This window comes from Lathamus discolor, chromosome 3, assembly GCF_037157495.1.
Source record: "Lathamus discolor isolate bLatDis1 chromosome 3, bLatDis1.hap1, whole genome shotgun sequence".
In the NCBI taxonomy this organism is placed as follows: domain Eukaryota; kingdom Metazoa; phylum Chordata; class Aves; order Psittaciformes; family Psittacidae; genus Lathamus; species Lathamus discolor.
In genome coordinates this window covers 99517056-99589144 of record NC_088886.1, presented here as the reverse complement: position 1 = coordinate 99589144, position 72089 = coordinate 99517056, and the positions used below count along the sequence as shown (strand labels likewise).

General features: G+C 38.0%; 1 long non-coding RNA gene across 1 annotated transcript; it reads right to left on the bottom strand.

The window, feature by feature from the left end:
• Nucleotides 1–47917: 47917 nt before the first annotated feature.
• LOC136011148 (uncharacterized) lies at nt 47918–67976 on the bottom strand. The gene is made up of 3 exons (XR_010611235.1): nt 67896–67976; nt 52636–52771; nt 47918–47994 (listed from the first exon to the last, which is right to left on the bottom strand). It is a non-coding gene; the product is annotated as an uncharacterized LOC136011148 (long non-coding RNA).
• Nucleotides 67977–72089: the final 4113 nt, after the last annotated feature.

The following is a 72089-nucleotide window of genomic DNA, read 5'->3' as shown; positions in this document are numbered from 1 at the left end:
AGTGTAAATGTATGTATTCCCATCTTTCTTACTACTGAACCAATTCAAAGAGGAATTCAAATACCTTTACTGTAGAGTACCTTACAGCACAGGGTTTTATTACTACTGGTCAGAGAGTATGCTACTCAGTAAAGTGCTGATTCATATGCTGCTCTACAAAAAGACAGGATAAGTACAGGGACCATTCTGCAAACATAAAGGACGGACTAGGACAGATGGGAAATAGGACAGGCAGACAGACCCGTGCCAGAGTATTCAATTACTGACTTTGAAGGGAAGACTTTTTCCAGCAGAACATAAAAATTCAGGAAGAGTCACACAAATTATCTCTCACAAAGTCATGAGGCAGCAAAAATGAATGTGTAAGTGCTACAAAAAAGCTCTTCATAAAAAAACCACAAAACAAAACAAAACTTAAACCAAGCCACCAAACCAACCAATCAAGCCACACAGAAATGACAGTGACCCAATGAGAGTCACTACAAAGGTAGTAGGACTGAAGATAAAGGATGTGCCTTAAGGCTTTCATGATTAGGTTTTAGTCTCTTGTCAACATGGACTCTATTTTAACCTTTGCACAACTAAAAGGAAAAAAGTTTTTGAAGGGTTGACGCTGCATACAAAATAGCCAGTTGATTCTGCCCATCCTGTATTATACCTAAAACTAAAGCCACAGTTTATAGAGAAGTCAGAGTTAATAGGGATGAGATATTTGAGTGTTGCCATAGGAGCATATTTCACTTGCTTTTCTGACATAATGCACATGTAGACCTGTCTAGCTAATAGCAGAGGTGAGCATGTGTGTGTAGTTCCTTAGTGATAATTAAAGTACAAAGGCCACTAATTACAGTGAACTTGGCGGCACATAACAGAAACAGGAACACAGCATAGACCTAATGAATTCTTCCATTCAGCTGTGAAATATTTAATCCACTGTCCAACAGCAGGTATAAGGAAGGAACTAGGGTGTATTTTAAGACATGACGGAGATTCCATAGAGGAAACCCCCAAAGCAATTTCAGGCAGACAAGTTCCAAATTCACATTTGTTCAGTTTTCTCTTTTCCAACACATTCTCATTAAGTTCTTACCAACAGCTCTTGGTTCTAAAAGGCTGCTTAACAATCAAGAAATTAGAAAATCCATTTTTCCCACTTTTTTTTTTTAATTTAATTTTCTGTTTAGGCATAAAGCAGGACTGCTTTATATTCAAACTCCAATCACATTTCATATGTTGATGAGCAGCCAGTATTTGCCAATATTTTCCTTGCCCTGAGTAGTAAATGTATTAGGTTTTTTGTGGCTCAAAACAATTATATTTTTTCTCATATTTATGATTTTCTTTAGCTGGGTCATGCCTATATTAACTTCATGGAAAAGAAAACATTCAACTTCATCTCATCTTGGGTGGAAACAAAAGAGAAAGAAACAGAAGCCCAGGGCAGCAAAGCAGAATAACATTAAGGTGACTCTAGACTGGCTCTTCTGCAGTAACCCCAAATACAGGTAATGCTGCCTGGACACTAGCAAAGTCCGGGCATTCTGATACTGCTTCTCTGTTGGACAAAGTTGCAAGTCAGAAAGGAGAATGACGCAAGATCAGCTACAAGAAACTGGCCTCTGTGTGCATCATGTAGGCTGTTCTGGCCAGGGGTTTTAACAGTCTACTCAGAGAAATCTTAGGAGGAATGGTACCATGCAAATAAAATACATTATTTGATTTGCTTTCATTAAAAAAATTACAGGAAAACTCAAGAATTAGCTTTTGCTTTGTGGAATAAGATGGGTTGGTTTTTCTCTCTAGACCCTGAAGTGATGGTGTTCAGATCACTGTGATTTCATTTTCTTCAGTGGAACCTTACTTGGGCATGGCTCTTGTTTCTAATCCCAGTGAAAGAATTTCACAAGAGGTACCAATGCTGACACATTTTAATTTATTTGCGTAATCTGTACCAACATTCTCTTCTGGTTCATGAAAGGATGTTTTGCGATATTGGACTTTGCTGCAGTTTTACGAGTAAAAGATGAAGCATTTGGATCTTTGTCATACAAAACTGTTTTGTGAAAAGAAAACAGTAGAAATTAATTTATTGGCTGCTCTAAAATTCATAGCATTTTCTTTGACATTCCTTTGCTGATAGTGCATGTAATTAATAAGCATTGCAGGCCCATTGAGGCAAATCTATCACCTAGAACACAAAATTATGAAAACTAATCCTCAGTCAATGCTTTTGGGTGTATGCATCAATGTGTCACAGAAACCATAAACCTGAAAAAATAACTACAATGCAGTACAAACAACACATACATCATTTAGGACTCTACTTCAAGCTATTATTAGAATGTGAAGACCAAGTGTGGGGTCACATTTATCCATTGTACCAGCTTATTACTTCTGCTGTGTGAAAAAAGGCTTTAAAAGGAAGGAAGGGCTTTAGAAACACGGATTTTTTCATTGTGGCCAAGGCACATCTATGTATCGTATTGCACTGATTAACAGAGTGAGGCCTCACAGTCACTATATATGTGTAAACAAAATAAATTAATGATGATACAGCTGTTTTCTTCTTCTGCATATGGGTTATTTATCTTAATGTGAGTGAGCCTAGCTTTATTGCTATGCACTCATTTTGTATTTTGAGCAGCACATACTAAATATATTTATGCAGCCTTTGGCTTATTTTTAGGTAGAAAATAATTTAAAAATAAATGTGTGAAGCATCTTTCATCTGATTGTAAGCAGAATTGCTCAGCATACAATGCTCACAAATAGGAAACTCAACCAAAGAAAATGCCTTTCTTCTGAAGATTTTTTAAGTCTACCTGTTTCAAAACAAGCATATCTAGGCTCCAAAATTCACTCTGAGTTAATCCCTTGTAGCTTTGTAATGTATTTTTTTCCACTTGCAAGTGACTGGTACCACCTTTATTTCAAACTAACAGAAGCAAAGATGTGAAGGTCACGCTTTTCCAGTTTGCTGAAGCAGTCTTATACTGTGACTATCTAGGCCAGCTGCCAGCAGAACTGGACTTTAAATATCTTATGAGAGCATCACTGCATATCTAGTTTAATTCTGCCCTACAATTTTAAAGTCTAATGCAGGCAAGTACATGAAAGAATTTCTCATTCAATCAGCCTCACCTTGTTCATATACAGAAAAGCATCACATTGCTTTAAAGAGATACAGGAAATAAGGCCAATGACAAAAGGTTTTTATGCCTTTTGAAAAAGGGAAAATGGAGCAGTAATGGATCATGAATGGTGTGGTTGATACATGACAGCACTGAAGTAATAAGAAAGAGGGAAAGAGTCTTTTGGGATGGAGTCTCCCTGTCTGAAGAATGGGACCTGAGCTGTAAATGGTAAGTGAGCATTGTTTAGGTCTGAAGATGGTACAGAGAAAAGAACTGAAGAACAAACAAAACCACAAAAACTGTTTAGGGTTTTTTATTTATTTATTTATTTTATGTATTTATTTTTATTTCATTTTTCCAGAAATGGCAATATGCCTGTCAATAGATTGACCTTGATATACCTACTGGCTAGCAAAGTAATTTCAGGACATTGCACAGATCAGCTGCAGAGCTTTTCTAAACTACAGCAAAATAAGTGGATGGAGAACAAGATATCTCATGTAGTCCATTACCATCTTCTTTGAGCTTGATTGCTCTCACAGCTTATATTAATCACATTGCCTACAGTCATTTTGAAATGAACAATTAGGTTATGAAAATAAACAGTCAAATGATAGCTTATCTCAATTAGTCTCTAGTTTTCCCATACACACTACCACTTAGGGTCATGAATTAATTGTCTGTTGCTTTCCTCCCAGGAGCTCACCTTAGCTAAAGAATTTCATGGCACTAAGAAATATACCCAAGAAATTGTAAGTCTTTGTGTCCACATATAACTTAGAAGAAATAAAAAAAACCAGCTGTATATACTACCTAAATCCAATTCCCATTGTAAAAATAACGATGTCAAAGCTGATGATAGAAGATCCATATCTTTGATTATTTCAGCAACAGAACCCAAATTCTTTTCTACAGTATTGTAAGCATTCACAATGTTTTCCCTATAAGCAGTAAGTGTTTAAAGAGCAGTACCTGCTTTGTCACTGCCCATCTTAAAGAAAAGCCTGAAAGACCAAAAAAGCAGTGTGAGATATTGTCATTGTATGGTGAGTGTTTAATGGATTAAGAAAGGCTTTATATGTTCCTTAAAGAACACTGTGGTTTGTATCAACTAGAAGGTTCTTTCATAAGTGGAGCATAGGGCTATGTAAATGCAGGCAGAAAGCGTAATCAAATATTATATAGAAATGGGTATGAGAAATATTAATGGCAAGGGGGGGAGGGAAGAGGAAGTACTGGTGTGACAGTGCATTTAAGCTGAAAAAGAGCTGGAGAGCTTTTCCAAGGTTTGAGTTTGAGAAAGAGTGAAAATGAAGTGCCAGAATGCAAGTGCAACAAATAAGGATAAAGAATCAGGACTGAAGCAAATGCAGATCACTAAAACTACAAATGAAATGTCCCTCCAGAAAGTGTCATTCCAGAACAGATTTGACCCATCTTGACAGCACTCAATGGAGAATATCCAGTTTATTGTCAGCTAAGAGTGCTATATTCTTTCTACAAATCTGCGTGGGTGTGTGACAAAGACGGATAATGCCAAACACTACAGACAACTGGGAAAAGATTCAACTTAACATTAATCTACCCTCTTCATGAACTAACTCTCATCTTTGCTTAAGCTTAACAAGGCTATCTAACACAATCAGCAGATGATGGAATATAGCAACTACAGATTCCTAGAACCATGTCCATACAGCAGCATAGAGACACCATTGCTGAATTCTCAGTCAACACAGACTGTTCTGCAAAACTGCATAAGCAACATTATGGAAATAAAAATGCCACAGGTAGAGATGTATTGTATACAGTTTTAGGGTCAGCAGTAACTGAGGTATCAAGCATCTCTGTTAAATTAACAAGTATTACTGAAGGGAGAATAAAGTTAATTCATAGGGGTTTTACTGGCATAAAAATGAGACATTTCTGGGTGTACCTAGAGAGCCTCACTAGTGATGGAATTCTGCTACTGATCATCTCCCTTCTCAAATGCATGCTTTGAATAGAGTTCATTTCAAATTAACATTTAGGATCCTAGGGAAGGAAAAATTAAACGCATAAAGGTCCAGTCTAGTAAAACAACATTAAAAAAAAAAAAAAAAAATCAGTAAAAGTTCAGTAGTGTGAACTCAGCACTAACAGTAGTCAGCAGAAAACACATATTTGTAACAGCGGTCAAGGTGAAAATGCTTTAAACAATTACCAGTATTTGTTTGCATGGGACATTGATACTATTATCCAAAATAGGCTGTAACACAATTTCTCATAAAGCTTCTTAGCTGACATGAAAGACTGAAAGCTCAAAGGTATTACTTTCCAAGGAGCAAAGTATTGTTTCTACATTTCAAGATCTGCAAGGACAGTTCCCTTTGATTTAGAAAGACTTGTCAATGTTCAGCTTTATGTAACACTGCATCTTCGCTGTGAATTTCGAGAATTCTGTCTGTTACTGAACTTCCTGCTCATTGTCATCCCCCTATGTAAAACCTCATCCCTGAGAAGATTGTACAGAAAGAGTGCTTCCCAGTCACTTTGTTCATACAATCTTAGTATGTAACTGTGATACAGAAAGAAATAAGAGAATGCTACAGTGCAAAGTCAAAGCTGTTAGGCATTAACTGATGCCAGGAATGGCATTCCTCCCAGCCACACTTGTCTGTAGTTTATGGTCAAACCTGAATTCCACAAAAGTACAAAGATCTCCATCTAGAATAATGTCATCAGTAAACATTGGAGTTTCCCATATCCTGGAGGTTTCCCTCTAAACAGAACTTGAAAACAAGAGCATTCATCTTCATTGACAAGATAGATCTTTGTTATGAAAATTCTGTAACGTGACTCCAAGCCACTGAGTACCTCATTAGGCATATCTTTCACAACCAACACTTGCCTTGCCAAAGTAGTCCCCAGCTGCCATGCTTTTGAGAGATCTGATGAGGAAATTCTCATCAGTAAAGGATGGAAACCTCTTGTCTGTTCACCAATGAAAATCTCACCAAGGTAGTAATTGGAAAATCTTCCATTTCAGATTTTTTTTATTAATTGAACGACAAATCCATTGCAACTTCACTACCTTACAAATGCAATTTCTCTATAGCTTCAGTAGCAGTAAAGAAAGAGTTTCAATATGTGTAGTTTTCAGTGTAGTGGTTGAACATTACTTAGCTGTATGTAACTTGACTAGTCAGCTGGAACCTTAATTTTCAAGCTTCAGATGTACATATCAGCAAGCTAATCCCAGCTACCTACCTTTTTCCATGACTGGCAAATTACCTCTTTCATTCCCTACCACTTTTGCAGGTTATTTTTCTCTCCAAGCTAAAACAAACCCCAAAGAAATCCAGCTAAAACATTTCACAGCACTGTCAAATTGTGAATACTTTGTTTATCAAACGTTCACAGTCACACTGAAGTCTCACAGATGTTCTGATCATACCAAACCTAGGAAATATAGCATACTCCTTTTTAATTGAAATCAGACTACTAAGAGAGGTTGCACTTAGAGCTTGAAAAGCCTATCTGGAAACATAGGTGGCATCAGTGTTGCATAGTATCTCTGAAACTATTCCATTTATTTATCTAGAGACAAGTAATCTGATTTCAGCAATATAACTTTCACACTGTGTTAGAAAAAAGCTTTAGAATTAAAACTGGTTTAGAGGAATGCAAAGATTATAGAAAACTCACATGCGGAGGCTTATAAGGGATGAGAACTGTACACTGGAATCAGCATTATTCTCCCACAGGTTTGTTTTCTGGAAATATTGCTATAATAGAGAGTAGCTGCATGTCAAATCATAGTCTCAATCCAACCTTGAAGCATCACAATCTGGACATTTATACTTTTAACATAGACACCTCAGAACAGTGGAAACAAACAATAAGTGAGATTTGGTCAGAATTTTACTTAGAAATTAATTCACAGTATATGAGAAGGTAGAGTAAATTGTAATTTTCTCAAGGACAATGAACTTCCCTAACATGAGAAGGCTTAACAGAATCTGCCCCTAGAAAATAATTTTATCAGAGGACAGTACATAGCAGCTTTGGCTGCTGTTTAGTACAAGTAAAATGCTAATGCAGAGTTCTAATAGTCTTTAACATTATTTAAATTATTATGGTCACAGACACAGAAAATCCTAGAAGCCCGTGTGAATTTCATGGTTCTCTTGAAGACACTTTAGAAGGCACTCTCTTTAGTGGGACAGAGCAACACATTATAAAAAGATCCTTTTAAAATATCTTTAAACCACACTTCACATCTCTAAATGCATGCAATCACATGTGTTAATATTGATCAAGCATTATTTCTTTGCCCAAAGCCCTGAAATGGCTTTCAGCCACAAAAAACCCAATTTCAAATTAAAGTTGCAAAAAAGCCAAGATCAATGAAACCTGTATTTTGACAGAATGGTTCAATGAAAGTGTAATTTTAAAAACACTGCTACTTTTGTTGGCGGGAATTATATATGTGATTAATTATTTTCTTCTCGAATTACATAATTACACAGCTTTTAAGTTTTGTGGAGATAAGTAGAGACTAACAGAGGAAGAGGAAAGATTACAGTGCTCAGTACTTTGTTTTTTTTTTTCCCTGGCTTCCATGTGTTTTGATGGCTGTATATGAACTGAATATTGTATCGTAAATGAAAGCACAGCAGAATGTAAGGATTGTCAGTTCATGCATCATTTGTCACTCTAGGTTCTGTTTTCTCTCATAGTAAGTCTCCCTGTCAGCCAGCAAAGGAGGTGGGCAGAGCTCATGTGTGTGATGGAAACATCACTACCTTCAAAATCCCAAGCTGTGTTGTATGAAAAGCAGGGCAAGTTACATTTGATTGTAACAGAACAAAGACACCTCAAAAGAAAACTCAGTGTTTTCTATTGTGGGAAATCTCTTTTCCTACCTACATGGGAATCATGTTTAATAACTATGGGCACCGCTCATCTCTATCAAGGGTGGCAAGAATGCTGAAAGTCTAGCATGCTTCTGTTATGGGAAATGCACTTCCCTTATCTCTTTCATCTAGAGTCACAGCATATATAAATCTTATTATGGAGCATCATACACCCATCAGGTACCTATTTCTGGCGCTATTGTGCCTGAATATATACAGATAAATCAAAGGAAAAATTTGGATTTCCTCACACTTTGGGGAATGCCAACAGCATTAGACCAAGTCAGGATTGTCATGTTGAAGCAAATGACATGGTCACAGCCCACAGATTCAATTTGAGTGTTTGGCATTCATGTCTCCACAAAAAGTGAGTAGTTTGTCTAAAATTTAATGATCTCAGTTTTAACTGAATCTCAGTTATATTCCAGTGGTATATCCTTTTATACAGCTATGATTTATCATCAGTAATCAAGATTGAGGTGAATTTTTTCATGCTATTGAACAGGTTGTCAGCTATTGCAATGACAGCTAGGCAAGTAAGGCAGGGAAGATAGAAAAGTAGCAAAACAAATAAAAGAGCTCAAGCAGACCCAGCTAGTACAGCTCATCAGGTCTTTCAAAATCTGCTGCCACAGTTCCTCTAGGAAATCTAAGGGTAAAAGTACTTATGCTAACTTAAAAAAATAGTACTTACCTGCATGGTAACAGGCACTGTTGAGTTCAAGTCACGGAGCAATAGCATGAAATGGATGCTCCAGAAAAAGCCGCCAGAACAGAGTAACTACCTTATCTGAATAGGATGGGTATAGAAATTTCTCAAGTCATCTGTGAACTAATGAACATATATGCATATTTATCTACTCTGAGAAACTGTAAAAAAGGAAAAAAAAACCCAAACAGCTGAAGCAATTTAGGGTGATGAACTAGAACAACCTCTCCAGGACAGCATTTTGGGCAGTAAGCTAGCAACTAACTCTGCTCTCTCTAAATTACCCAAATTGAAGAGTCAGTCAGACCAAAACCCTGAACCTTTTTAACATTTCCTTTCAAATCCAATGCTTCCATGAGGCTGTATCTGGATGAATAAAATAAACAGGATCTTAAGAGAAAAAGAAATATTCTAGCTCTTTGAGTAGTATTAAGCACATGGGCATTGCTCACTGGATACTTTCACAATTACGGCTACAGTATACCAGCTAGCCTGACAGATTCTCCCAGAAACAGCTATAATAACTAACACCCCAAAAAATCAGTCTGCAGTGTTGATTAATGCATGTTTATTGAAAACATGCACTGCCATTTCAAGAAACTGCTAATTACAGGCATAACGTTACGTTTGTTCAAAGCAGGGAGTACAATGTACTGCTGTAGTTCAAGAAGACTGTTGTTTACATGTCATCAGGCTTGTATTGTTGTTATACTACTTTAGACAAAACCCACAAAACTACTAGCTATTTTGTTACAACTTTTCACCTTCCCTTTCCCATATACAACAATAAAAATAAAAAGCTGCTTCCATTATCAGTTCATGGTAGTACAATTTTTCAGTGAAATGCCACTTCAGAGCAAAAAGATATAGTTGCAATGAAACAAGAACATTGCCATGAAAGCTTACAATCATAAAAGTAAAGGTGGCCTCACATGCATAACACCAAAGAGTTTAACTTACTTAGGGTTTTGTAGGACTTTTTAAGTGGAAAAAGATCAGTTTCATGAGATGGAACTATTGCCAGATACACATTGGTCATCTCCGAGTGGGTATTTTTAGTTCAAGCATGTGTCTTTAGTTAACAGGGCAATTTATTTGTCATGTGAAACAAAATTGAAGAGGAAGACAGAAAAAAAATTTGTTTTCTCTTAAACCTGTAGCTCCCCCAGCTTCTCTCTGCTCTTGCCCCATTCCCAGTGCACCAGTTCTCTGCTCTTTGTATCCAGATGGGCTGTCCCATCCAACACATAGACGCTGTTAGTCAGCTGTACAAGGAAGCTAGATTATTATCACTGCCACTCAGCTGCCACTCTGTTCCAGTGCCTGGCCCATGAGCAGCCCTGGCTGGCAAGACCAGCGCTTATAGGGACATTCAAAAAAAGCCCAGTAGCCCTTCATGAAAGGACATGTCCTTGGAGAATTCAGCAAATGCTGATAAGCTTCCGCTGACTATAAGGAAGATGATTTTTCTTAGCCTTGTCATCAGGCCAAGTACAGGCATGGCCATGATAGTAGATTAGCCTCCTGCCAAATTTTTAGTTTCTGTTTCAAAACACCAAGGATTCTCATTTAAATGATTGTAAGAAATTATATAGCACAGCAATGTATTTCACCCCATCTTATTTAAGCAATATTGTTGAATCACTTTTATTTACCTCTAACTGGAAATTTAAGCTGAGGAATATGCCTAGGAGAAGTTGTCTACCTGTATGCTGGAAGTCTACCACAGAACTGAACCCATTATCTCATAAGGGGAATTACTTGGGAGCTGCAAGTACCAAGATATTTTACCAGATCCACTTTAAATATTTTGCAGAGTAAGAATGTCAGTCACTAACGCCACCAATGTATATTATAGGTGACAGAAAGAATTCATATTTTGTCAAAGCTGATCCTTCGGTTTTATTGAACAACATTAGCAGATTCCGCAAGTGAGACACACAAGTACAGTATCCTAGGTCGGACTAGTTCAGTGTATAATCTCTCAGCAATACATAATGTCAAGAGGCTGCTTTAAATTTAACTAAGTTTCCTTGTATTTTAAAAGTTTCATCACAAAACTAAATGTGTATTAATGATCAATATTAATGATTCTCTTTTCTATTAAAAAAGGAGTATTTTTCTTTGTGAAGAGGTATAGTGTTCTGTCTTCAATTAGATATTTCCTAGAAAAAAATTCTTATGATTAACACTGAATTTTTATAATAAGTAGAAACAGAGAGTGGCTTTGTATATTTACCACTGTCTCTGGGTGAGAAAGAGACCAATTAAAAAAAGAAGTAAAGAGAAATAAACCTTTCTTTTACTCTTCATCCTCTGAAATCCTGGGCTCTAAAATATTATAGTATTTAATTACTTTCGGCTCCCAAATTTTAAACTTTGGAATCATTAACCTCTTCCCTTCTCTGGAGCCTTCCCCCTGACTTCTCCCCTCCTAACACATATCTGCACAGCTGTGTTAAATAACAGTTACAGGTCAGTTCTGCAAGAAGTCAGGCCCTTCATTTCACTTCCAGAAGCTTCAGCAGGCATTTCTACTGGCAGGTTATTCCAGTCCCACCACACCATTGCACACACTGGAATCTAGCATAGGTCCAGGTTACTGTAAGTGACAGCATATATGATTCAATGGGACACTTATTGGAGCTAGTAAGTCTATTCTGGTCCTGCATATGTTAATTTAAATAGCTAAATCCACAAACTCTTAAAGTCTAACAGTGCTTTACCATCTAACTGATTCTCACTATTTCTGTCAGTATTCCATTGGGTTTTAAAACTCCAGGTACTATCAGGCATCTCTCTGTCATCCTTTTCCTATCCTCATTTTAGTCCATCTCTTAGTAACAGAAAATATTTTCCCCATACCTTTCAAGTTCTTGGTTAGACAGTGTTTTTAAGGAAAAACTCATGTCAATACACCATGGCAATTTTGCTGCATCTTGTCCTAGAATGTGTGCTCATTATACTGTTTAGATGATGCTTACAAATGAAAAAGCATTTAAAAGTGTGATATTAAGAGATATCTGATCAGTTTATGATTTTAAATAAAAACAAGAATGAAAACTAGGTCAGAGAGAGATGGGAACCCAAATTTTTCCAGTGTGAATTGGAATTCACACTGGAATTCCAGGATGTCCCTCCAAATCAGCAGTCAATCCAAATGACGAAGTTGCATGAGTGGACTTTGCAATGGATCTTAGGCAACTTGTATACAAATCTGATTGCAGATTCTGGTCCTTGGAGTCAGTATAATGCAGCCTTTTGTGGATAAGCTTCAGGCACACTTTATCCTGAAGCTGCTTTGTATTTTCCTTATTGTAACTGGAAGGAACTGAATTATCAAAAGCATGGTATCACTGAATATGCAAGGTTACAAGCCAGACTATGTAGAACCAAAGGATGATCAAGATACACTTTCAGCTTTCGAGGGCCAAGGATTATATCTGTTCTTTTGCAGACTTAGGAAATCACTCAGCTTTCCTACGCTTTAGGATACTGCCTGTAGAATGCAAAAACCTGAGTGATAAGACGACAAATACAGATGAAGATAAGGTGTTCAGGTTATTGGAGCATTTCAACAGACCTCCACAAAACTCATGTACTCTACTGCCAGGTTCAGAAGGAGAATTAATAGAGGACTGCAGTCTGACTCATGGCAATGTCTTTGTTTTTTACTTCAGGCACACTGTACTTGTAAATTTAAGATCAGTTTAATCATACAGTCAGAGAACTTTCCCATCTTCCATGCTTATGTTTTACTGGAGTGCAATCCTTCATCATGTCAAGAATATATTGAACTGCTGGAGAGCTAAAAGGCAACAAAACAAAATCTGAGAACATTTGTTTTGCACAAGTAATTTGCCCAGCTTCTTATTAATATATTGAGAGCTCTTCTCAGCAACATAAACCTTTCCCTTTTGGAGACCACATGATACTGCAAGAAAATGCTGGGAGAAAATTTTAGGAGTTGCCATAAATAAAGCACTTGTCATATTACCCGTAAGTGCAGAGATCTTTCTGCTCTGTTATGCACCAATAATGGGCATAATGGTTTTATTTGCATAAACCCCAGATCCTATTATACTGTAGCTGCTGCTTTTTAAGCTCTTAAAATTACACTAGCTTCCTGAACTATCATGTTTGGGACTGTTAAAAAAAAATAATAAATCTACACAAACACTTGTTATGTTTTTATGAAATTAATTCTTTCATAATGCATTTAGACTGGGAACAAAACAATATTTAGACATTTGTGCCTGCAGAACTGAACTCACTGGAGTGTCTAAGCAAGAAAAGAAATGCATTTCTGCTGCTGTTGAATAGACACTACCAAGAGGCCTTACAGATACCACGGTTCCCTAAATGATGGAGACTGTAAAATGAGTCACATTCACAAGGTTATGCTTCGGAAAGTGATAGGAAAAAGAAAAAAAAAAAAATCTTTCTTTCTTGAGGGAGATTTTCATGTGGTCTTATTATTAGCAGAAGAAGCAAAATTATTATTTCTATTTCCATAATTCATCACACTTAATTCTACACTACTACACTCTAAGAATACAGCAAGTATTTTATTTACTGCCATATCCCAAAGCACACATTATGTTTGCGTAGCATAAAGAATTAGAGGCTATATATTATACTTCAACTTAAGATACTTTGAGAAGCTCCTCCTATTCTGTCAAGAGACATATCTGACAGTAAGTGATCAAAAACCCCCACTGTCATCCTTTTAAACACTCATATATAGTTGCTGCAATTTTCCCCCACTGTATTCCCTTCTTAGATTTTTCTAGAATGGTTAAAAAGTCAAAACTATAATAAGCCATATTAATTTTCATCTGTTCAGCTTCTCAGGCCGTACGATAATCTTTCATAGAGCAAGGAAATACCACGTGTGTGTGACAGAGAGACTGCTAACCACAACTCTTGCCCAGCTGCTGTCCTAGACTAGTAGAGCAGGTATTTGGCCAAAGATTTATCATTTCCTTGTGATCCACTGCTGCAGAAAGGAAGAAACCCACTGAAGACAACAAAATCTGGTGAAACTTCAAAATATTATGTTTTGCTGCTGCACTGTGGTAGGGGTAAAGCAGAGGATGAAAGCTTATTGATGGATGTACAGGCTACAGGGCAGAAATCCAATAACTCCTTTTCCACATAGCACAGAATGTCCTCTCCAGCTCTTCAGCAGCATACTCAGCAAAAAGCTTGTCCTACAGCATACTATTTTTATATTTTTCATTTTTATAAAAATTGGTAGGAAGCAGGATATACACCATGCCTTTTGTATCGCGCTACTGAACTTCATAGACATTTATTGTTGATTGTCACAGACAGAACTAAAGCTATATCTGCCCTGTGAAAGCACCAAAGCAAACCCGAAATACAGCTGAAGAGTGGCAGAGATGATACCACAGTTTGAATTGACTGGAGGTAACAGAATAACAGCCATGTTTCAAAGCCAATGCATTTTACTGATTGGTCTCAAGCCTCTTTCAGAGTCTGTGTGAAGTTATTTCAACAAGCTTAGGGCCCTTTTCCAAGTAAGATATTCAAATCACAAAAAGGCTAAGAACTGCTATCACAGTAGGCACTGACATCTTGTCAAGAGCTTTGACCGGTGAGAACAGTAACAGAGAATGAACCGCTTTCTCACCCCTGCAGACAGATTGTTGCAGAGCAAAAGAGAGACTGGCCTAGAGACTCATTTCTTCTGTGAGTGGATTGAGGGTCAGACTCACTATCACAGCTGAGAGAGTAGAGCTACACAACAACAACAAAGAAAAGGAAAAAAGAAGAAAGCAACCAGGATGCCTTTTTCTCTTATCAAAAAAAAAAAAAAAAAGTGAGCTTGTTGGCTTGCTTGCATCTTGTTACTCAAAAGCTGAAGTATAGCTCTACAGGGTGAGGTACAGGGAGCAGTGTGGTAGAGGTAATACATAATTTGCTGCATTTGCAGCTGCATTTGTAACAGGGTTTCCCACCAGGAATCCAGTAGAAGTCATTGTCTCATGCAATTGTGGCAGAACCTTCTGCATCACGATAAAACCAAACATACTCAATACCCTGAGCATCCATGCTCACTCTTAGCTCCTGCTAATTGCCAAGCTGCCTGCCCTCCCTTCCCTCTACCTTCCACCTCTCCAGTTGCATTAAATGATGGCAAGTTAGCAGTTAATTTCCAATCTTTCCATACATTATAAAATCATAAGGATGGACTTCTGTGATCCTTAACACTTCTATAATTTGTTATTCATTGTTTAAATGGTCCAGTTTTGTTAAAACCAAGCAACAAGCACTAGTCCACCCTCATGAACCTCACAGACTCACATCATGATCCCACTGTGTTTAGGAGACCAAAAGACACCCCTTCAAAAAGCAGGGAAAGTGCAAGGTTCGTTTTGCAGGATGGAAACACTCACACATAAAAGGCTTTAACAAGTCCAAGCACAGTGCTGTTTTGGCTTTTTAAAAAATTATACTTTAACAACACTTTTGTGATTTAGTAGCTTTATTCCTAAATCTCATTGAAACTCATGCTGACTTATGAACAACTGAGAAACCAAGTGAAAATATTATGTTATGAAATACGGCTATTTTTTAATTATCAAAACTATTCTAAATTAACATCCTACAGTTTAGACTTCCAAAATGCTTGATAGTAAGCTGCTACTCATTTCTAGATTCTGAATTTAAATTCTTGGGATTTTAGTCTACATTTTCACTTTTCTTTGAAATGCATAATATCAGAATCATATCACATGCATGGAGGCTGTCAACTTTTCATGTAGTTCTGCTTTATACATTTGCTATGTAATATTGGACATCAGCTTTACTTGTTTAGTGAGTCTTTCACTTTTAGCACTTCAGAATGTTATACTTAAGTACTGGAAGCATACTGTTTCTGTTGAGCTCTTCAGCTTCAAAATTTTCTTCTTAAAATTTTTAAAACTTAGATGAGAAAGTATTTTATAAAATGCTCATCAAATGTAATTGCATACATTAAAAAAATAAATATAAAATCATCAGGCCAGCTATTTTGAGAAAACTTTTATGTAAAGTTCAAACTTTGCACTCCAACACACATGCCCTTGAAAAAATTCATGTTGACCGTGATTCTCATGATCTGTCAGGTTTATATTATGATTGCAAGGGACTGAGGATTTCTTTTTGTTTGGTGACTTTATTGCTTTTCATTCAAGCCATGACCCCAATACATGTTTAATCCCCAAGTCCAGTTCTTCAGCCTAGCAAACATCATTACTATCAGAGACTGGGTTTAAGTTAGCACATAATCAGGCATCCATTCAGCTCAGAAGCAACACCGCACAGCAGAAAACAGGAGGGAACAGCTTCTTAATATGCCTTTCAGCTGTTGTGAAACCAGATGCTCTCATCTATGCCAGGGCAAACAAAAACTGGTGACAGCTAGGAAAGTTCATATGAAGGATACTGAACACCAAAAGTTTAACTGTGAGTTAGAAAAGAAGAAACATCACTGAATGCAGGAGGTTAATACAGGAATATAGTGACAGTCTGTTGATGAGAAGTACACGGCTACACTAGTAGCCAACAAATGTTTGGTGGTATGCTACACAACAGTCACTTAACTGGTAGCCTGTCCTCCCCTTCATCTGGCTAAAGCTTGTTCTGAGGAATAACTTCTGACATTCTTTCTAGTTTCACTTTGCAGTCAAGCTGGGCAAAAGCTGTCTTGCAAATGGTGCAAGGTAGCAATTCTTTTTATCATCACTTTGCAAAATACAACTGGTAATGCTGAAAACCAGTACTGTGGAAATCAGTTGAAGACCGCTAGTAAGAGGGCAAGGATCACCTCTCAGCAGGAGGCACGAATAAATTTCTAGCTGAATATTACTGCCTCTTTCTTGCTTGGGCACCTACAAAACCACAGAAAATGTTTCCATTCTTCTTATAGATAGGCAGAATTTTTACGAACTTTAAAAATGCTTCAGAAGAAAAAGCTTCTCCTTCATTGGTACCTGAACCTCAAAATAAATTTGCAGTACCCACATCCAGCTGCTGTGAATGGACCTTCCAATGGCAGATTTATCTAAACTATAAGGCTGAAAGTACTGCCAGGCTCAGTTGGCTGCAGCCAATATCTAGAAGAAAAATACACTTATTTCAGCCTGGAGAAGTCCTGGAAATAGGAAGGTATCCAAATGGTAGAAATAGTGGTTTGTAGTTTGTGCATGCATAGAAAAGTACTTTGAATAATTTAAATTGAATGTACTTAAGGATAAAAAGAGAAACCAAAAGCTCAGAGATCTTGCTTGCCAGGGAGTTCACGTATCAATGAAAAAAGATCAAGTTAAAACACCCTTCCAGCTGGGCTTTGTTTTGGGGCTGGCAGCTGACCATTTAGGAGACAGAGCAGAGAAAGCTTATGACCATGCTTCTAGGTGCTCTCTGACGATGAAGGCAGGAAACATTTGCAGTGAACACAGTAAGCATGAGGACTAGGTACTGCATGAAATAAAGTAAACCAAAACATTTTCATCTCAGTCAGAAATGCCCATTTCAGCTCGCAAAAAGTTTTCACCTATGAAAGGCTGTCTCATAAGATGATCTCTTGGTTAGGGTATTGTGTTAGTGCCATGCAACAAAAGAGACAATCATCTGAATATACACTGTATGTTGTGATACCCATGCTGTCTATGACTTTTTTTTTCAATAAATATCCCTAGTATACACATTGAGATCCCATTTGTGGTTGTTGAGATTTTGCTCTAGCTTTTTAGGCCTAAAACTCTCTTTTTGTTTAGGCCTAGAAAACTTTTTTTCCAAAATGGGAAGGTACTGAATTCTCTTCCACTAAATTAGAAAAACCTAGTCACAGCTGAGTGCTGAGAAACATTTAATACTCTTTCCTGCAGGGTACTGTACATTCATCTCAACCTCATCACACAGACAGAAAGTGTTTTGAGTACCAAAATCTGTATGTTTGCATCAACTGATGCCAACAAAAGCTGTGGGGCACCATTCGGGAGTCTCGTGTAAGTCACCCACCCAGGAAGGAATGTAATTGCAGAGCAGCACAAGTCTGATTTACACTCTGTATGTGCCTACAATACATCAATCACATGTTCAGCTTTCTCATGCTAAAATGCAAACCCACAGCTCAAGGGATTCAGATGTTTACAGATCTGATGGTATGCAAAGCCAGCACTGGAGTGTTGACTGCTAGATGCAGACATCAGTAGGAAGGCTGCTCTTAACAGCACACAAAAAATAGAAGGTGCATAAATAAGATAAAAACAATTAAGTCATCATGATATTGTGATTTCTGTGGTACTGTAATCACATCATTAAGCACAGAAGCATGCGGAATCTTTCTCTTTAAGGAATAGCTTTTAGCTGTGTCCAAAAATGCCAGCTGCAGGTTGAGGAATAATAAGATAAACTTCACGATTTTATACTTCTTTTCAAAACCACATGTATATAGCTAAAAGTGGCAGGAAAAAAATCTGAGACATTCACTGTAAGATATTTAAACATGACAGACTCATTAGAGTAGTTGTTTGGACAAAAATAAAGAAGTGATAAGCAATATAAAATGCTTCCTTAGTCTACATACAAGCTTCTCAAGAAAATGAGCAATTAAAACATTGGTCAAAAATACTTTTTTAAAGTATTTCACAAGATTTTACTCCAAGAAACTAGAAATGCTCTTAGGATATTTGACTCATGAGAATGAGACTTTAAGAAAACAACCTTGAATAATTAAAAATGTCCAAAAACATTTCAAAATACTGGACAACAGTGTGGAAGATGGAAAAAGGGTTCTGTCTTCCTAATGCTGAGAGTGTTAATGAGCACTCTTAACTTGAACCAGTTCTGCAGAAGACCGCTGCTGCTGCATAGAAGCTGTTGGGGAGCAGTAGGAGGGACACATATACGCCTTCTTACGCCAGCCCTGTGAAGACCATTGAGCCTCAGGGTATGTACTAATAGTACAAGAAGCAGATTAATCCTTTGAACTGCCATTGGCCTTGCCCCTATTTAAATGCAGCCTTACCTCCATCCCTGGAAAGGTGATGGAACAACTTATTCTTGACTCCATCACTAGGCATATCAAAGATGAGGGGGTCATTAAGAACAGCCAACATGGTTTTATGAGGGGGAAGTCATGTATGACCAACCTTATAGCCTTCTATGAGGAAGTGACTAGGTGGAGGGATGATGGTAGAGCGGTAGATGTAGTTTTTCTTGATTTCAGTAAGGCATTTGATACTGTCTCCCACAGCATCCTCATAGATAAGCTAAAGAAGTGTGGGCTTGACGATCAAGTAGTGAGGTGGATCGAGAACTGGTTGAAAGGAAGAAGGCAGAGAGTTGTGGTCAATGGCGCAGAATCTAGCTGGAGGTCTGTGACTAGTGGAGTCCCTCAGGGGTCGGTGCTGGGACCGGTGCTGTTTAATATTTTCATCAATGACCTGGATGAGGGAACTGAGTGCACCCTCAGCAAGTTCGCTGATGACACAAAACTGGGAGGAGTGGCTGACACACCAGAGGACTGTGCTGCCATTCAGCGAGACCTGGACAGGCTGGAGAGTTGGGCGGGGAGAAACTTGATGAAATTTAACAAGGGCAAGTGTAGAGTCTTGCATCTGGGGAAGAACAACCCCATGTACCAGTACAGGTTGGGGGTTGACCTGCTGGAAAGTAGCGAAGGGGAAAGGGACCTGGGGGTCCTGGTGGATAGGAGGATGACCATGAGCCAGCAATGTGCTCTTGCGGCCAAGAAGGCAAATGGCATCTTAGGGTGCATTAGAAAGGGAGTGGTTAGTAGGTCAAGAGAGGTTCTCCTCCCCCTCTACTCAGCCTTGGTGAGGCCGCATCTGGAATATTGCATCCAGTTCTGGGCCCCTCTGTTCAAGAAGGACAGGGAATTGCTTGAAGGAGTCCAGCGCAGAGCCACAGAGATGATTAAGGGAGTGGAACATCTCCCTTATGAGGAGAGGCTGAGGGAGCTGGGTCTCTTTAGCTTGGAAAAGAGGAGACTGAGGGGTGACCTCATCAATGTTTATAAATATGTAAAGGGTGGGTGTCAGGATGATGGAGCTAGGCTTTTTTCAGTGATATCCAGTGATAGGACAAGGGGCAATGGGTGTAAACTGGAGCATAGGAAGTTCCACGTTAACATCAGGAAGAACTTCTTTACTGTAAGAGTGACAGAGCACTGGAACAGGTTGCCCAGGGGGGTTGTGGAGTCTCCTACACTGAGGATATTCAAGGCCCGCCTGGACAAGTTCCTGTGTGATGTACTGTAGGTTACCCTGCTCTTGCGGGGGGGTTGGACTAGATGATCTTTTGAGGTCCCTTCCAACCCTTGGGATTCTGTGATTCTGTGATTCTGTGAAATGGGGTTTTGCACCTTCTATGTTACAATGTATTCCAACTTCTGGATATAGAGCAAATGGCAGAAATACTCTGATGATAAGTTTGGAGAACAGAATCTACTGGAACTTAAAAAAAACCATAAAATTTTTAAGACTAATTTTAATTACAACATGGATGGTAAAACTCCTATTTTCAGCAATATACATATGCTTTTCAAGGCATTATTTCAGCTAACGGTGGACATCTTGTTTGTTATCTCAAATGAAATAGTTCAGACTACCAGCCAAAGCTGGCAGTCTTTGACAAAAGAGTTGAATCCTCATTGAGGCCTTTCCCCTCCCTCACCCAACCAAAGACATGCTGATAGCCAATACATTTTTTTTTCCACCACCCCTAAATATTATGATCCTACCTATGAAAGAACCCTACTGCAGGCTGATTTGTTGAAGTTTTGAATTAATTAATTGTGTTGATACCAAAATTTATTTTAAAAATAAACAAAAGATATTGTCACACAAATTTACTGCTGAGCAATAAAGAGAGATGGAGGATGGAGATAAGGCAGACGGGCTCAAGATCATTCAGAGCAGTGGCTGTAAGGATAAGATGTTCATTAACTCTATGACATTGACCACTGCTGTGGAAGTTCCTAGTTAGAATAAGTCATTTGTATCAAATTATTTTTCTATTCATAGTTGGCCTTCAGCAGTTTAAAATATTCTAATATTTCATAATTTAATTATTTGCAGAACAGTTCCTACAAATAACCTTTCATGATGGGACTATTGATGAACCCTTCATCTTGAGTAAATAAAGCAAAAATCAAGCAATGACATTTAACTTGGATTGTGCATTGTATTTTTTTTATATGTATAAATATAACCATTAAAATTTGCACCACCTGATTAAATACTAATTTGTATAAATTCATAATATGATTTTGGAAAATATTATCCACTTACATAAATCTCATTCTCTGTATAGACATTTATCATACACTAAAATATTCATAGAAAGCAAACAAAAGAATGGTCTGAACTAAATTTTTTTAATATTCTTTTATACCAGTGACTGTGCATGAAAAGCTTTCTGAAGTATTTGCTTAGATCTATATTTAGCCAGCAAAGGCCAATGCCACAGCACGGCAGGACAGCAGCTCTGTAACGATAAGTGTTGCATTTTCTGTACCATACAACAGCCCATCCTTCTAGGTTATGGGTGGAGCCATATAGTTTTGGGACATGCTATGAAGCTTTGCAGAGACCATTATAGGTGATAATTGCATGAGAAAAGGTCAAAACTAACACCTATTCAAATGATATGATGAAACAAGTTTTTTATCTAGTAAGAACATAAACCAGATAGCATGTTATCGTTTCAGATACCTTGCAGAGAACTAGATGATCTGATTATTAACAAGAGATAACTGTGTGTTTCAACATGGTCATTGTGCAAATACACAGATCCAATTTCCCCCTCCTCCTTCCCACTCCCTTCCTCCCATAGTGACAAACACAATGGGCGTCTATAAATGATGTTTTAAAATTTCCAGACTTGTACTATACCTAGGTGAAAGTATTACAGACCTAAATATTGTCCCCTACACTACACCATGCGAAGTTTAGCTTACTTTGCCCTGAATGTTTCCTTATCACCAATTACATTACAGTTGAATCTACTGAGCATTTTGTCTAACATCATGTGCAAAGAAACTTCCAGTTTCCCATCACTATGGATATAGATAGGTTGATAGAAAGGCTGCAATCCTCTTTAAAGAAAATTGCATTTGATTTTTCCAATGGATTTAGGAGAATCTTTGCAACAGTGCTGTGACTGAAAGCCATCCCAGCATAAACCTGACAATCCCACCACAGATTTTATTCAGTTCTTATCCAAATAAAAAGAATTAGTCTTAACATATCTCAGGTCAGATCCTTATTAAGGCAAAGAAAAAAATCACAACTAAAGCTAAGCAGAACCAGCCCTCAAGCTTTTGTCACCATACTTATCAGATAGATGCTGTTGTTGCACAGCATCTGGGGAATGTGGGCTGGACCACTTTCAAAGGAACCCTATGAATCCTTCTTCTTACACCTGTTTCATAGAGAGGCCTTTGCTCAGCTGCTGCAGCTCATTCTACCATGTACCTCACTAAAGCTGGTACTCAGTCCTCACAGATACTAGGGATACACTTCCTTATCAGTTAGGATGTCAGGTATACACATGCATGCATATAGTGCTTTAGGAAATCAGGAAAGCTTTAAAATTATGCTGGCATGCAAATGAAAATATAGACAGACTTTTTTAAATACACACCCCCACATGCACACACTTCTTGCACCTTAGATTTTAGGTGATTTTTCTTCCTTGCTCACTGCTAAGCCCATCTGCTTATATATGGAATCTTTTTTTGGTCCCCTGTTTAAGAGATACTCTGTTCCTGCTGCAATCATTTCCATGGCAACTAATTTTCATGTCACAAATAGAAAGCGAGGCAGGTTCAAGAGGTGAAAATCAGCGATGGACTGAAATAAACTTTTAAGAAACTAGAATCCTATATCCATGCAAATCATATATCCAGCAAAATATAAAACCATATATCCAGAACCATATATCCAGCAAAACCATGAAAAAAGTAACAAATTTTGTTAGTTTAGATCAATGGGGTTTTATATCAGCAATTAAGTTTGCTGTCATATAAGTTTTAGTCAGCTAAAGTTTGCTATCAGTAACGTGACTATAATGTAAAATGTAAACTTGGTAATGCCTCAACCTGAAACATTTAGGCACCAACAGGGTGGCAAGGAGGGCAGCTTTCCTGCAGGGGTCCAGAAGTGGATGTGGCCCAGGACAGAGCTGAGCCTCACCATCTCGTCAGTCCTGCTGCAATCACTAGACAAGGTGATGGTAGCGTTTCTCAAAGTACCTTAGCAAACATTTACTCTTTTTCTCTGGCCACCAAAACAGTATCCAGGAGTAACAACTTTTCCATTGTTGAACCCTGATACCCAGAAGTATAACACATTGTAGTAACAGTAACCTCATTTCTGAAGAAATGAGCAGATTTGGTACAGGGCACTGATATCTCCCCACTGCAGATGTAATTGGTCAGAGAAATTCTCCCCCTAAAAACCAACAACACTGAAAAAAACCCCAGAATTACCTACCCAAAAATCCCTGGGGATAGCCAAAACTTGACTAGACAAAGGCCCCCAGAAACCAGCTCTAACTGAACCTGCGCTAAGCAGATCAGATTGGAGCCCTGTTAGGGTCTCCTAAAAGACACACAATTTTGTGATCCTATAAATTTCAGTGTGTTGGTGTCTCATTGAGCACAAATCCTACTTGCACAGTGAGATGCAAGGCCTGAATGTCAGATAGAGCTGAAACTCATTCCCACAGTACCACATCAGCGCAGTACCAATAAAACAGGGATTTAGTAGCAAGTTCTATTGTAGAAACAGTGACATACAGCTCTCTTATGTGATCTATGTTAGCATTTCCCTATCTTGAAGGAAACCAGACATTATTTTACTTTGGGTCTATATTGGACCATGGCCACTTTACTACACATTAGGTATTTGTTTCCCCTTTTTTTATTCTTTTTTTTTCCCCTAGAGAGAATGCCAGGAAGCTGCATGTGACCACGTCTCCAGGGTAATACCATGATCCTGCAAAATTCATCATGTTCAGATATTTGTGTCCTCTGTTATATAATGAGAATGAAATTACAGAAACAGATCATCAGCCATCCTTAAACTGGTAACTGAAACAAAGTGAACACTGCTGTTGACCTTAAGGATTGCTGATGCAGCAAACAGGAATATATGTTTGATAGAAGAACAGGGATTTTCAAATTTAAAGATTTTACTGCAAATCAGAAATAATAATCATGAGGAATTTGAATGGTTCATAAGAAAGATTTACTTACATTTCTTTCCTGCGCAGTAGGCAGCTCAAATGACTCCCAGTGGCTGAAAATGTTTAAGTTGCTCCTTCTGCATTAAGCTGACATATTTAATTATCAATGGAACACTCTTCTGGCTTACAGTCATAATTAGACACCTCTGGGCCTCTTACTACAAGATTATTATTTTAAATCACAGAATCAGTTGGGAAAAAGCTTAGGGAGATAAGAGATTATGGCTGACCAGAACCTATGTGAGAGAGAATTAAATCCTGAATAAACCTAACTCCTAAAATTCAACACTTCTTAAATTGGAGAACGGTTTTTACTCACCACAAACTAGAAGAGTCAACCTAAGAAAAATGTTATTGCTGCAGGGAAAGTAAAGTTGGAAAACAAAGGCAATAGTCTTTCTCCTCATTCCTGATTATCCACACAAAGCAGAGGAAGACTGTCATCTGGAAGGCTCAGGCTGGTTTTGTGCTAAATCTGCACATTTATTCAATGTGATAATGGACAAAGACGAAAAATGTTAACTTGGACACAGGAAAAAAAAAAGGAAAAAGAAAAATAAAAAAGGAAAAGGCGGGCAGGGAAACAGAAAGCTCCTAGGCACACAAGGTCTGAGGGGTCCATTTTATCATCAGCTATGGAGTTCATGGTAGTATATCTGCAAGGGTTGTACCTCAGATCTCTTAACAATAAACCAAAAAACCCTGCAAAAAAACAATTTAAACCGCCAAAACAAACAAGGAACAAAACCCCAAACCCACAAAAAAAAGCCAGAAGCTCAAAACAACAACAAATAAAATTTGCTCCACTTCAATCCACTCAGATAAGGTAATCTCATATGAGTTTAAGTGTCAGAAGCCAGCATAATGATCCACATCTGAATCTAATATTTAATTTCCTGAGAAGTCAAGGTGGATTCCCTAGTAAGAGCTGTGCTTGGTCACTAAGCCATAGAAGCTGTATGACTGCAATATACTCTGAGGAAGAAGCATTTCTCAACTGTCACTATCAAAAAGTGTTTCCTTCTACTGTGTGTCTTCCTTCATGAACCTGTCACACAAGAAAGCTGCTAGTCTGCAATGACATTAAGACACAACACATCACCTAAGTGAATCCATTTAACTCCAAATTTAACAGCTTTCTAATGCAAAAAGACAAATCTAATAAAAGGTTGAACAGAGGTTAATTGAGATTCAGCAAGGGGAGGTTTTGGCAACTCGAATTTGAAAAATGCCTAGAGGAAGATATTAAATTTTCTCCCAAAGGAGCCTAATTTTCATTATGACATAGAAAAGAGTATGTTGGCACAAAATAAAGCAGTGTGCACTTATAGACACATCATATCTTCACAGCAGTCTTCCCTTTTAGCACCTTCCTGAATATAAGAAAGCATGCATGTTCTCTCACACATACACAGATAATCACGGCAGGGCATGCTTTCATACTCTACGATGCTGTTAATCCTCTCCCCTTTTAACTAGATTATGCTGATAACTTGCCATTTCACACTACTTTCTGGAGGGTCAAAATCCAGTTCAGGGTACCTGCTCTGGGCAAACCCTCTTGCTTTTGAGACAAAGTAAACAATGTCCACCTTGTATCAACAGCCAAGTTTTGCATCCTGCCTTTTCAATTTTAATTAGTGAATATGTATATGGGCAGTCTACACCAATCTTAATTTTCCATATTTTTTTTTCTTCAGTTCACAGTACATGTGTGCAGAGAACTTGAGCAGTACACATGGAAAGGTAGCTCACACCAGCCTACTCTGAGTGCAGATAGATACATAAGCCTCATTTAGTATTGCTCTTAATCCTGTATATTTTTTTTTAATTATTATGACATTTAACAAAACTTAGGAACACAGTTTGGTTGGTGCACGGCCTCTAACTGCACATCAATATTGTGCTGATTGGGAGACCTTAGTTTAACTTCCAACACTTTATTCACCTCCTTTGGGTCCTTATAACCCATGCACTGAATCAAATACACAAAAGCCCTAGAGTCATAACTACACTCTGCTTTTTCTCCTTGTTGTGCCCATGACCTGAACAGTAACGAGAATAACCTCTGGTACGAACACCTATTAGGTGTATTCTGCGTGCTTAAAATAGTATCTTGAGAAGTCAATAAATCATGCTTGACACAGGGGAGAAAGAAAACATATAGGAAACTTACAGAAATATCACACCTTCCTCTTTAGAGGCAGACAAGGAGCTGGATTCAGTTTGATATTTCCATACAAGGCAATTAATGTGTAAAACCAGAGCGGCTGAGCCAAGAAAAAGGTCAGATGTCCTTGGAAAGAAGATGATGATGAAAGAGGATAATGAAGAGAGGAAAAAACAAATCAGGAATCTAGGTGAAAGACATCAAAATGTCACTGGAAAGCAGACTGCGATGTGGAGAAGTCCTGATGGCAGGCACAATGCAGTTTAGTACACAAGGAACGGGGTAATCCTGTCACTGCATTCTGAGAGCTGCTGTGGTGAATTTCAGCACAGCAAACAGATTTTCTTAAAGGTCTAACCTGCAGCCTAGAGCTGTCATAGTTCCATAAACTAGATTAGCATAGCAATACAATCTCTTTGATGAAAGAGACTGCTGTATCCTCCCTTGTAAGGGAACAAGGGATCTGAAACAATTGAGATCTTACAACAAAGCTCTTAAATGAATGCCTTAATAAATATCATCATGTCAGGAATCAGTGGGCAGTCTTATGAAACCTTAATATGGTCAGTCTAGAGAACAACATTTACCATTGATCATTTGTTGACAGTTCCTCTGAAATTACTGTCACAAACAGCCAGGCTTTAGTAACTTTATAACTTGGTAACACAACTACTTGCTGACCTGCAAAGTCCTGAGATCTTCTGCAGCTTGGATGGGCATTGAATACTGGCACTGGAACAAAGGTGGCATCTCCTAGGAAGTAATTTATAAAATAGTACTCCTGTCAAATGAGATAGCACAACTAGAAAAGACCTAAACTACTAAAAATAGACAAGAAAACTTCACCAGAAGAATCATGGGATGAGCTACAATAAGCCAAAGGAGCATTAATTGTCCTCTCAGAAGGTACTAAAGCAAGGCTTGGAGACTTATCAGAACACTGAAGCATGAGAAAATTGAGGCATGATCTGTGAATGAAGATTAAACTCAGTCACTTAAGAAGAAAAAAAAGGGAGGGGAAGCAAAATGAAATTTGTGCATAAACAGCTCCAAATGGGGAAAAACTGAATTCGTAAACCTGGTATCATACTGATTTTTTAACAGAAACTCAGCTTAGAAGAAACCCAAGGTATCTTCTACTCCAAATTTGGTGACAATCCAATAAATATGCATGTGGCATTTATAGCTCCATGTGTATTTATGATGCAGCAAGACAAAATATATTTCAGTTCAGATAAAACACTAGTTATAATACAACACATACAAATAAGTATAAAAATAAAACCACATTCCAAAACATGTATCACCATCAACCTAGACAGAAAAAAACACTCCTGAAATATGAAAACCACACAATTTATTTTAGATACTTCTATATGTTTCTTTTTCTATATTTATTTTTACATTTGTTTATATGCTTATTTTAGCGCACTGGATGCTCTATTCTGTAGTCTTATACTGGGGTACATGGTCCCATATTCAGTTTACCTGAACAGCTGAGTTAGGATACTTCATCTTCCTTTAATATAAAGGCTAAAAATAAATATTTTTTTAATTTAAAGACAATACATTATTAAAACTTCTCCAAAAGATACACATTAAACAAATCTTTATTATTGCAGCCTAACAAGCAGAAGTCTTTCTACTAGAATCATCTGTTATGCCGTTCTGTTAGTCTTTCTATGCTGTAAGTCCAACCAGTATCCTAATAATTACTTCCTCATGGAAGACCCCTGACTAGTGCTATAGAAGACACCATATCTTCTGTAGAATTTTTAAATCCTTCTCTAGACCTTACAGTGGGAGAGTCCATAACAATTTGGCTCTATAGACTCTTTATTCCAGTTATCCTGGAGACCTGGTTTTGTTGAGTCTTTTGCTTTGGTGGTTTTTGTATGGGGGTTTTGGGTAGTTTTGTTTGTTTGGGGTTTGGGGTTGTCGGTTGTTTGGGGTTGGTTGTTTTTTGGGGTTTTTTTGTTTGGTTGGTCAGTTGGTTTGGGCTTTTTTTGTTTCACTTACTTACATCAAAATGATTTTTCTATGAGCCTGATAACACACAAGTCAATATAAAGCAATTTAGGCAGGAATTTGTGTTAAGGTGTTGTTTCTTTCCTGACAGACATGCTTGTTTGTCCCTAGATGCGCAGCATTTGCCATCAATTAGGTAACTCCATGCTGCTATTGGTGCACAACTTGCAAATGTATCTGGGAGAGGAGGAAGTCTTTTGCCCAACACAAGCAAACTAGAAGAATTTCTTCCTGTTTTACTGTACTTGATATTCATGAGCAGTAATCAGACTCCTGCATCTTTTTACTGAAGAAGAGAAGCCACCATAATATTTTTGATGTGATTTATGGGGTTTTTTCCTTAGCTTATTAGAGTGATATCTGTTCTTGTTTGGCATCTGATGCCATTTTGTTATCTGTTGCAAGGTTTTTGAGTGGTGAAAGTGCAGACTGGTTTATCACTCTGTATGAACACTGGCCATTAGTCATAAAGTCAACTAATATATCCACCAAAGAGAAGTCCAGCATCCTTAACAGATCAAATAACATAATTGATAGAGGATTTACAAGTAACAGAAGACACATTTTTAGGCACTGTACTGAACCTTATCTAGATTTCTGCAGTAATATTTGTATGCCAGGTCCTTTATTACAGACTGTTTCAGTGCCTTTAAATTAAGGAAACACCTTCCTGCTTGCTATTGTTGTAAGTAAGTGGCTATATCATACCAAGTGGCTGAGTTCAGTATAATCCTAGCAAGGAGCACTGGCCTCATGCTGTTCACCAGCATACCCAGGCATTATTTATCTCCTATTCATCTGCTCTTGCATCAGTTCAGAACCACACCACTGATTCCTTTCTTTTTTCATAAAGGATGTTTGCTGCTTTAAAGTTGACCTTCCTCAGTAGATGTTCTAACAGCAAACTGTCACAAACAATTTTCTTTGACACAATATGCTATTAGTTGCAAAAATCCAATTGAAAGAATACCTGCCCTATTCTCTAATTCTCCATATGTATAAAACTTGCTACATGTTTCCTCTTCAGCATTCAAGTTCCCCATGGGCATTCTCTAAACTGAGTAAAAAGCAATTTTACACCTTGCTTAGAAAACAGGGAATGTGACATACAAGTTCCCAGCAGGGCTGCATCCACCAGGTGTTCCAAGGCTACTGGAAGGAAAGAGGTGGCAGCCCAGCTATTTTAAAATATGTTTTTTTTGCTGCTGGGCAGTGGAAACAGGCTGCCACAGCGACTTCTCCTTCACAGACACTATAAGAGCTCATTTTCCTCCTGAGGGCCTAGACAAGATTGTTATACCCAAATTTCACAGAATAATAGAAATAAAGAGATATGGAGACACCACAAGAACTCTTGAGATAGGATCATAAGAAAAAGAAACCTGTTCCTAAACTGTAGGTACTAATGAGCCTTTTCATACAAAAGAGACTAGCAACATAGAGATTATATATCAACCAGATGGGTAGTAGGGAACAAGGAGAACTGGGGCAGAAAAGGACATGTGATCTCAAATAGCATTGCCATTCTTAAGTTCCTTCTCCTTGCTGACTTTTCTGTCTATTTTTAATTACGTATTTTCATTATCTAGTAAGGTCATGGTACAGCTCACATAAAACTTGTATAACTTGCAAACAAGGACACAGTGCCTGCTGCTGCACATAAACTGAAGGTTATTTTGGACTGAGGTGAAGCAATGTCTCACTGCTAATACAGAGTTTGGGGATTTCTTAAGATTTTATTTGTTAAGCACACATGCAGCCAAGACTCCACAGGCAGCAAAATGACAGTTATGGCCATTGCCAGAAAGCAGGATGTCATGATAACCTGCTTTTTCTTAAAACGATTAGCTTAGAAGTGCTGAGGCTATAGACATACTTCCTTTCATGGGAAAATAGGCAAAAAAAACCCAACAACCAACCACCCCACCCCCCCAAAAAAAAAAAACAACCCAAAAAACAGAAGAAAAATGGGAATGAGAAAATTACACAGAATTTATTTATTTACTTATTATTTTAAATCAGTCTCACTAATTCTGAAAACTTTCTTTCAGCAAGTAAGAAAGCCGAAAATTACTATCTGAGGTTTAAACAGAGAAAATGCACCAAACTAGAGCAGGAGAGGCAAAAAGCAGCAGAATCGCAAAGGACTCAGTACTGGTATCTGATAGCAAATATGAAAGTAGATTTAGCTTTTTCTGTAGCACAAACAGCTCTTTAAGGAGCTGTTGACAGCACTAAAACATCCAGCTGGCATGTGAATGCTTAGTACATGCTGGAGGACTTTGTGACATGACACAATTGCTGATTCAGACCTTTCTTATGCCATGTAGTCTTCACCTGGGCAGGAGTTTCTAACTTTTGTTTCTCCAAAGGAAAGTAGTTTGCATGCATCAGTACCTTTTTGAGCTGAATGAACAGATAGGCAACTAATGGACAAGCAAGGTATGTTCTGCAAAACTGCACTAATGTTTTAGAACAAAACATTGATTATCAGCATACCCTCAGCCTGAACAAGCAGCATGAAGTCTTAACACACCTGAAAAAAACTGCAGAAGACCAGGAATTGCTGAAGCTCTGGATGCCAGTTCCTTCTGCAGTCTGCAACTAGGGCTAATTCTTTCAGTGGCATGAACTGAAATGCAAAGTTCCCTGCAACATACTGGCTTGTCTAATCATTGTTATCTCTTGAACAACTTACCAGGGAAAAGGAGTGTTGTCCCCCTCATGCAATCTCTTTCCTTCCTATTGATTTGTATGTTTCTTTATCAAAGACATGCTATTATTTTTAAGTTTCTAACATGAAACTACAGGAGTTGCAAATCAAGTTCAGTTCTCCAGCTCAGCTAGATTTCATGTTGACCGAATTGCCTCTGTCCCTGAACACACACATGAAAAGGCACTAAGTTACTTACTTTTGCTCTTCTCATTTAGATAGGGGAATGAGAATGACTGGCTAAGAGGACTTCCCACCATATGGTGAAAAATCTGCTTTTTCCATTACATTTTCAAATATATTTTTCCTCCTTTGTTTTTAAGCTTGATGCAGTTAACGGCCTCTTTCTCATATCATAGCTATATTACTGAAAGAACTGTGAGTGAAAGCACCTATTGGATGGTCACCCTACATCAGCATAACACATGAAATTGTGGCTGACTAAAACAGTGCAACTTTCCATCTCACAGTATCATAATTTCTGATACTTTTCTGATAATGCTACAGATCTACAAATTTCTGCCCCAAGCCTAGATGTACTTTAAGCAGTTTTCCTCTAATACACAATACTCTAGAGAGCAGAAACTTGAAAGAGCAACAAAAAATTTTCCAAAATCTTCTAAAGAGACACTGTATTTTCTGGCTTTTGCTAGTGGCAAATGCAAGAGGGATCTAATTCAAACTCTCAACTCCCCAGTTCACCTACAGATAAAATACTGGAAATAGCATGGATTTTTTTCCCTCCTCCAAATACCATTTCTTAAGCTTTTGTTTCTAACTAGTGTACTGGGGTAAGAGGGTAGAGAGGGGCTGGTTTAAGCTCAGTAGCTTTGTGAGATTACATTGCCTTTTTTCAAGGCACCGTGTACTGCCAAACATGCCCTGTACCACTGCAAGCTGGTAATAGGGTGATCTGCCCTATTGAAACAATGGCTCACAAAGCCAATTCACAGCAGGTAGGTAATTACTCTGTATCACTAATGTAACACATAAACCCATTCAGAGCCATTTGGGGATCCAGCCAACTGATAAAATGATGGCAGCTTGCCGAGATGAAAACCCCCATATAAATGATATTTTCAGCACCAGGTACTATTCAGTCATTTACTGATACTATTTCCCATTATTTACCTTCTATGAGCAACTTGGGAAGGGCCTGCTGAGTGACTTCCAAGGTTGAATCGCAAAGCAGAAAGAGGACAGAAATAATCACTAATGACTCCCCTCACACACACACACACATACAAACTCACAAGGGTCGATGTCTTGTTTAATAGGCATTGCTTTAACAAAAAAATCTGAAACCAAACATAAAAGACTAGGAAACAATCTTGTTTAAAGGATCAATGGCCTCTATTCCTGATTCTGAAAGAAAAATATTTGGATATAATTCAGTAATCAAGAGAGCAAACGAACACATATGCCACAATAAAGTAAGAGGGGAAAAAAAAGCACTTGAAGAAATCTGGTATGTTGTAGGTATATTTCACTTTTAGTTCACTCTTTTTTTAATTCTCATCTACCTACTGACAAATGTTTGATATAAATGGCAAAATATAGATTTCACTAAGGCAATTATTTTCTGCTGGCTTTTCCATCGGTAGTGTCTGTGTGATTCATGTCAAGTTCAGATTTACAGTAACACTGAGAAGGATCCATGGGAAAATTTTACCCATTATATTAAGTGATCAGGTCAAAATATTACATTTTTTTTCCAGGCTGCCTCAGGGAGACAGCTGGTGGGAAATGTACTTTTGGCTATTAGACCAGTATTAACGGAGCTGAACCACTTACACCCTTGTATTTCTGATTTCCTGCTGCTGCAGAATCCACCCTCAAAACAAAATTTGTGTACAGTTAAAGAAGTGGCAAAGTAATAAAGTTGTATAATTAATGTTTCCTCGGAAATTCAGATTAGAATTCAATCATTCTATACTCCTGTCACCTTTGCTACCTCAACTCAGTCTAGCATAATAACATATGCATTTAAAGTGGTATCTGTCAACTCTCATCTCTTGGAAGTAAAAGAACTTGTTGGTTGGCTGCGGCCTCACCTCAGAACAAGGATGTGATGTCCTTCTAGGGGATGGAGTACAGTCATTATATAACTTCAGTTTGAAGGCCTTCTCATCCCTTTCACTGTAAAACAGAGTGAATGAAAACTCAAAAGCTGAGCTGAAAATGTTGGAGATGTCCTCCAACACATGGAAGCAGCTAAGACTGTGTCTAGATCATGAATATGATGTCAGCAACTGAAGCAAACTTCTGATGCTGAAGTAATGCTGAAGGTTTGGAACCTACTGTAACCACATTGTGCAAACATGGCAACACAGGAAAAGACAGTCCTCATTCTGGCGGCCTTTCAATCTAAACTGAAAAAAGTGAAATTACTAACCATATGATACAGGCAGCCAATGCTAAAATACAGATTAAAATTCAGTGATCTCAGTTTAGTCTACTGCTTTGTCAGAAAGACACACAAGGCTGCTCCACCAAAATCTGTGCAGTGGGACTGCCTGATTCAACACAGAAGCCTTTGCTTTGAGGATAATTGCAGAATTGCTTTGTTTTGTCTTCCTATGTAAATCTGCCATATGGGCCTCTGCTACGTAATGAAAGAAAAAGTTGAGGAGTTGTTTGATAATTCTTGGTTTTAGAAAAAGATTAAGGCCTAGCAGCTGGCAAGTATGAAGCAGAAAAATTCAATCTAGCATGCCCAGCTGCACTGTGGAAGTAGGATGAGCCAAAACAGACTCTCTGCAGACAGGGAAAGCTTGCTCATGAGTTGCCAAAAATGCTCAGGTACAGAATGTTTCATAAGATCAAGAAAAAGGAAAATTAAAGAGGCCTTTTAAAAAGGTGGAAGCAGGTTGAAACATGAAAAGCGCAGTAATGGCTCGTGTAAAGAAAATGCAGGGACATAAAAGAATATTATCTTAGTAAGGAAATGATCTCTTTGTATGACTGGATAGTCATTAGAAATTCATTAGTGTGTGTGAGAGAATACACACCATAGCTTTACTGTCTAAGTAATCTTTAAAATTGCATAAGCTGTACATTGCTCACACTGTAACTCTTTTTGAGTAGTGATATCTAAGAGTTTCAGCCAGGTAGAGTTCAAGAAAGGAAGCAGTATCTTTTCGGTTCTCAAAACTCCTGCATTTTACAAGAGAAGGCACAGCAATTCAGCAAAATGAAGACAAGAGGCCTAGTTCAAGGACATAAAATCAAGATGGGGACACACAGACTTGGGATAATGACCATGTTGAGATTATTATTTTTTTTTTACACATTGATGAAAATATAAACATATGTATATATACAGACTTCTATATAAAAATGTGTGTTTAGATGAACACACATATACATATACTAACTGAACTTTTTTTTTTTTTTCTAGTTCCATGTAGCTGTAATGGCCATGATGCCTGTATAGTCAACCCTAAATTACACCAAGCAATCAAACCACTGGAGGGAAGTGATGCCATCCATAGCGACCTTGACAGGCTCGGGAGGTGGGCCTGTGTGAAGCTCAAGTTCAACAAGGCCCAGTGCAAGGTCTTGCACCTGTGACAGGGCAACCCCAAGCACAAGTAGAGGCTGAGGGAGAATGGACTGACAGCAGCCCTGAGGAGAAATACTTGGGGGTGTTGGTTGACAAGAAACTTAACGTGAGCTGGCAGTGTGGGCTCGCAGCTCAGAAAGCCAACCGTATCCTGGGCTGCATCAAAAGGAGCGTGACCAGCAGGTCCAAGGAGGTGATCCTTCCCCTCTGCTCTCGTGAGACCCTACCTGCAGTACTGCATTCACCTCTGCGGCACCCAACACAAGAGGGATGTGGACCTGTTGGAGCAAGTCCAGAGGAAAGCCACGAAGATGCTCCGACAGCTGAAGCACCTCTCCTATGAACACAGGCTAAGAGAGCTGGACTTATTCAGCCTAGAGAACAGAAGGCTCAGAAGAGACGTAATTGCAGCCATCCAGTACCTAAACGGGGCCTACAAGAAAGCTAGAAAGGGGCTAAAAAGCAAAAAGGGATACAATACAAACGAATGTAGTGACAGGACAAGGCACGATAGCTTTAAGCTTAAAGAGGGTAGACTTAGGTAAGACATTAGGAAAAAGTTCTTCACCACTGTGAGACATTGGAACAGGTTTTTTCAGAGAAATTGTGGATGCCTCATCCCTGGCAGTATTCAAGGCCAGGCTGGATGGGGCTTTGAGCCACCTGGTCTAGTGGAAGGTGTCCCTGGCCATGGCAGGGGGGGTTGGAACTACGTGGTCTTTAAGGTCCCTTCCAACCCAAACCATTCTATGATTCTACAAAAACAGTAAAATTAGATTCTTATCCTGTAAATAAGTAGACAAGCCCTATATTAACTTATATTGGGCCATAGAACACAAAAAGGAAACAAAACCACAGTGCTTCACAAACAACATCATCTTGATGAATTACCAAGACATTCAGTAACAGAAAACAAGAGTTCTTGATCCATTGCTCCCCTCAGTTGTTAATTTATAACAAAGAAATTTCTATCACATATAGAACATGGTGCAGAGCAAGTAACAATTTTCATATAAAATAAGGTAAATAACTAGCTTAGTGACAAAAACTTTTTCTCAACATAGTACAAATATGTAAAAAAAAAAAAAAAAAAAAAGAAAAGAAAATCCAAACCAAACTGTTTTTTCACTAAATCTTGTTCCTCATTTCTCAACTCTTAGCTGGGATTATCTGTTCTACTCTTTGCTTTTATAGTAGGGAGTAACATACCACTCAATGTCATACATTGTCTGTGAGGTACGTACTTCTTTCAGGTAGGTAGTTCTTTCAGAGCTCCAGACAGACAAAATGAGAGATACAACTGGACCTCAAGGTATTAGCAAATCTTTTAGCTTGTGACAGTTGTTAGTGCTCCTTAAACAAACAAAACACCAAAATAGAAAAAAAAACTTTATTTAAAATTAATTTCAATTTATAATTAAATTATTGCTGCAGCAGGAAGCAAAGAAGTACCTCTGAATAGGCTGCTATAATGATATTTGTGCTTATGCTCTGGGAAGCTTGATCTTTAAACATCCAAATTAATTTTGCCACCCAGAAATGGCTTGATCAAATCCTAAATTTTTCTCACTGAAAAGAAGCCAATCCTTCAACCGATATGGAGTCTCTAAATCACTACTCTGAGCTAATAATATGAAGTTGCTAATATATTCATTTGTGATTATATACATTTGTATTGTACCTACGTACTATTGTGATGCAACAGTCCATCTGAAAATGTAACTGATGCACACTCCACATGAAAATACCACTACTACTGTTTAAATATTGGTGCCTCCATATGAATTATGAACCTTTAGTGGAAGATATTTCCTGTAAAAAGTAAGTTCATGACTTCACAGTTGTACGGGTCTTCACAGCAAACAACTTCATGACTTTAAAGAGAAGGGTCTGTTATAGGCACCTAAGTATATGAATATGCTAATGAATGTTCAAACGCAGATATATCTATATACACACACAAAGGCATATCACATATATGCACACACAGATGACTAAAAGAATTAGGAAGATGCAAAAAAGACTCACTTTCACAGGTTTGGTGTTTTGGTTTTTTTTTTTCAAATTGCCTTGTTTTATCTTCTCTTGAAAAAGGCATTGCAGTATTCATTGATGTCTTTGCACTAATTCCTGCTGAGAGAATTTAACCCTCCTCTTTTTCTTTAAGTCATTCCTGAAACATTATTTCTTATAGGATACTTAGCTAACTTTCTTACTTTGAGAGTTATTAACAACAGCTGTTCATCTATGACCCGAACTGTTACCTGTTTGCCCAAATGGAAAATGGAAGTTTAGGCTACAGAAATTTAAGGCAAGAATGTATTCTGACCCAAAGCAACCACACAGACATACAAAAAATCCCACACATGGACTGGAAAAATGTGTCTTTGGCTGTGATACAGATGCAGGACCCAGGAACTCTGGTGTTTTGCGCAACTCATGAGGTTAGTAAAAACTATAATTCCTTCTTTTCATGGTTGCCCTGAAAAAAGCTGTACCTCCTTCAAAATTTCAGTAAATTCCTGATCCTGTAAAGGAATGGGTAATTTGGCTGAAATAAATAAGTCTTCCCCCCTTCTGCTCCTCTGGAAATGGGGAGGTTGACTATTGCCCCCCTGCTTAATACAGGGACTACAGAATAACCCTTGCCCTGAAATGAACACAGTATTCTTAAACGTATCTTATACCTACAAAAGTACATGCCTAAAACAAAACCTACTTGAGTAATAAACCTGTAAAATAAAATAAATGTATCAACTTTACAGACATCTCACTAACTTGACAAGATGAGTTGTCAGCTTTCTTTGATGAAATTATCAGTAATTGCTCTATCTGCTTCTCTTTGTGGATGAGGTTCATTTAGTTGCAGAATAATCCATTAAACTTACAGGAGGGAAGTGCTGGTTCATTAAACAGCTAAGGAGGTGAAAACACTGAGCTGGAGTTTCTTCCAAATCACAGTTGTGTGCCTATTAAGTTGATCTACAGAAAATACTGTCGTCAAAGAAATCATTATAAAAGAGAACAACAAACAGGAGGAAATTCTAAGATATCTAACAACCTTTCAGAAGTACAAGTATCTTTCTTCATCTCCTGAACTTTGGTCTGGGAAGGATCTCTGCCTAGACTTAGTTGCTATTGAGTTTCAATTGCTTGTAAATACAACCCTGACAGAAGAGAACAATATTCATTACTGAAGATGAACATTGTGGAATTAACAAATTGATTTTCCCTAATGGATTTCTATTCATTCACCATAATGTAGACGAGATATAACCCGTAGTTTGTAAACTTTTAAAAACTCATGTAAAGGAATTTCTCAGGTGAGCTTGTCCAATTAATTCTCCGAGGACTAAGATTTCTCCCTACAGGAACTGTATTGATTTGCGGGAAGCACCCAGGTGCAGGCAGAAAGAAATCAAAGTCAGTTCTGATGGCCCACCCCAAATGCAAGCTTCTGGTTTTTAACAGTACTCTAACTCCACAGATATGCTGTCTTCTCTACTGTTTCCTGTCTGGAATGATATTAAGTGAGAAGGATGACATTACTCAATGGGTCTTTGCTACATATTAATTTCTGGAAGCATTAATAGCCATTTCTTTGGAGGTTGGTTTGTTTCCTCTACCTGAAATCGGAAAACTCCATGGCAAGGGAGTAGCTTGCTTAAATTTGGCATTCACTCAACCTGCTCTTTTCTGATTTGTTGGTTGTTGGACAAAGCAACAACAAAAAATGAATGTGACATTCCTTCAGTTTGCTCTATGGCAGCAGACCCAGTCCTGCTGGGTTCTCTAAGGCTATTCCCTCTTGTAAGCCAGGCTGCAGTATACATGAAGCAAACTACTTCCCTAGAACTAAATGCTCATAGTACTACACTGGTAAACTGCAGGCCTCTCAACAATAAGGTAGAACATGCCACATAACTTTGGAAACACGTTAAAACATTGTCTCAGCAACTGGATTTGGGGATAGGGAGTATTTCTTATACCCTCTTAGAACTTTATTTAGTTCATGCATGAAAGCAATTTAGAGTCCATGTAATATTACTGCAGTCTTTACTTCACAAAACTTTTATTATAACACTTGTTTCTAAAAATAGATAAGCATATGCCTTTTTGTGGTAGTGCAAAGCTTACCAGAATCTAGTGACTTCATTCACTTTCAGGAGAGATGCCAAACACCTGTACTTGCTCCAGAAAACTGCGGAAGAGGAGTTTGTCTTCTGAAAATATTGGCCTCTGCACAATGCAATGGCTGCTCCAGTAATGCCAAGTGACACTAAACCCCAGTGAATCAGGTGCTCAGAGAATCTTTTCTATGCAGGTGGATCAGCAGAAGGCAAAGAAGCCCTCCAACAGTTCTTGTATTATCGTTTCTCCCCATTAGTTACAGCTACTTACACATTTCAGCTTCCAGTTTTACAAATCATACTCAAGCCCAACATGTAAATGAAAGTGTTTGTTTAAGCGCCTTTCTACAAAGATGAAATTAAAAATTCTCCATCAAAAAAATTACAAAGCCTTTAATCCTCACCACTAACCTAAGGTTAGTATAAAAGCTTAGTTAAACACATGCAGTAATTTTCTTAATCAGCCAGCACTTCAGAAAGACAGATGCTTCTGTTTATGTTGGCCTATTATCAAGTCCTTTAGTGTGTGAATAATTCTGACGCCTATCCTGAAACTTCATTAACATAAATTTCTTCTGTATTATTCTGCCTTCTGTGACAGATAGTACAAGTATTTTTATTCAGTTGGTTAGCTTATAATTCTTGGCCTTGAGAATCTCAGTATTTTGTGAATTTCCTGTATCTTTTATCCAACTGTAGTGGTCAAAAATTAGGAATAATTACGCCACATGTGTGAAAATCAAAAGCTGCATAAGAACTAATTCTATGGCCTTGAAACTGCTGCAGGAAACCCATTGCCATAACTGGCTTTTGTTCAATAAATGTCTGTTAGTCAGAGCTTTGTAGAGAGACATGCAAACTGAATGTAAGTCACAGAATCACAGACTGGCTGAGGTTGGAAGGGACCTCTGGAGGTCATCTGGTCCAACATCCCCCTGCAGCAGGATCACCTAAAGCTGAATGTACAAGACCATGTCCAAAATGCTTTTGAATATTTTTAAGTATGGAGATGCCACCACCTTTCTGGGCAGCCTCTGCCAGTGCTCAATAATCCTCACAATAAAGTGTTTCCTGATGTTCAGACAAAACCTCCTGTATTACAGTCTGTACCCTTTGTCTCTTATCCTCACCGGTCACCAATCAGAAGAGCCTGTCTCCATCCTCTTTACCACTTCCCTTCAGGTATTTATATACACAGATAAGATTTCCCCCACCCAAAGCCTTCTCTTCTCCAAGCTGAACAATCCCAGCTCCCTCAGTCTTTCCTCATAGAAGACATGCTCCAGTCCCTTAATAATCTTCATGGCACTCTAATGTGCTCTCTCGAGAATGTCCATGTCTCTCTTGTACTGAGGAGCACAGAACTGGACACAGCACCCCAGGTGTATCCTCACCACTGCCAAGCAGAAGGCAAAGATCCCCTCCCTTGACCTACTGAAGACCAGAATACCATTAGCAGTGAGGGAAGCAACTAAACGCTAGACCAAGGTATCATTCTATTGGCTTCACAAAGACATGAGAATAGCATTCCCTGAAAGCCTTACGTGCATTCTATTCAAAGTATGTGAAACAAATGAGTTCTTAGAAACTTACATGGTTATGGGAATGGTGTATTTTTACATTATGGTCTCTTGAGTGAGAATGATGAATGCCATCCTTTCCATCTTTTATGGAGAGTTTTTCCTATCCTGTTCTAGTAGAAGTGTGAATAAACAGAGAGTTTCATTAATGAAAAAAGTTTTGAGCTTGAGAGGAAAAAAATTTTTTTCTGTTTTCCACATCTCCTCTTAGTTTTGGATTTATTTCACTTAGTAAAAATACAACCCACAGCTACTCTTCTCATAAGTAAAGCAGTAAATCAGGATATCCTATTAAGGTATCAGCTCACAGCACATCTGTTTTCACAAAAATCTCAGTGGGCATCCAGCACGTAAACAGTTTTTTTCCCCATTCCATTGAGTGGTTATTTAAGAAATACAAATGGCAATAGAACTCAAACCCATTTCTGTTTATTCTTTGAATCACAAATAGTTAAATAAATACAAAAGAGTAAGCATGCTGCATATAAGCAAGATTACACAATGCAAGGCTAGTATCAGCTTTCCTTGGCCAATATTGCTGAAGTGCTCAAAACCAATTAAACCTATATAACAGCTTTCCAAGCACCCTGAAGTCAAGCACTTACTTCTAGTAAGAGATTATCAAAACCCATAACATCAGCTTTAGCTCATCAAATTACTTACTAGCAATATTAATCTAGTATCTAAGGAGCTTACAAGTGTTGTAGCACTGACAAGCTTATGTCACAATAGGTAAAGCAAAATCTACTTATTACAGCTACTGCTATCAGGTACGAACAAGTGTGTGTTCTGTGGCCAAAACTTAACTGAATCAACCTTGTTTTCGCCTGGGTGAACTCTGGACACATCCATCACTAGCCTGTTTCACAGCCCCACTTTATACAGTTGTATTCCACAAGGTAACAAAAGATTCTTGAAATAATTAAACTTCTGGAGTAATGAACATGTTAAATATATTAGTTGTATGCTGTTACAGAACCTAATATAAATTTATGTGTCTAACCAGAACCATTATAACATCACAACACACATTTCTACATTCACAATATAAAGTACATTCTAAAATCTTGTTTAAAAGGCACTGTAAAAATGTGTAAGGCATTGTTACAAGACTCACCATCCTTCACTTTCCACTACTGCCTAATACTGCCTTCTACTTATCTCTAGGTACAGAACAGAAATAAGAAGCAAATTCCTCCCAGCCTTCAGCTTTAAAAGCTAATTCGCATTAAAATGTGACATTGACTTCCAGTGGAATAAGCCAGGTGAAGCTAACTGCTCCAGCCAAATTTTGACAGACAGCTTCAATCAGCCTACTTATCCTCCATGCAGAAGGTGTAATCCAGACTGCTGTCAAATACTTCCCTAAAAGGTTTTCTTCTTCATTCTCTACATCAGCATTGCAAAGGCAACAACCCATTTGGTAGAAGTCCACTGTGAAACAACATGCTGAAGACAGATAAGGATATGGGAAGTGATTTTTTTCCCTCTATTTCTACTGCTCTCCTCTTTTCCACAATCCTGGTAGTGGAGGGTAATTGCTATTATAGTTCTGAAGCTCAGGCAAAAGCAGCAAAGAATAACTGGCACATGACTTTAGGTCACCAGAAAAATTCTACCCCAGCTTGCAGCAGCTGGAAATAGCACAGGTGCACACTGTTTGGGAATACAACACCGTGTTTGATTAAAGGGACCATAATCCACCGCCCCACTGACAACTGAGCTATACAAACCATAAAGAACTCTCCTTCTGGAAAGCAATCAGGAGTGTTGTATATCTGTTCCACTGACTATTTCTCTTAGTATCCCATTGTATTTCTTTCAGGCATAGATTTTCACCCTCTGATTTGCGTTGTTTTAGCTGTTTTCACCCTTAACTGTAGCACATCTAACTTCAGATTTTCAGATGATTGAGGAATAGAGTTACTGTTTTATCAGCTGGAATGCAATCAGCATATCCTAGAGAATTAATGGAATTATGGGAAAGAAAGCTAGTAGAAACTTCTACGCTATCCACCCGAAAAGCTTTTTTTTACTCAGGTATTCTAGAATTACAAAGGCAAGCAAGTGCTTTAGGTTGCATTAATGTAACACTATTCAGGTCACACCCTGCTGCACCATAACTATACCATACTATAGAGGAAGACAAAAAAGATTCTATTTGTTTATACTGTAAGTTACATTTTTCCTGCAGACCAAAAATTCTTCCCTAGATGCACCTTCTATAGTAGACCTTTTCAAGACTACCCCATAAAGCTATTCTTTTAAAAGTGAATGAAACAAATTATCTATATCTACAGCCTTGCTCTTTTTCTGCAGAGTTGTGTAAAGGAAAACCCTTTCTCTCACACGATTTCCTATAAACTGTATACCATATAAACTGTAATGCATGTAAATGTGCACGGAAGTCTGACAGAGCCTGCCTAGAGTTCCTTTCAGTGGCCAGTTTCACTTGGAGAAAGCCTAGACATTTTACACTGACACTCTTCCATTTCCAGAATACTATTTTAAATATCTTTACTATTCTCCTTCCAGCCATTCTCTGCTATATTCTCCTTCTCTGCTATATTGCCTGCAACTGTCTTACCTCAAACACATATACATATGACATATACATATATAAAGCTGTCAAAAGATTTAAGCACCAGTGAGCCATGACATCCTATCATGGCTATCACTGTGACATCCTGGGGGATACTCATCTCACCTAACTCAAAGCAATGTAGATCCTATGGCAGAACTCATCACTGTGGAATCCCTCTGTGGTTAATGAGAAGAAACAGGCTTTTTCCATGTGATTCATTATAGTACATTACATATCCTAAAATAACCCATTTCTCTCCTCTCACTATATAAATTGTATTTCCAGGACAGACATCACCTCTCTCTGTTCTCTTTTGTACTATGTCAGGCACAGCAGGGCTTTCTGATGTGGTGGTAACAAACAATAATGATGAACAGTGTCAGCCACAGCAACACCTAAGCAGCAACTAGCCATACTAACAACCTAGATAAAAATACCACTAAATCTGAAGACTACTTAATTGTGCAATGAGTCAAAACTAATTCCATGTCCCCCACTGAACTTCTACTAAAAGATCAAACCATGCTGAAAAACACCATGCTGGTCAGCTAATAATTCCTCCACTTATACTTGATTACCCTCTACTTCACAGGGATGCACTAGTTCCTTATATTAACTGGACTATTTCCAGTTTTGAGTTATAAGCCTTAACTATTTTTTTAATTTGCAATCTTGCTTGAAAGTTTTTGTAAATTACTACCACACTTGCCTTAATCTTCAAGGGATCTGCGAAACCTGCCTTGTTTTTCTTTGTATACACAGTGCAACTCTGGAGCTTTCTGCATCCATGAACACTATCACTAACAATTATACCATTTTATTTCATCAATAACAATATGTTTGTTCTCAAAGTATGAACTCACCTTTTTCCTCCAAGCAATTTTTAATTGTCTGTATTAAATTTTAGTTTGTTTCAGAATTTTCTTCCCTTAGAAACAGAAAAAAAACCCCACAGCTTTACTGACTTTATAGTATTTTATTTTGTATTCTTCTCCTTTTTCTTGATAGCCTTTTTTCTGGTTTTAGCAAAAATCTCTTTTCAATAGGCCCACCACCCCAGCATTATGAAGTCCTCAGTGGTTACAAATAAGATGATCCATTTAAAGAATTGAGAATTTTTAAAGAAATGTAACAATTCATTCTGATACCATGTAGTGTCATCTTCTATTGATGAAATATCTAAGGGCTTTAATATACAGGTTTAGATGCAATAATCTGTAAAATCCTCTGATGGTGTAATTTTGCTTAATGGCATTGAAAAAGAAATTTGCACCATTTTATACCAGTACAAGCTTGGGACTTAAATTGTTTTACAGTGAAGATTGCTGACCAACAGTTACTGGAATGATTCTCTCTATCAGGAGATAATCAGTGACTCTAAAGCAATGTAAAAAAGCAGAACCTAAAGTAACTGTCAGGGTGTTGCCTTTTTGCATTATTCATACCAATTTCAAAGGGTAGAGTTTAAACAGCAAAATCACTCTAAAACATGTCTCATGTTTTAGCTGTTTCATCTCTTTCCCCTTTTTCATGAAGGAAATATTCCATTATATTTCAAAATATGTCAAGGGTAACATGGACATATAGCTGACTAATATTTTAAGGAACACATTTAGTAGATATACCTTGCCAAAATGCCAAAGATTATAAGTAACTGGTCTTCCAACAATCTCCTACCTCTATGATAAATTCTTACACTGGCAGAACAGTGGGGGCTTGTTAGCTCAGTTCTGAGGGCTTTTCTTGCTCCTTTTAGTATTGTTGAAAAGGCCATATTGTTTTGCTGGGACTCTGGCGCTTTCTGTATTACAGAGAGAGAAGCACTGTTAAAAAAATCAAGGTTCCCAAGAAGGTAAATGAACATTTTCAATTCAAATACATCCTTTATTTACAAATATCTGTACGCTTCAATGCGGTCATTAGACAGATGATGTACAGGCAGGGGTTTTTTTTGTGGGGGTGGGGGTATGTGCATGTGTGTGTGCACGTGTGTGTTAACAGCAGGTAGTTTTCCCTGCAGTCTGGAATGCCAATCTTTGCTATTTTTGTTCTCTTCAATATCCATATGGTTGTGTTTTGTTTCCCCTGTGGAAATACACACTGCCAAGAGTCCCAATAGTATTATCTCTCCCTTCTCTTTCTCATTTGTCAAGTTTTTACCAGTTTCCTAAGTGTACCACATCCTACAGTAGAGAAATTCTTTCTGCTCTCTTCGTGTCAGGCTTGTCACGAGCAGCTTTCTTTTGCTCTTTCTATTTGTTCCAAGCCTTATTAATCATAGCCAGGACTCTCTGCTGTGACTTCACTGTATTCCCTCCTACTCTTAACTTCTCATAGGGAGTGAGCACACACGCACCAGACTCCTGACCAAACTATGCTGAACAAACACATTAAGCTTTTCCTGACTTCGGGTTATTGTTCACCTTATCTAACAACTTTTGCCTATATACACACATTGCGGACTATAACAAATGCATGTAATGTCACACAGAAACCTACAACACAAAGGCATTTGAGTCAGGACGAGCAAACTTTTAGTAGAGGACAGAAGATTTAAGAATTTCATACTGTATTTGCTCTACTTACTTGCCTTGCCTCTCCTAACAGTATTTGCATCCATCTTCCAGGCAGTAATCTTTCAGACAAGGAATACAGTCTGAGCCTGTTTTGTATATGGCTGCAGTTAGAGGGCTGAGTAATGGATTAAATCACATGCTATACATCAATACATTCATAGCCTGTGACTGACAGCAAAGCAGGGAAAACTCCTGCAGTGATACACTGTACTGATCAAAGTCTACTGTATCAAAGTCTACCGTATCCTGTTACTTCTGTACTAGGTTTTTGTCCTCACTGATACTAAGGGAACAGTTTCATGTGTCTTTTTCTTGGCAGCTTAAGAACTACCCTTTCCCCTTACCACTAGCTGTTCATTCCCACTCTCTGGACCACTTGCATATTGTTACGTAAGAGACCTGATATACCTGATATACAGCATATTTTTGCACCACCATGCACAACACTCAGAGCGGCAGTGGCAGAAGACTTATGGAAACTGAAGATAGATAAAACATAGTTGAATGATCATCCATCTCCTTACCACTGCAATACAGTGGTAAGGAAGTGAGGAAAAAACGTTATTATCTTGCTTTTCAAAGACAAAGTTGAGTCTCAGAGAAATAAAGAATACATGAATTCCCAGCAACTTACAACAAAAATTACCAACCATCACACACACGCTGTCACTAGAAATGACAGCTGGAAAGATGTGCAAATTCGGGCTTCCTTTGACTTCGCAAAGTCTCTTTGCACTAAAGGTGGTACAGCCCTTGAACATAGATGAGAAGCATAGGGGAAACCGTATTAATAATTCCCACATTTTTAGCCAGAAGTAAATGCAATAGATTGAATGTGAAGTGGAAGAAATAACAACTCATTACTTTCTAAGCTGATATTAATCTGACTCTGTTTTCAGCAGAAAAGATAGAATACATCATCTCCAAAGGTCCCTTTCAGCCTTAACTGTTCTGCAAATCTCTAAGTCACTGCCACATAATGAATATTGATATTTTTTCCCATATCAGTGTATTTAACCCAAGTTTTTAGACTACACATTTTATACTCAAGAGATAAGCAAGACCAAAAAAGGAGAACAGCATTTTATACTCTGTGATCCCCTGCAGTCCATGCAATTTTCTCATTAATTCTTGATAAATTATTTTCTACTCACTGTCATGCCAGTTTTTCCCCTGTGCAGTACTGCTGTGGTTCTGATCACCCTACCACATTTGTGTTATACTATCAAAACAAAATGAAGCTCCAGAACCAGCTGAATGAAGTCTATCTATCTCCATATGAAGTAATCTTTTTTGGGGGGATATTACTTCCACAAAGATTTAAAACACAGATGAGCCTAAAAGTACAAAGTGATAATTTCCAGGTCACATCAAAGATCTTGTAAAACATGTAGAGAAGAATTTCTTCAGAGAGACAGAACTTGTCCCACCAGTTAGGAACTCAAGGCCAAAATACCCGTCTTTGATCTTCAGTTCAGATAAAAGCAATATGAGATAAAACAGGAGTTTAACTTCTAAGTGTGGTGAGTTGACCCTGGTTTGATGCTGGGTGCCCACCAAAGCTACTCTATCTCTTCCCCTCTTCAACTGAACAGGGGAGAGAAAAATGTAAGGAAAAGCTCATGAGTTGAGGTAAGGACAGGGAGATCACTCACCAGTTACCATCCTGGCCAAAACAGACTTGACTTGGGGAAAATTAATTTAATTTATTACCAATCAAATCAGACTAGGATAATGAGAAATAAAACCTAAATCTTAAAACATTTTCCCATTGCCCCTTCCTTCTTCCTGGACTTAACTTTACTCCTGAGTTCTCTACCTCCTCCCTCCCCAGCAGCATAGGAGGACATAGAATGGGGGTTGTGGTCAGTTCATCAGTTGCCTCTGCTACTCTTTCCTCCTCAGTGGGAAGACTCCTCATACGCTTGCCCTGGTCCAGTGTGAGGTTCCTCCTATGAGAGAAAGTCCTTCATGAACTTCTCCCACACGAGTGCTTTCCACAGGCTGCAGTTCTTCACAAACTGCTCTAGTGTGGGTCCCTTCCATGGGTGCAGTCTGTCAGGAACAGACTGCTTCAGTGTGGGTCCCTTCCATGGGGTGCAGCCCTCCAGGAACAGACTGGTCCTGTGTGGGTCCCTTCCATGGATGCAGTCCTTCAGGAACAGACTGTTCTAGTGTGGGTGTCTTCCATGGGGTGCAGTCCTTCAGAAACAAACTGCTCCATTCTGTGTCCCTTCCATGGGGTGCAGTCCTGGAGGAACAGATTGCTCCAGCGTGGGTCCCTTCCATGGGTGCAGTCCTTCAGGAACACACTGCTCCTGCGTGGGTCCCCTGCTGGGTCCCCAGTCCTGCAGCAAACCCGCTCCATTGTGGGCTCCTCTGTCCATGGGGCCACAGGTCCTGCCAGGACCCTGATCCAGTGCAGGGTCACAGCGTCCTTCAGGCATCCCCCTGCTCTGGCATGGCGTCCTCCCTGGGCTGCAGGTGGAGATCTGCTCCCCCATTAACCTCCATGGGCTGCAGGGGCACAGCTGCCTCTCCATGGGCTGCATCACAGGCTGTAGGGGAATCTCTGCTCTGGCTCCTGGAACACCTCCTGCTCTCCTGCTTCACTGACCTTTGTGCCTGCAGAGTTGTGTGTCTCAGTTATTCTCAGTCCTGTCTCAAGCTGCAATTGCTGTTGCACAGTAACATTTTCTACCCTTCTTTAATATATTATCAGAGAGGCACTACCACCATCACCGTGTGGCTTGGCTTCAGACAGCAATGGGTCCATCTTGGGGCCAGCTGGCATTGGCCATGTCAGGCATAGGGGGAAGCTTCCAGAAGTTTCTCACAGAAGCCACCCCTGTAGCACCCCTCCCACCCACCCACCCCCCAATGCCAAAACTTTGCCATGCAAACCCAATACACTAAGAACAAAAAAACGGAAACCCTAATGATAGGAAGTCATTTTGGTTTTGTTGGAATTGATCAGATGTGAAGGATTTCCATTTGGAGTTATGAGGATGATTGTACTGGTTTCACACTATATATATGATGTACCTAGTAGCTGTAGTAGTCATTTTTACCAGGACATATTAATTCATGTCACTTCACAAAAATGCAAATTAAACATATCCTTTCTCACAGTATTCAAAACTCCAAAGCGTTTCAGGGCCAAAATAGCAAAGCTGTTTTTCTGATAGGACACGAAGGCGCTCTAGATTTTAAAGAAAGATGTGTGCCTGCATTGTCGAAAGATGACAACTTCCCTAACTTTAGGCAGCAGACTTAAATGCCTAAATTGCTAAAAAATAATAATTCCAAAAGACGAGTGACTATTATAAATCATGGAACTTGTCTCTTTCTCTTAAGTAAACAGAAAATGCAGACCCCCAGCTTAAGTATATTTGATACCTGAAGTTAAAAGGCACAAATATCTACCCAAGTTCCAAGTACAGGAGTGACTTTTGAGGGCTAGATGAGAGATAGGAAGGTACAATTTGATTTTAATCTTATGCTAGCTTCATCCCCCGTTCAGCAGATACGCTGTTGATCAACTGCCCAGCATGAATATCCACTTGGATTTTGAATTAAAAAGATTAACTTATCTCTCCATTCTCTTACTCCTTGCCTCAGGACATAAAAAAATCACATCACCAAGTGAGCTTGGGTCAGAAGAAGCAATAGGAAAACCCATCCTCTCTCTATATGAGCCTTAGCAATCAGGCTGCCCCTTTGAAACTTATTTCCTAGAACAGCTGTTTCTTTTTTCTTATGTACGTTGTATTTCTTGGGAGTTCAAATACAAGTGGTTATGTTTAGCCAGGGGGGCAAAATGACACCACCCCAAAATCATTCACAGTCTAATTGTGCTTCTTAGACTGAAAGCTTTATTGCTTACTGTGTGGATAAGTACAAAATTAGCATAACATTTTCCAGATCATTTTTACATACTTTTTAGAAAGATGTGAATAGAAACAGGCTTTTATACCTCAAGTTAGCTAAAATAACCTTGCTTATTTTCAAGATCTTTAAAAGGATGATAGCTGTGTCTGTGGGAGGGAAAACCTTGTTTTTACTGATGGTCCTGCAACTGAAAAAAAGGAAAATAAATCGCTGAGCATTATGAATAACAATTTTTCCCTGTGATCTTCCTGAAAAGAGTTTAAATGAAAGCAACCCCATTGCCTGCTCTGATGCACACAGTTGCTCAGGGAAAGTTCAGAGCCTTAACCACCACATGAGGTAACAGAACACAAGCCTTCAAGCAACATCTCATTCCTGATCTCACAGCTGATCTTTGCATACGACAGAAATGACTGGTGCCAGGGTGAACCGTAGTTTCAACACAAGATGTTTCCATGCTGAACTATAACACCCTCTTTCTGCACAGGCCAAGCACCATGTGCACATCATGACACACTCCCCTGAAAGCAACCTGGTATACCTTTACATTATTTAGAATATTTTTGTAATGCTATTTAAAAGATCAAAACCCTCCAAGTTCCCTAATTCACTAAATTATTGCTACAAGCTTCAGATTAAATTTCTTCTTATCACATTCACAGGATGTAAGAAAGGAGACCAAGAACTTGAGTTCCAAAGGCTAAAATAGTCTATATTCTTCAGATTAGTTGCTCTTGTGAGGGCAAAGGAGAGAAAGGCAGGCAATGTAAGATGCCTATAACTCACTGGTACAACAAAATTCAAAGAAAGAGCTCGATGTCCATTTTAACCTTCCCTTAAAAAGCTAAATAATGTTGCTGATACTCAGCACTAGGCTTCTGATACCTAAAGCTTACTTCTAGTTAGCCACATTTGCTGCCAAAGATAGCACTGGGATATGAAAAGTGGTTAGAGGCCAGATACATTGTCACACTGCATCTTCCTCTGATGGTACTACTGTCAGAACATGTGGTTAGCCATCTGGAGCTGGCTGACTTGTTCCAGGAGCTTGGTATTAGTCTTTAACTAGCTAGATCAAACGTAGAAAATTATTATCTCTTTGAGCTAAACAGCACAAAAATGAGAGCGGTTACAAGGCCAGAGCTGTTGGAGAGGGGATTCTTGTTCAGACCAAATAAGCCTCCAGTTGTCCCAGATTTTACCCAGCCAATTTCCCTACATAAGTACAAAGTTGAAGGCTAGTCTTAATGGCTGCTGCAATAAGGGTTCTAGCATCCTCCTGTCCTCATGGAGGAACAAACTGGCTGTTAGCTTACATCGGCATCTTGAGTGCACCAACAGACTATGCAAGCTCTCTCAGAACGGTTTAATTACTTCTGTTCAAGGTCACCACTGCAATAGCACCAGCCCTGTAACCTTGGATCAGACTGCTGTGAAAAGCACTGAGTTCTGAGAAACAGCTGTGCAAGAAGTAGCTGTGAGAAGCCCTGCCTTTGGGGGTCTCTTCCCCTTGACTCATGATATGCTGTGAGCAAATGTTCACATGGTCATATCACGCAGCCTTCAGTACTAAGGAAGAATTTTGACACATATGTACCTTGATCCAATTCACCTGCTTCAGGATGAAGTTACATGAGACTTGAATAACATCTTGTGAGTTGCACTTCTGTTTTTAACAATTCTTTTTCATCCTCTTAAAAATTTCATTCACTGTCACTAAGTTTTACACAATATTCTGCCATTTCACAGTGCTTTTTCATGCTGCAAATGCACTATACATGGAACTAATTGCTTTGCAACCAGAAAGGCCAGCTAAGGACTGGGCTTCCAAAAACGAGTTCATTTTATTTCTTTAAATGATAATTCATCTGACAGGAAATTACGCTTTGTAAATTTAACAGACCTCCTATAACATACTCCTCATGAATTAATATTAACAGTTTCTATGAGATGTTCCAAACATTAGACAAGCTGTTTTTATTCTGTCTGAAGTCTAATAGACTAAGAAAAGCTGTGAATTAGTGTTCAAGCTGCACTGACAATATTACTCTGAAGCAACTACCCACCTATTCTGTTACTGCTAATATTTGTTTGTATTTCAAAAAGTAACACAAAAACTGTCCTCAGTGTGAGCCTCACTGCTGTTAGCTTCTGTCCCTCTCAGCTCTGGACATAACTGTACTCAAACTTGTTTTGCAGAGCTGCTGTCATTTTTTACCTCATCATACTTGCTGGATGTCACAGCACCATTATGGGAAAAGAACTGATAGGAGCTGCAGAGCTCACCTACCGGAGCTCCCATACAAGCTAGGAACAATGGCAATAGAGAGCAAAATCCCAGATACACAGTAATGTTCTGGTGTTAGCTTCCATACAAACATAAAACAGGGAAGAATAATTTCCACTGTAAGAGTTATGAATAGACTGAAGAATCAAATTATTGCTAGACTACATGAAATAATGGACTCATTACTTACTTATATCAAATATAATATCAAAGGAAGAGCTTCATGAAAACACAAATTGCAAGAGAAGTTCTTACCATACTTTCTGTTGTGAGGAAAGTGCTCAGCAAAATTGAGAACCAGTGGAAGATCAATGAACCATTTTACATCAGTTCAGGTAGGTGAAGTGTGAATGTTCATCAATACCCTCATCATATAGTATTCATGGTTTAAAACAAGTGGCTCAATGGCAGTTTCCCTTAAAGGCATGAAATTGCAAGCATTAAGCTACAGGATGTAGGGGACTGAATTTGCCAAGGTTTTCCATTATTTTTACCATTTTGTCAGCCATACCCTTTTGGTATACTACCAAGTAAGTGTTTAAGTGTTCATGAAAATAACTTGAGGCATAAATTCTTCCTTTTTTATTAGCATGTGTGCATGGATGTGTGTTCATACACACATATTAAAGGAAACGAAGTTTCTCACAGCTACATTCTAGGTGCAACATCCCTGTTTTACCATACTGCTTTCTCATAAGACACTTAAACACATCAGAAACTTTAAAAATTATTTCAGACAAGCATAGCTTCCACAGTATACTCATGCATACAAATTTTATAGAACTTGTGTGATCCGACTGCAGAATATATTTTTGATTAATCAGACCTAAGGTTTTAATAACGAAACAGCAGGTGGGGTAACCACAAAATTAAAACTCTTAGCAGCCTCAGAGTAATACAGCCATAAATATAAAAGAGTTCAAAACACCTGGTTTGCATTTTTGAAAAACATCCACAACAAATCACTCAGTATTTCTGCTCCCAGAAGAGAGCGATGTTTCTGTAGTCTGACAAATACCTCTCAGGATCTTGCTGTATTTCACACCTTTCAAGGAAAGCACATAGTGTTTCATGTGACGAAGGCTTACCTTTCTCTTTGGAAGCAGCTGTTGCTCTTCTAGAAGCAGTTTCTGGAAGCTGTCTCCTACAGAAGCAGTGGGATCTTGTTCAGAGACTGCACAACCACTTGATCAGCTATTAAACATCAGGCGTTAAGGAGAGTATCTGTAAGAAAATGGTAAAAGAGGCTTGTCATAACTTTGCCATTTGAATCATCACCTTTTGTGCCCATGAACATTTCTGAGCCAGCTCAATCCTTTCAATTAGTGACGGTTTAACATTTGGGATATATAGAGTTGCCTTTTTAAAAAAAAAAAAAAAAAGAAAACTGTTGCATAAATTTTAAGGTTTAAAAAAAAATACATTAAAAAAAAAAAGAAAACAAAACCCAAGTTTGCAAATCCATTCTCACTATAGTTTATACTGCTCAGGCTTAACTGCCACTAGACTGGCATTGTATGGCAGTAATTGAGGCCAAGTAAGTTGAGGGCTCAAAAGCTATGCTAATGAGAACAGAATCAGTCTAGGTATTGCATCAAATTTTGCATGTTTTCAAAACCATAACCCAATTTTCTTCCTTGCCAAAGGCAAGCTTCTGCTTTAAACAGTGATTGCAAAAGCATCTTCAGGCCTAAACTGCTGCATCCCATATGCAGGGACTATCATTTATCCCTAGAATTTCTTCTTTTCTACCTTTTTTTTCATTACCTATAATGCCAGCTCTGGATTTGTGCTCTGTTCATCTTTTTTTTCCTAATATTAAAATACCTACTACATACACACACACATATATAACAATAACTACTTCTGAGAAGTCTTCTCATGAAAAATCCAATTTTTCATGGGATTTATTATCCAAACCCAAAATAACCTACCCGATGGACTAATATTTGTATCCATAGAAGGGCTGAACTTTACATATGCTAACTGCTCTTTGTTTTCAACCTTGTGGATTCAGGAAAACAAAGAAAAGCCCTTGCTTTTGTCAGCAAACTGCTTACAACACTAAATAAAAGTTAAAAAGAAGGAACATGAAACAAATAAGATTCCTTCAAAAACAAGAAAAAATATCATATATTAGCTAAAAAAAAAAAAAAACCCAAAAAAAACCCAAAAAAACCCAAAAAACAAGCCCTAAGTAGTAAGAGGAAATTTTAGTAGAATAGAAATAGTGTGGATAATGGAAAAGCTAGGCTGCATAAAGTAACATCCTGAAGAGTCAAAAGATTACAGATAGGAAAGATTAGCCACTGCTCTTCATAAGTATTCAAAACTGAAACTGAAGTTAGCATGAATCAGTTCTTTCCACTTAACAGAACAGCAGAGGGAAAGACCAGGTCTTTAGGACAGCTCAAGTACTCCTTCCATGATCTACCAACATTCAAAGAAAAGCAAAAAAAAAAAAAAAAACCAAAACCAAAATAAACCCAAGAAAAGAAAAAACAAACCAAAACCAAAACAAAACAACAAGAAAAGCAACAAACAGGAAAACAGTGGGAGCTTCTAAACATGGGACCATGATAATTTCTTTCAAAAAACACAGAGGCAATACAACCCACAAGCTTTCAGGAACCAAATGTTAATGACTGAATGTTTTCACGTGGTTTGCTGTACTATGATCGAATCCCATAAAGTTGATGATCAATTTGTCAAGGGCCTAGATAGTCCCTGTCTTGAGCAGGGGAAAATTAAGGGAGCAGTTGTCATGACAGAATATTCTTTTCATGGTACAAGAAGGTTTCTGCAATTAGTGGACAGTGAGTTCATAAGGATTTTCTCTTAGGAGAAGTAAAGGGATTGAATTCTTTTCAGAATTATCCTAAAGTAGTCTTAAGTGTTGGACAGGATACATATATGATTGACCAGGCCACAGAACAAAAACAGGCCAACTATTCTTCTAAGAGACAGAATAACTGCATTGACCCTAACATCCTGCTGCAGGTAGACATAAAATAACTCTGTTTAGAGCACATGTCTACAATGTCCCATCAGCATCCTGATTTGTCTGCCCTCTGCCATTTCATCCCATGACTACTAGTTTAATGACATTAAACAGAGGACTTCAACCTGCATCATACCACTGTACTGACCAACTGCAATTGCCCTGCCAAATCAGATCCAAGGCTATACAATCCAGAATTGTATATATAAGAGAAAACACTACTAAATTACAAAATAATAATTAAAATACAAATAACCAGCGAAAGCAGGGGTAGCTAATAAAGCTTTGATTGGTTTTGTTTCATCACAAAGCTCCTCTAAAGATGTCCATGTATAGGCATACGTAGGTAGTTAACACCTGTAATACCAGTAGGTGGCATTGAAAAGTATATATTGTTTAGACTTCGTTTCCATGTAACGCAAGTGGTTTCTAAACTACAGATGTTTATCTCATGTTTTCATTTACTGAAAACATAAACATGGGTCAAGCTAATGTAACCTAAAACTAGGCTGAGACAGCAAATATCTTCAAGTAGGAATCATGGGCTTGTGACCGAGCGGCTTGTGGTTTGTCACTAATGCAGCCATGCAAAAGACAATCTGCTACTGGGAGTGGAAAACAAATCCACCCAATTTTTACACCACCATGCCTATTAAAGAACAGGCATGTAACCTCTGAAGAATGTAAAAGGTGCTGTATAAAAAGAAGAATGGATCCAAATCACTATCCAAGTAGGAAAGTTTATTTCAGTTTGAAGATTTCTGCTTAGCTCTAATTAATTTTGGATGTGAAGATGGAAGAAATGACTGCCAGACTGAATTTATTTCAAACTGTCTGAATTATTTTCCCCAGAGAGCCATGGAATTGTGACTACAAGGGGACAGAGTAAAAAGAAATGGAAAGGGTCTGTCTGTTGTATCATATTAATTCAGTGTAAATATTCTGTTCTATTTTGACTGAACTAAGGTCAGAATTCTGAATTATTTTTTCAATAAAGCATTTATTAATTAAAAAAAAAATCAATGCATATATTCATTCATGGAATAACCAAGGTCAGAGGTGTTTAACAGTACAACCAAAACTTGCCTCGGAATACCTATGTAATCCACCATTCAGCCTTTATCACCTCACCCACATACTTTCAATATTGTTGTATTCTTGGCCCTTCCAGAGACTGCTAATAACATCAACATTATTGATTAAAAGGAGGAGGTGACTGCAAGACAGAGAAAACAGGATGAAAACACCAACTCATTTCACACACATTATCTAGCTGCTGGTAGCTGCTGATCGATTCTAGTTATGCAAGAGCCACTAAGAACACATCTAAAGGCCCCTTGGATTTGTGCTACTGAGCCCTTAGAAGTTCACCTTCAGTAAAAAAGCCAGTCTGCTTAAGTGTTTCGCATCCTTTCTAAAGTAGCAATCAACCTTGACCTAATTCGGGAAGCTTCTGACCAGACTGCTTGGAAGATACAAAAAGGTACAAAGAGCAGCAGTGCCAAAGGGGCTTCTGATTTAAAGAAAAGCATGAACAGATAACAGAGAAGACTGTACAAAATTGTAAGCAGCACTGCACTAACTTTTGCCTTTTTTTACAGAAAGAAATTATTTACAAAATTATTTAAAATAGGGAACCTGTTATAAATCTGGAAATGAAAAATTCAGACCTCATCAGGACCAGCACCGAATCAAAGACTCTGTTGAATCATGTTTGATATCTTGCAGGACTTCACATTTCCAGTTCATCCAGTTTCCACATCAAAACAGGGATGTAGCTTAGAGTAAAACTTTGAAAACCTCATGTGGTATCAGAAGGCCACTGTCAATACAGTTTCTTTATATCTAGATGCATAAGTCCACATGAAATACATAGAATATATTTATGATACTAAGCTTCTCAAAGAAAAAATGTGTCCTTCTGACTTCTCTGGAACATAAAAGGTATTTGTTAAAGTTACTTAAAACACACCTCACACACCATTCTGGCATTTCTGTGAATATTAGCAGGTTACATGTCCAAGTGCTACTCTGCCAGGGTACTAACCAGTTGCATCTGGTTAGTACCTGGGTCCTCTGCAGGACCCAGAGAAAACAGCAATAGCATTCAAATATACTGCACTTACTGTATTGTGACCCATGTTGCGCTTGTTCAGAGGGGGTTAGATAAAGGAAATTATATATACTTCCCCATATAACTATTGCAGTAATTGTTCCAAATGCAACATGAGTGTAAAGATCAAAAAAAGATAACTGACTCAAGACTAACAGCATTTCAATATTGAGCATTGTCAAGGCAACACCACAGCTTCTCAGTCAGGTTCACACCTTATCCACTGACTCAACTAGATTGGGCACCATGACTTACAACTAGGTAGATAAGAAAAAAAATGTGCCTGTGACCCTAGAGACCAGTAGGTGTCATTTTGGAAGTAGCAAGACTTCCGTGTGTATCACATTACTGCTGCTATAAAAAGTCCTCTTTATCCTGCAGCTGAATAGTCAAGCCTAATTAACACGTTTGACCTTTACAAATACACAAACAGGATGGCAGAAGATATTATTTTAATCAGATCTGAATACATATGAGAGGGCAACATGCAATTACATGGATTATGCAATTATGCTTCTATCTAACATTTCAGCAGAAATCAACTTAGATAACAATAGATTCCTGTTGCAATTGCCACAAAGAGTAATAACACTCAGACTACAATTTAAAATAAATTTTATTAAACACATATACTTCCACTGGCTAAAACAATGCCAAAACCCCCCAACACAAACGCCTCAGACTATGACTTTTAGATATACAATGGCACGTCCTACTGCTGTGTGTCAAAAGGAACATCACAAGCTCACTAGTCTCTTTGCTGCAGAGACAGGATGTGTTTGCAATTTGTGTTGCAAGATCTGTCCCCAGCCCTGGACAAGGTGGGGAGCAGGAGCTCAGAAAGATAGTATAGAAGAAAAAAAATCCCACACACTCATTCCAGTGGAGTAACATAAAGAAAGCTTAGAAAAACTGTTTGTTGTGCTAGCTCTACCATCACAATCAGGGATCTCCTAGCCCTTCAAGAAAGCCTCCACATACATATGTTAGGAATCAAAATAAATGACTATCGGATATGCCTTAGAGCGAACTTTGTGCTTGAAGGGCAACGCTAAAAATGGGAAACCTAATGAAAAGGCAGCCAGCAATGCCTGTGCAGAAACAGCCAGAGAAATAATTGAACCAGATGATCCTGTAGATTCCATGGCTTTCAAGACAATTGTAACGAACCATTAACAGTGGGAAGTAGTTCCCAAGGGAATGGAAAAAAGTATGATGATCACTGAGCAGTAAGTAATCCAAGAACAATATGGTACAGGGTTAGATTCTAGTCTTCATGCTGATCACTTGGCTGTGGTGAAAATAACTGAAATCCCTGTTGAGGTACAGCTTAAAAGGCAGCCAGTTATGGGCTGGCAGATCAGGTAAGAGAAGTACACTTTAACTATGCTGCCTGAGGCTTTAACTTCCTATTTTAATCAGAGCCCTTACGGGGACATGCCTATATAATGTCTTCTACTCCATTCCTAGAATATAAGACATACCTGCCAGATTTTGTCTGGTTACCCTGAAATGCAATATTCCCACAGTATCACTGAAGTTAGCATAAAACATACATTAGCTGTTGCTCCTGGCTGCATATGCCACATATGCTGGTTTTACTGATTTCTGATGTAATCCTGCTTTTAATCAAGCTAAATCGAACTTCTCTTTCGACCCTCAGTTCATCTGAAATACTTTTTAATGATCCAATAGCACAAAGGACAGTAAAAATTTGCTTCTCACACAGAAATTATTTTTGTAGCAGCACTACAGAGATGCTGCTAATACTACGGGAAGCAGCAATTTGCAATTAAATGCATTTTATACAAAACCTCCCATTTTGTTGGATGAAAATATGGCTGATAGAATAAGGACATAATTACAAATGCAGGTTAAAGAAAATATAGCTTGAATATCTTTTTGGTGTTTTTTTTTTTTTTGTATGTTTGTTTGTTTTTATTTTAAGCTTTCTGCATTGAAAAAAATCTACTTATTTCAATAAAGACAACATGTATTAGCTGATCACAGTAGATACCACACATACAGGATCTGAAACAGAATAAAAGGGTTTAAAAGGATAAAAAGGAAACTCACATTATTCAGGGAGAAGACACTGATGGATAACTGTTATTGAACCAGAACGAAATAATAAGGCCATGGCTAGCAAGTAGAAAAAAAAAAAAAAAAGGTGGTAAAAAAGATAATTTAGAAGACAGTGACACATTGCACTGGGATCCTTCCATTCTTTCTCTAAGAATGCAAAGAACATAAACAAGAAAGAAGGAACTCAAATATATGAATCTAAGAAGAAACATGAAGTAAATTGCTGCCTGCGAGACCTGGTCTAATCAGGAAACTGACAGAACTACTTAACTTCCAGAACAAAGTCTATAGAAAGGATGGATTCCTATAGACAGAAAAGGGTATAGAAATACATTCTGGAAGTAGGAGCAGCCCAAGGCAGAAGAAAGGAAAGATACATGCATGGTGACTGCAGCAGCACTGCCAATTTATACTGAATTGAAAGATATATGCTTAAAATACTACAGGAAATTTCAGTAGAGCTCCAAGTCAAGATAAGAAGCCAGACCTGGAAATCTTTAGGAGAAGAAAGAAAAAAGTTATAACAGTAATCAAGAGGGGTTTGTATGATATACATTCTAGATAGGATAAAAATTGCAGAATGATATTGAAAAGAAACATCTTTCGTTCAACAGTGTGAGATCACGCTCATAGCCACTTCCTGCTTGACATTAAGAAATGAAATCATGTGCTCAGCAAAATAGCAGGTAGCTAATAAAAATGTGATGAAAGGTAGCAGAGTTTGAAGACATTTACAATATGGCACTATAAATTTATTTCATTCTCTTAAAGCAAATATTTCAGGCATATATAAAATTGAGAGGAGAGATCTACCTGAATCAAATCCCTTTTTGGAAAAAAAAAAAAAAAAGCACAGAATCCATTTACATTTCAATTGAAGGAGTGAAACAAAAGAGAGCAAGTCCAGTGCAGCTTCAAGATAGGAAAGAAGTACTGCAGGGAGTTTCTAGCTCTGAAGAAAAAAAATCACATTCTCTCTGTTCTGTAAGTCTTTATTGGAGATGGGACCTCAAACACTGGAAATGTCAATGGCAAAAATGTGACACCACAGAACAGTAATGCTACTGTGGATGAATGGGGGTGCAAGTTGTTGGTGGTAGGCGGTTGTGTTTTTAAAGATGAGATATATTCTTTCTGCAAAAGGACTAAATCCAATTCTGAATTAAGTCACTGATATCAGAAATTTTAGTGTTCAGCAGACTAGGTGGTACAACCCCCATGAGTAGAGCCCAATTAATATTTTGCCACTTCTCCTAGATTCATCTGTAACCACTGACAAGTTATTTGAGGATGCAATAGTTTTAGTTCAGAAGTCAGGCTAACATTTTATTACTGAGCAGTTTGTCAAACCCTTGCAGTGTGTTACTTTTTCCCACTTTCAACACAATTAGCCAAAACAGGACAACCTGGTAATAAGAACTATCAGACAGGGCAAATGTCAAAGTACAGATCTTCGGCATTTCATTTGATCTACCTCACATATGAATTTCCCAATCCATATGTGATAAGATTTGAAACATCTAATTTTTAATTACTTGGCAAAAAACACACAGAAGCCCATTAAGACAGTGTTATTACTGTGGTAATATACTGCAATTTTATCTTTGGACTTTGCTATTAAGCAATAGCAATGCCAAATAAATATTTTAATTCAATAAAAATAGCATATATTTATTTTCCTCTCAAGCCAAGAAACAAAAAGTGTTTTCACCTGAAATGTTTCCCCTTCACCTTATACTTACATTTTATTTATTTTTTTTCCTGCATGTCTTTTTGCAGAGCTATTTAAAAATAATCACCATTCATGGTGGTTATATTCCTATGCCACAGTTTGAAAAGGAAAGCAAGCCCCCAGTCTGAAGCACTCCACCAAGCTGCCTTGGAATCATGACTCTTAAAAAGCCTTCAAGTTTCACCTACCAAGGAGTGATGAGCACAGGTGCCAGAAAACCCTAGCTTGTCAGGCACTCTATTGCTTGTCAATCTGCCAGGCATCTTGCCAAAGGCTGAGGCAAGGGAGCCAGCTAGAAACCCAGCAGGATTCTGCCACAGCCCTACCTCAGCTTTGCTGAAATGAAAATGGTCTGTGCAAAACATTCTGATGTCAGTAAATCAGCAAGTTTCCATGAAGATGCACAGTGATTTGTTACTTTGAAAGAACAGATGGTGACTGAGGTGGTCCTTTCCCATATTCCTGTGGAAAAAAAATGTTTTATGGCAATTTTCCTGGTCAGCCTTACTCAGGCCAAGCCACAGATGCATCTTCTTACCTGGTTGCCTTCAGATAAGGAAACTTGCACTGCATTGTCTAAACAGATTTGTCTCCTGTGTGAGCCATTCTTTTCCTTCCTTAAGTTTTCCATACAAGAGGGCATAATTATTCTGGCACTAAACTGGGTCAGTGTTATGTTCACAGCCAGTGAACCAGGCTCATAGATTTTCTGCCAGCTTTCCCTGGTACTTTCTTTTGGGTTCTTGTGTAGTCTCTACTCTTGGTTGGGAATGAACTTGAAAATATCAAAAAAAAAAAAAAAAAAAAAGAACCATTTAGCTGGAAATTGAGTAGGTCTTAGATTTAATTCCTTTCCTGACCAATACTCCTTTGTCTTCTGAGTTGCTATTAACTGGTTCATGTCAGCCGTAAATGATTTTTAGGCAGGAAAGAAGGAAAGTTGTGAATGAACAGTGGAAACACATGTCGAGGGCCAGAGAGAGCTCAGAACTTTGGCTTATGCAGATAGTAACAGTTTTGTTACTGAGAACAGTTCATTTTCAAATAGCACAAAGCCTTTTATTTGAGAAAAATGATTTGAAGCTGAAAAGAAAAACTATTTTATAAAGAGGCTGTGATGGTGTAAAAACTTGTTTCTCTACTTCTGACCTGACTCTAAGCATGTTAAATCTCACAGAAATTTGATCAAATTTACTGTTTAGAATTAAAGAAGCATATATAAAAGATCATTTCATTTTATGATAATGCTTTCATAAGAAACAAGTCAACTTTATTATATTTAAATACTTTACTAGGAAAGTTAAATAAGATATACTTGCCTTCCTAGAATGTCCAGTCAGTTTCAAAAGCACTGAATTTGAAGAAGTGTCACAACCAAAAACTGCTTACATAATGTTAGCCTATGTTGTTATACCTTCAAGTTGTGCTATTAGGTAAAGCCTATAGTCATACAGTCTTTTAGGTTGGAAAAGATGATCTGGTTGGAAGTAGATGATTTGGTTGGAATTAGATTATCTTAATCCAACTCTAACTATTCTATGAGTCTATGTTTTGGTGGGTTGTTGGTTGTTTTTCTACTAACATACCTAGAGCACTTGAGTTTTTAAAAAGTGGTTTTCAGAACCCTAGCCTAATGGAGTCAGATCCACTGATATGTTTGCATCTTGGGTAGAAACTCACTTGAGTGCTAACTGCCTTCCAGCTGTTACCAGAAGTCTGCTTTACTCATCCCCTTTTATTCCATGCATAAAGATCTTTCATCTTTATCATTTTTCTCTTGCAAAAGACGTAAGACACCAGGTATTTCTATTTCAAGGGAACCAATACACATTCATTTCTTACTGATACTGATGTGATTCAGATGAGATTTAACTGCACTGTAGCATTTTGGTTTGTCAAATCCCTAAGTATTTAAAGAGTAGCTTCCTGGTGAGTACCACATTTAATCTAATTTCCTTTAAAATCTTGCATAACCACAGCATTCTTACATCACTTGGCACTAGCTTAGGTCAAGGCCTCAGAGCATCTTCTAAGATGAAGGGGGCCTCAACATTCAGGTTTTTCTGGTCTGCATTTCCTGGCAAACTTCATCACTGTCCACTATTGTGGATTTATATACATGCATACATATAGTGGTGATGGGGCAGGAGGGTACTCTACAGAACCTCCATTTTGCCATTACACTAAGTAGTATATACCCAACATGTCAGCATCAGCATTCACCAAAAAAGGATTTCTAGGAAAAAATACTTGAAAAACATACATTTTTAAGAGGATGGAAACATATACAGTGGTAAATATATGTAGCAATTCCAGAGATATGTGACAGCAGGAAGTGGAATGGGTTGATCAAGAAACATTGTAATTATAAAACCCTGTAATCTGGAACAGGGCCAGTTGATTTCTGTAATGGTGTAATTCAGCTGTTTTTAACATGACATTATGTAGCTATGGTATTTGATTAGGTAATTTACATGGAGTGATTTGACAGGAATTTTAAAATATCCTTATTGCTGTATATATCTATTAGAAAGGAACATTTCTGTTTTACTGTCTAATTATACAATGAGACAAGGACTCCGGTATCTGCCAGAATATGAATCTAGCAGACTAAAATTTAATTGCAATGTGCTTGCTACATAGCAAGGACTCAGGTGAGATTTTTTTTCCAAAGTGCTCCAAATACAAGATTTTTAAATTGGAGGGATTCATCCTTTTAGATGGCTAAATTTTACTAAACCAGCTCTCAGATTACTCAAGATTTTCTTCTTGTTTAAAACTCTGGTCTGCTCACTTCCATTTACTTTGGCCTTCCCTAAACGCAACAATAACACCTTATTTTGTTTTTCCATTGCCATTTGTCCTCCAGGATCTGTCACCTCCTCACTTTTTATTAGAGGCTCCTTCTCCAATACTCTGCAGCTATGCTTCTTTGTTTTAACTTTGTGCTTTTCTCTAACTGACCTTACATACATACAACTTTTACCACTTTTTCTAAGCCCACACCTCACAGTTCTATTACATACTTCTGACTTCTTCAGACTAATTTTTTTTCCTGTACAGATATCTCCTCCAAGGTAGTGCACATAATTGAAAGGGTTGATGTCATCTACTTGTGCACTGTTCGGCCTTATGCATGTTTCATTCATGCAGTGGATAATTCAGACAGAGGTTAGGATAGGAAGGATTATCTAATGATTTCTCTATCAGCTCTTGCCCAGTATCTTAGACTAGATTCCTAGTTTTTAAAAACAGTTAAAGTGAAATGAACCTTATCCAAATGTACATTCATGGTAGCAAGTTAAGCAGTGCCTGGAAAGAGAAGGCATACTGTAAGGGGCATTGAAACATACTTGTTTAGACTGTTGCATTTTTAAGTCTCAAAAATTACACTCCCCTAAACAATTCCCTGGTTGTGGACACAGTGGCTAACAAGGATGTTTCCTGGAAAAAACAGGACAGCTTGCATGTTGCCTACCTGTCCCTTGTGATAGAGGGTAAAGCAGTTTCATAAAATAAACATGGGTTTTGCCTGAGAATGGTCCAAAGCACATTTAATTTAACTGTACAGATGTAACCAGTAAGTCTACTAGTAGCAAATATCAATTCTGCCATTTTAAATGACTTTGGAACTTTCTGAGGGGCAGGACAGAAAGCAATGCAAAAGCAATTTAGAATAAAATACCTAAGTGGGTCTTTAATTTTTGAATCCTCAGGCAATGTCATTTGAGATCAACCAATAAGGGAGTATGCACCACACATCACATTAACTTCTCTAAACTAGCATTGGAGACAAAGCTCTTATTTTATGCAGTTTAACCTTTGGAAGCTTATTTTGAAATGTTTACATGTGGCACCAGGAGATAGCTACAAGAAGAGTAAACATGACTGATGCATGTGAAGCTTTCTATCTCAACTTTGCATGGGAATTTACTATTCATGAGACACATGCAGTACATCTTCATTGCTGCTGGCATCCTGATAGCCGAGTACTATTTTACGCTGACAACATACCACTTCGGCAATCTAGAATTCAGAGAGGTTACATGGACTCAGGTCAGTACTGTAAATCCTATCTCCCAAGAGTTTCATGCTGAGCAGCTGGCACTTCAGCAACTCCCTCCTGTCCCCAGTACAATACTGACATTTATAGAGGGTTTAAGTAATAAACCCAGCAAACCAACCTTGCTAAACACTACTCTCTCATCCACTTCATAAGAACTCAATGATATACATCTGAAGAACACACAGCATTACAGGCAAACTAAAAGTACAGACAGCAAGAGTTCAACAGCCTTTTTCTATAACAGCAGTATGCAAGCGTGGGAAGACCTCAGAGGAAAAATATTCCATGTTGGTTTTGCACAGCAGTTCCAAAAATCTTCAGCACTAGACCTAGAATGGTCAAAATCAGTTATTTATGATCCATTTTATTCTAAATTGTATATTAATGCTTCAGAAAACTCAGTTCTACAGCATCTAGGTTTCATGTTTCAAGTTTTTCTGAGGCGCTTAAAACTTCCAAAATATTTGTTCAGTATTTCATTATATTCACGGCTGGGTTCCCAGCTGTGAAAAGTGACCCATACTCCATGCTAAAGCTGAACTATGCAATGAGGAGCCCTGGAGTCCTTACAGGATCCTCACAATTATCCTTCTGCTGAGTCACAGTCAGTTCAGTATCACAAGTTTTAAATTTTGTTACCAATTAGAGATAATTCTTTTGCCTCCCCAAGTTTAGCATCTCACAAGGTATAATCCCAGCTGCAAGAATCAGATACAAGAATCACGTGTCTGCATTTCATCTCCTATTTAATCATTAAATCATTCTTACAGACTTTACATACCACAGTACTTAAAACCAAGCCTTACAACAAGAAGAGCGGTCTATTCTGTTGGCACTATCAAGATGTGGTTTCACCTTTTGCCCTTACACAGGTTCTCATACCATTCTTATTTATGTAAGATTTAGTTGCTCTCCAGTAATAAAATAAGAGATGCAACTGTGGTCTGCTTTCCCAGTTCATTTAGAGTCACCTTTCCTCAACATAAAAATGCTGGCTTCCTGCGGCAGAGGAGGGGGGGGAAAAAAAGCCCACAAAGAAAAAAAATAGAAATAGCTGCTTTTCCCTTAAAGATCTTTGGTCTATGTCTAAAAACCACTGCCAGCAGACTCAGAGGGATTCTTCCCAGCTCCAGCTGCATCCAAAAAAAAAAAAAAAACAAAACACCACCACTTTCATATCAATTTAAGAGGCATACAGTGAGAGACTCCTTCAGGAAAAACTATGTGGAGGAGGGTAAACCTCTGTTTAAATCCTTCCTTATCTAAACCTTAATTTCACATTGAAGTAGTGCATTTTTTTTTAAATCTCCTTTGGCAAATGAAGGTGAAAAAGAGCAAAGGAAATGTGAAACATACGTGGACAAATTATTCCCCATTTTGTACAATTTTACACCAGTGTGCAGCCTTCCCTCTATAAAATATGCTTTTGCACTGTGCAGTACATAACAGGTGACAGCCACAGAAAATGGGCACAGAGCTGAACAATTTGGTCTCAGAAGCAAGTTGAATGCAAACTTATGGAGGGAAATTTCACTGGCCTACCTGACTGACATCCCTTCCTCTCCATGACACTATTAGGCTATGCATACAGCAAAGCTCATAATTAGTCCCTTAGAGACAGATGGCACCTCCTCAAACAAAGTTTAGAACAACTTATTCAGATCTCTCTCTTTCAAAAACCTACATACTCCAAATCTTGTCAGAGAAGCCCACTGGGTAATACCAAGCATAATTCTAATTAAAACAAAAGAAAACAAAGACACTGTCTTAGATGTAACTGTGAAAAATAATTCACCATTTTTTCCCTGTCAAAAAAGAATTTGCCAAATTCAAATGAATATCAAACTAATTAAATTCAAGGCTTCAACTAGCTTTTGAATTTTTATTACTGCTAACTGATAATCACTTAGTAGGGCAACAAAATTTACATGTACTACTACCTCTCAGCCCAAGAAATACAGATAATTAACAGCAGAGTGAACACATCGTTTAAATGAGGAACTATGAAAAAACAATTCTAAGCTTAGCAACAGGCTTGAGCCTTGGAAAACTAAATCCCTTAGAAATAAAGCCAACCAAATATTGAGGCAAATATCAGGGAATGAAGTTCTGACTTTTTCACATGTCCAATTTGAAAATTGTGCTTTTCACAATTTTCACTATTTTCTTGCCATTCCCACATTGATCTGTTTACCTGAAATGCTAGAATCTCTTGTATATTTTTATTACAGCTATACCTATTTCTATTACTAATATGTACCAGAGGCCTTTGTTTTTACCATATCCAGCTTTCATATTATTTTACTCTTCTGCCAGAAAGGAACAGTACAGTTGTGTTTCACAAATGTTTATTTCCAGTTCACTGCAAAGTTTTCTGGACAGGTACTGCAGGTCAGAACCTGAGGTAGTTTTCAAATGAGATCCAGTCCTAGCTGAGTAGGCCTAGCAGAGTAGGCCTTTCAGCTTCCCCCTGCTTCCCCCCGATTGCTTCATTATGAATTCAGCAGATAGGCAAAAGCTCTCAACTTCGAGACTAAGGTCCTTCTCTAATAAGAATGAAGTTACATATTAATTAAGTTTTTAACTTTTCTTTTACAATATATTGAAAGCTAAACCATTCTTGAGATGCAACATACAAGTTGCTCTTTTTCATTCTTTCCTAAGGCATCTGATGAAGGTTTAATTATTTTTACTGCCAACAGTGAATAGCCCAACCATCTCTTAAGCTAAAACTCAGCAAAATGGGCACACACTGATCACTTTTGGCAAACTGGAAGCTAAAAACTGTCACAAGGTGCCCTTCTGGTTCCAAGCAATTCTTTAAAGTAATCACACATTAAATGGGACAGACGGCCAGAAGTCAGAAAGAATCATTAAAATTGTTTTACAGAGATGCTATCAAATAAAACATCTTTATCACAGGACTACTTAGGTCAAACTGTGAAGCTCAAGCTAAGTAGTTCTGTAAAGGCCTTATAATTACTGAAATGCAAATATATCCCAAGTGATTGAAAATTGAGACAACACGTGGTTCCTTACATATAACAATAGTTTTATAAAATCAAGTATTTTGAACAGATACTGCTTGATCTGACAATCATTTGTTTCAGGATAGATTACTATTGCTACTATTACGAGATCTAGAAGCTCTGCCAGCTTACTGCTCAGCACCAGTAAGGAACAGAACATTTGTATGTTAAGTGGTAGAAATCACTTTCTGAAGTAATTCAGCAAAAGAAAGCTAAATATCTGCCAACGGTACTGAGTTGGCTCTGGTGAAATTTTATAATAGGCTTTCACCTATCCCATCTTATACTTCTGTTCTTTTCTAAAGCAGCACTGATTACTAACCTATTGGGCTCTCGTTGAATACCACTCAGATGGGCAGAGCATTGTATGCAAGCTCTTTCCTCCTTGCTGTCTTTATGTACCATTTCTTTCCAATAAACAATGTTCCCTGCAAAACAATAAAATAAAATGCCAATAATTAAAAGCTGAACACTGTAACACTTATTGTTTAATCATTTCCCAGCTTACTGTCTTGTAGAGATCCATTCTCAGAATCACATTCTACATGACTTCATAGCTTTTATGGACTATTTTCTTTTTACCCTACAAAGAGATGTTGTTGTATAAAATACCAAATATTACAGTGCCTTTTCTCCTAAAGCAGGTTTTTTCTTTTTTTTTTGCAGTTTAGTTAGACCCAATAATTTGTTTAACTGTGTCTAATTAGAGTATAAATAAATCATATGTTACTTTATGTGACACTGTATTATTCAAACCACGAAAACAAAATACCACTTCCTAATCACAATGCCTATAGCTGCACATATGCTAATATAAAGGGCATCTCTCAAAAGATATTAAATAGGCTATGTTTCTAAAAATCAGCATTATTTCCAAAGAATTTATGAAAATGGACAATAATTCAGTTGACCCTGACTGATGGTTCTTACAGATTCCAACAATATGTTTCTTAATATAATCAGTGAATCCTTTATTTTCTCAAGTACAAGCCCAAAAGGCTTACAATTGAATAAAATATTTGAATGACCCTACAGGAATACTACAAACCCCACTCTAATTTATTGCTTCTGTAGATATCTTCTGAGACATTCTTCATGTAGAAGTACTTTTACATTCTAGAGGTCAAAGACTACTATACTATCCCTTTTTTCAGCCTCCAGAAAAGGAATCTTTGGAAAGCATTTACTAGCAGATAAAGAGCATCATAAGTACACCATTTTTATTTCCATGAGGCAGCATACATTAGCAGCATTAACTACACAAATACATAGGGAAAATATCACTGTACAGGTTAACAGCAGTGAAGTTAGTGAAAATCCACTGAGTCTTCATTATATATAGCTCGTCATTGGTTAGTATTCAGCCCTTCTTTCTCATAACAATATATTCTCCAAGCTAAAGCACCAACATATTTTCTCTCGGTTCAGCTAATTGTGGGATTTAGTGTTTTAGTGAAAGGGAACTGGGAATGAATGTGTGGCCCCCCAGCTCCCAATAGACTGAGTTATCTAGCACAGTTTTGATTGAAATTGCGTTAACTAAACAATTTTGTTTTGGCTTTACATCTCGTACATTATCAAGTTTTCCACCATCAACAACATTAATGGAAAAACAAATAGAAGAAGATCTACTTTGATGTGTTCTCATGACAGCAGCAGGTGAAAAGCACTGTTCAGGAATAATCTAACAGAATTTGTCCAGACTATGCTATATTTTTTTTTGCATCTGCTGGTAAGGACAGATGCTCTGTAGACAGAATGATTTCAACACAAGAGAAACATGATGTACAGATAACATGCCTATACTATTCCTTAGAAGTCACCTTTCCTCTATCCTTACCTTCAATTACACAGCCACATGATTAGCAGACAAAACTACCTCTTCAAAGTCAAAACACCCCACCCCAAAAAAGCTACACAGTAAAGTCAACAAAACCCCAGAAGAATATTTTAGAAGCTCCATTACAGCCAGGCTCCTATATTATCTCTATAAGATTTTATTCAGAATGCTAGTACTACAGTCTTCCATAACCATAACAAACACCAATAACTATTTACCTATACTAAATTTTTCTTTTTTTTTTTTTTTTTTTTTAGAATTATAGTAACAGCTCTTTATTTTCTATGCAGGTATTTCTACTACACATAACATTTTGCATATCAGTTACTTGATGTTTTTCATTTTCAATATAACACCTAGGTTATATGATGTGAAATCCTTCTTACAAAACTATTTCATTTCTCATATATGCTTTTCCATCCCCTAAAACTGCTCAGCAAGCTGAGGCAAAGTCAAATATTTGAGACCCGCCTCATTTTTCCTGGCATAACGTATTGATATTGTAGAAAAAGCTCTGAAGGACAGGTAGATCCATCTCCCAAAAGCACTAGGACTTCTTGAACTGTTTTTAAGTTGAATAGCACTTGAAAATACTTCCTTTAAATATAATTCTGGAAAACACATATATCTCAGTGCCACCTACTAAGCCTGTCCAGCATATCCAAAGATTGAGACTTTTTTCCATGTGTACTCCATAGAAATAAATTCATTTCAGTAAATACATACATTTGTTAACACCAGTCAATCTGGACTTCTTTAGCACCCAAAGTCTCCATAAAGTATAAATGTACCAATCATAAAATAATCTGAACTGTGTATTACATGCACTAGTAAACAGTGAGTGAGGATATGGATAATCCCACTTGGATCATTACCTGTTTAATAGGATGCCATGCAGGCACAGCGACAATTCATCTTCCCTAGAATATGACAACCTAAGAGTTAAGGTTAAAAGGGTGAGGGAATTATTCTCTTTTTTTTTTTTTTTTTGACGAGAAGAAAGGAGTCCTTTTCTATGAGGAAAAGAAACTCCAACCACTATGCAAATAGATCATCAATAATTGGAAGCATCTGTCCAGACATAAGTTCAATGGAGTAATAAGTGAGTGAGATGGAATAAAGACGATTTTACTGTCAGATGTGGGAGACAGCTTAATATTAGTGAAATTGCAAGTGAGAGTGAACAGGAAAGAAGGCAAGACCCATGAGATGGATGTCAGAGTTGTGCATCTGCTAGAGCAACAAGATAATGAGTTCTCTGCAGAGAGAAGAAATCAAGAACTCCAGAGCCTCTATTTCTTTACTTTCCTAGAAGTGTTTCAACAAAGAAATCACTGAACTAAGGCAAACCCTAACTACATCAGACTGAAGGAACACTGCAATGGAGGAACTACGAAAAAGTGTGGCTCCTGTAAGAAGATAAGTCAGCTGTTACAAAGCAGTAATGCACTGCTTTATTGTTGAAAACATCAGAAGTCCACTGCACATAACACTGTAAGCAACTCTGATTTACATAAGCTAAGGGGCTAAGGCTTTTTTTAACCAGTTTGCAGCAGCTCCTATCAAGATTTACATAACAGTAAATTTCTGAACAACAACCCAGAGAGTAGGTGACTCAGTAATATTTCCTCATGCCAGCTTTGGTAGATCTGGTCTACCAGTACACTGACACACTAGGGTGCTGAAGTTAAATCCTTTCCTATTTGAAAGTGTGATGTGCCAACATATTTAGCAATGTGTTGGTACAACATACTCTTATAAGAAAAATTTCTTATACAATGACAGTTCAAGGAAACCCACAAAAGGTACTTTGTGAGAACAGGCGCAAACAAAATGTTCATGTTTACCTGAGTGATTTACTTCAGAATTGTCACATACCATGTAATAAGCCCCTTTTGCATAGCAGGCCCATGCAAGATATCAATACTGTCCTGCCAGTTTTAAGTGCTGTAATAATGTAATGGTATAATAATAACTATTTAGGATGAAAATAAGATATTTAAGAGTTGAAGCTACTAGTAATTTTAATAGTTTCCTTTAGCAGCTACGTAATTAAAATATCTCTTTGAGGAAGTGTCGTGGTTTAAGCCCAGCAGCCAGGCAGCCCACTCGCCCACTCCCCCCTTCCTCCCCTGCCCGGCTCCTGGAGGGATGGGGAGGAGAATTGAACAAATGTAACTCCTGTGGGCTGAGATAAGAACAGTCCAGTAACTAAGGTATAACACAAATCACTGCTGCTGCCAATAATAATAATGATAAGGGAAATAACAAGGGCAGAGAATACAACCATTCACCACTTGCTGACTGATACCCAGCCCGACCGAGCAGTGATCTCACCCTTCTGTGATCTCACCCTTCTGGGTAACTGCCCCCAAGTTTTACATCCTGGGCATGACGTGCTGTGGTATGGAATACCCCTTTGGCTAGTTTGGGTCAGGTGTCCTGTCTCTGCTTCCTCTCCTCTCTTGCAGAGCATCAGACTCAGAAAGTCCTTGGTCAGAGTAAACATGACTTAGCAGCAACTAAAGCCATCGGTGTTATCAGCACTGTTCCCAGGCAAAAACACAGTACTGCACCAGCTACTAAGAAGAAGAAAAATGACTGCTACTGCTGAACCCAGGACAGGGAACTCTGAAATTTTATGACATAAATAATAAATTTCGATGTTTAGACATA